At 38.1% G+C, this 72,089-nt stretch overlaps 1 protein-coding gene across 4 annotated transcripts; it reads right to left on the bottom strand.

Annotated features, from left to right (window-relative positions):
• Positions 1 to 14,511: 14,511 nt before the first annotated feature.
• LOC104090503 (peroxisomal ATPase PEX1) lies at positions 14,512 to 36,637 on the bottom strand. Of its 4 annotated transcripts, XM_070199937.1 has the most exons (17): positions 36,286 to 36,633; positions 36,000 to 36,173; positions 34,308 to 34,407; positions 33,010 to 33,495; positions 31,756 to 32,478; positions 30,452 to 30,543; positions 27,579 to 27,652; positions 27,219 to 27,441; positions 25,391 to 25,484; positions 25,113 to 25,267; positions 21,236 to 21,466; positions 19,436 to 19,636; positions 18,804 to 18,929; positions 18,662 to 18,723; positions 17,081 to 17,198; positions 15,033 to 15,317; positions 14,512 to 14,908 (listed from the first exon to the last, which is right to left on the bottom strand). In XM_070199937.1, exons 1-17 carry the CDS (start codon positions 36,496 to 36,498, stop codon positions 14,870 to 14,872), a joined length of 3,396 nt encoding a protein of 1,131 aa, XP_070056038.1. In that variant the 5' UTR covers positions 36,499 to 36,633; the 3' UTR covers positions 14,512 to 14,869. The 4 variants fall into 4 exon arrangements, with proteins under 4 accessions (XP_070056038.1, XP_070056041.1, XP_070056040.1 ...); XM_070199940.1 differs by lacking the exon at positions 36,286 to 36,633 and having other exon boundaries at positions 34,312 to 34,407; positions 36,000 to 36,032; XM_070199938.1 differs by lacking the exons at positions 14,512 to 14,908; positions 15,033 to 15,317 and adding an exon at positions 18,390 to 18,476 and having other exon boundaries at positions 36,286 to 36,637.
• Positions 36,638 to 72,089: the final 35,452 nt, after the last annotated feature.

Genomic DNA, 72,089 nt, shown 5'->3' with positions numbered 1-72,089 from the left:
AGACATTTACTTGTAGAAACATATTTGAAGTTCGTGAATTGTGACTCCAAATCCGGGTACTAGTATATATATATTGAGGCTATTATATATTTTCGCACTCATTTTAAACTCGTTATAACTTATTTGTTGTTATTTACTGAAATGTATAAGAAGTGGCTTAATGATTCTCTAACATTGGCTTGCCTAGAAAGTAAAATGTTAGGCGCCATCACGGTCCCGACGATGGGAATTTCGGGTCGTGACAAGTTGGTATCAGAGCACTAGGTTTCCTAGGTCTCACAATTCACTAGCGAGCTTATTAGAGTCTGGGGGATCGGTATGGAGACGTCTGTACTTATCTCTCAGAGGCTATGAAGTTTAGGAATAAATTTCACTTCTATTCTTCTCTGTCATGCGATTTTGTTTCCGCAATACTGATTGAACTCTTCTACTCTTATTCACTCGTAGATGGTGAGAACACGTACCACTTCTTCAGCTGAGCAGTAGCCAGAGCCTCCAGTAGCAACTCCTACAAGGGGAAGAGGTCTAGGCCGAGGCGATGCCAGAGGCCAAGGCAGGGGCAGGACTCAGCCCAGAGCCCGAGCAGGAGCCCCAACAGCGGAGCCTCAGGTAGAGTTCGACGAGGAGGTTCCAGTCCAGACTCTTACTGTCGAACCAGCTCAAGTTCCGGAGGGGTTCATTGCCACCCCAGTGTTTCAGGATGCTTTGGTCCGTTTGGTGGGCCTTATGGAGAGTGTGGACCAGACCGGCGCATTTCCCGTGGCACCAGCCATCTCTCAGGCTGGAGGAGGAGCCCAGACTCCTGCTACTCACACTCCGGAGCAGATGGCTCCCTAGTATCAAACTCCAGCCGCACATCCAGTCGGAGTAGTTCAGCTGGTTATTGCGGCGCAGACCGGTGATGGGTCAGTTATGTCTTCTAAGGCTTTGTGGAGATTGGAAAGGTTTACCAAGCTCTTCCCAGTTCACTTCAGTAGTGCTACTTCAGAGGATCCCCAGAAGTATCTTAACAACTATCATGAGGTGCTACGGAACATGGGTATAGTGGAGACCAATAGGGTCAACTTTGCTGCATTCCAGATGACTGGTTCCGCCAAGAAATGGTGGAGGGATTATTTGTTGACCAGACCAGCTGGGTCACCTACTCTTACTTGGGACCAGTTCTTTCAGCTCTTCCTGGAGAAGTTTCTGCCGATCACATTGAGAGAGGAGCATCGCCGTCAGTTCGAGCATCTCCAACAGGGCAGTATGACTGTTACTCAATATGAGACTCGTTTTATGGATTTGGCCCGTCATCTTCTTCTTCTGCTTCCCACCGAGAGAGAGAGGGTGAGGAGGTTTATTGACGGACTTGCTCAGCCTATCAGATTGCAGATGGCTAAGAACACTGGGAATGAGATTTCTTTTTAGGGGGCTGCCAATGTCGCCAGGCGAGTAGAGATGGTTCTTGCACAGGGAGGTCAGGGGTCTGACAAGAGACCTCGTCATTCCGGTGGGTTCAGCGGTGCCTCATCTGGAGGCAGGGGTACTTTTTGGTAGGGGCCATCCTCCCAGGCTATTTCATTCAGTGCTTCAGGTATCCCATAGTGCTTCAGGGAGTCGTGGTCCTTATGTGCCTCATTCTGGACAGCCAGCCTACAGTGCACCACCAGCTCTTATTAGTGTACCTCATATTCAGAGTTATTACCGTGGTCATCCGGCCCGTTCGGGTCAGTCTCAGTTTTTATAGCTACAGTACCAGGATGGATGTTTTGAGTGTGGTGGTTACGGGCATATCAGGAGGACCTGTCCGAGTATTGGGTGTCCCGCCATATCATCAGGGTTCTCGTGCCATGGTTCCGGTACTAGTTATTGCACCGCCTGCTCGGCCAGCCATAGGTAAGGGTCAGGCAGCCACAGGTAGAGGCCAGACTGTTAGAGATGGAGATTAGGCCGTTAGAGGTGGAGGCCAGCCAGCTAGAGGCTGTCCCAGGGACATGGTTCAGAGTGGTGGGGCCCAACCCCGATGTTAAGCTTTTCCAGTCAGGCCTGAGGCTGAGTCATCCGATGTTGTTATTACAGGTACTGTCATACCTTTTTTTTTCCCACGCAACCCTTATTATGAGGTTGGGTTAGAAGAGTTTTTTCCAATTAAAGTGACGATTTGAAAAGGGATTATTTATTATTTAGAGTCGCCAATTGAGTTTTGGTGTTCCAAGTCACCTTTTATTTGAATCCTTCATCAAACGGGAAGATTTGACTCCTTATTTGTGGTCTACGAAAACAGAAGATTGAGTAAGAAATTCTGTTGATCGAGGAAAAGGTGTGAGGCACCCCGCAAATCTCGTGGTTCTAGCACTTATGTCCTACTTAAATTAATTTTTGGCTATTCTTGTATTGTACTGGTTATGATTTGCCCATTATCACTTAATAAATTATTATATTTTATTAATTGTGTTCACCAAGATGTGGTACGCCCACAAGGTACTTCTTTAAAATTAAATGTTAAACCAAGGTACGGAATATACACGTGGTTATAACATAATTATTTTAAATTTAAAGGTATCGAGACGCGGAATGCGCACATGATCCTTTTATTGTTTAAGTATATCAATCCAAGGTTCGGGCATGAACACATGGGCTAATATTAAAAGTGCGTCTAAACTTTTTCTAGTGTATTTAGAGTTATTTTCCTAAACTAATTTGAGATCATTGTGAGGTCATGATTTATGGAAATAGTTGTAGAGGAGGTATAAAATTTGACTACTTGGAATTAAGAAGACTATTAAAAAATATCATAACTTAATAAACAAACGGTTCCCTCGACTTCACATGGCTCAAAATATTATCTTAGAAGTCTATATTTGAAACAACATTAAAAAATATAAGCACAACAGTGGAGAATAATGAATTAAAATTAGTGATAACACACAAAGCAACAAAATATCATTCAATGAGCGTAGGAAAAGAAGTCGAAAACAACAAACATTTAACTAAAGGAAACCAAAGATGGAACATATAAAAAATCAATAGCAGTAGATCATGATGATAAGTACTGAATAATATACCAATGGCCTTCTCATTTTAATGTCTAGATAACCAAACAAAGGTAACTAAAATAAAATTTCAACGCGATACACTATGATTAAACATGAAACAGTGTTCAAGCATTTTCATTCAAGCATAAGATAAGAACAAAATAAAGAGATAGAGCATGAAAGAATGGAACCTTTATTGCTGATAGTTTTCCCAACAGGTACAGTGAAAAAAGATCTAAAATATTAATCTTCAAGCAAGCTACGGATCAGAACTCGAACCGAAATTAGCAACCTCGAACGGATTCAACTCGAGGGTAAGGAAAAAGAAAAGAAGCAGTGGCTGCTGCGTTTTTATCCCATGAAGTTGTTGTCCTCTCTCCGTTTCTCCTCTAGCTGCTAGGTTTTCTCCTCTCTTTTTTTGTGTTCCCTTCCCTATGTTGATTTTTTTTTCAGATTCCCTTCTTTTACTTTGCTCTCAATCTCATTTTACTTTTTCTCCTTCTCCTCCTCCCTCTGTGTCTGTCAGTAGTCCTTTTCTTTTATACATTAATGTGTTGTGGAATTAAATTGTGAGAGAGTCGTTTGTATAAAGTGACGTGATGGAAAGGGAGTTGTTAGGGGATAATAGCTGATAGTTTAGCGCAGATTTCTATTTTAATATTATTTTATTATCTTTTTTATTTATTTATTTATTTAAAAAAAGGTAAGGTAAAATACATAAATAAATATGTTAACACACTTCTTTTAGATAAAGAAAAAATATAAATAAACTAAACTAAATATTTACATATAATTTAAATAATATTAAAAATACCATAGCTTACTTATTAAAATACTAATTAAAGAAACTAAATATTTTTTGTAAATTTTCTTTTTCTCTTTACAAATAGAAATGAAATATATTCTATAATTATGTGAATATATTTTTTTGTTGTAATAATTATTTTTTTTTACTTCTTTTTTTCAAATAAAATCTATTAAGAGTAATATAAAATTTAAAATATTTAGATTAGACCTAAAAGATATATTCACATTAAAATAGTAATGAATTTGGGTGTGGTAAAAAATTAGTTGTTTAGAGGTACTGTTTCAATTTGCAGTAGAGATGCTTCAGTTCTATTTGATCTGGGATCTACTTACTCCTATGTGTCTTCCTATTTTACTTCATATTTGGTTGTGCCCCGTGATTCTTTGAGTGCTCTTGTGTATGTGTCCACACCTGTGAGGGATGCTATTATTGTAGATCGTGTTTATCATTCGTGTGTGGTCACCATTGGGGGTCTTGAGACTCGTGTAGATCTTCCACTTCTCGATATGGTCGATTTTGATGTCATTTTGGGTATGGATTGGCTGTCACCTTATCATGCTATATTGGATTGTCACGCCAAGACGGCGACCTTAGCCTTGCCGGGATTGTCTCGATTAGAGTGGAGAGGGACTCCTGGCCATTCTACCAGCAGGGTATCTCTTATATGAAGGCTCGGCGTATAGTCGAGAAGGGGTGTCTAGCGTATTTGGCTTATATACGTGATTCCAATGCGGAGGTTCCTTCCATGGATTCAGTGCCAGTTGTTTGTGAGTTTCCAGAGGTTTTTCCTGCAGACCTTCTGGGCATGCCACCTGACAGGGATATTGATTTTTGTATTACCTTTGCTCCGGGCACCTAGCCCATTTCTATTCCGACATATCGTATGCCCACGCCAGAGTTGAAAGAATTGAAGGAACAGTTGCAAGATTTTCTTGATAAGGGCTTCATTAGACCTAGTGTCTCGCCATGGGGTGCACCTGTGTTGTTTGTGTAGAAGAAAGATGGATCGATGAGGATGTGTATAGATTATCGGCAGTTGAATAAAATCACCATCAAGAACAAGTATCAATTGCCGATGATTGATGATTTATTTGATCATCTTCAGGGTACCAAGGTATTTTCGAAGATTGATCTGAGATTTGGCTATCATCAGTTGAGGATTAGGGCATCCGATGTCCCTAAGATAACTTTTCGGACTTGATACGGGCATTATGAGTTTCTGGTGATGTCCTTTATGTTGACAAATGCCCCAGCAGCATTCATGGATTTGATGAACCGAGTGTTCAATCCTTATTTGAACTCCTTTGTGATCGTGTTTATTGATGATATATTGATCTACTCCCGCAGTCGAGAGGAGCATGAGCAGCATCTCAGGATTGTGCTTCAGACTCTGAGAGCCAGCCAGTTGTATGCTAAATTTTTAAAGTGCGAGTTTTGGTTGGATTCAGTCGCTTTCTTGGGGCACGTTGTATCAGTAGAGGGCATTCAGGTAGATCCTAAGAAGATTGAGGCAGTTCAGAACTGGCCTAGACCCACTTCAGCTACAAAGATCAAGAGTTTCTTGGGTTTGGCAAGCTATTACTGTCGATTTGTGGAGGGGTTTTCATCTATAACAGCCCCGTTGACCAGGTTGACCCAGAAGGGTGCCCCATTTAGATGGTCATATGAGTGTGAGGCGAGCTTTCAGAAGCTCAAGACTACTTTGACTACAGTGCCAGTGTTGGTATTGCACACAGGTTCAAGATCTTATACGGTATATTGTGATGCGTCCCGTGTTGGGCTTGGTGCGGTATTGATGCAGGAGGGCATGGTGATTGCATATGCATCACGACAGTTGAAGGTTCACGAGAAGAATTACCCTATCCATGACTTAGAGTTGGCAGCCATCTTTCATGCGCTGAAGATTTGGAGGCACTATTTTTACGGCGTGTCGTGTGAGGTCTTTATGGATCATCGGAGCCTTCAGTATTTGTTCAAGAAAAAGGATATCATTTTGAGGTAGAGGAGGTGGTTGGAGCTATTGAAAGACTATGATATCACCATCTTGTATCATTCTGGGAAGACCAATGTAGTGGCCGACGCATTGAGTAGAAAGGCAGTGAGTATGGGCAGCCCTGCATTCGTTCCAGTCGGTGAGAGGCCGTTTGCATCAGATGTTCAGACTTTGGCCAACCAGTTTGTGAGGTTGGATATTTCAGAGCCCAACCGTGTTCTAGCTTGTATAGTTGCTCGGTCTTCCTTGTTTGAGCGTATCAGGGATCGGCAGTATGACGACCCTCATTTGTTGGTCCTTAGGGAAATAGTGTGGCACGGTGGTGCCAAACATGTTACTGTTGGAGATGACGGAGTCTAGAGGATGCATGGTCGTGTTTGTGTGCCTAATGTGGATGGACTTTGTGAGTTGATTCTTGAGGAGGCCCACAGTTCCCGGTATTCTATTCACCCGGGCACTGCCAAGATGTATCAGGACTTGCGACAACATTATTAGTGGAGGAGGATGAAAACGTATATAGTTTCTTATGTAGCTCGGTGCCTGAATTGTCAGCAAGTGAAGTATGTACATCAGAGACCCGATGGTTTGCTTCAACAGATAGAGATTCCTGAGTGGAAGTGGGAGTGTATCACTATGGACTTCGTTGTTGGACTCCCACGGACTCAGAGGAAGTTCGATATCGTTTGGGTCATTGTGGACAGGCTACCTAAGTCAGAGCATTTCATTCTTGTGGCAGTTACCTATTCTTCGAAGCGGTTGGCAGAGATTTACATCCGCGAGATCGTTCGTATTCACGGTGTGCCCGTGTCTATCATTTATGATCGAGGTACGCAGTTTACCTCGCAGTTTTGGAGGGCAGTACAACGTGAGTTGCGCACGCGGGTTGAGTTGAGCATAACGTTTCATCCTAAGACGGATGGACAATCCGAGCGCACTATTCAGATCTTGGAGGATATGCTCCGCGCATGTGTTATAGACTTCAGAGGATAGTGGGATCAGTTATTGCCCCTTGCAGAGTTCGCCTACAACAACAGCTACCATTCGAGCATTCATATGGCTCCCTATGAGGCATTATATGGTAGGCGGTGCCGGTCGCCAGTTGGGTGGTTCGAATCGGGGGAGGCTCGGTTGTTGGGTACAGATCTAGTACATGATGCCTTGGATAAGGTCAAGATTATTCAGGATTGACTTCGCACAGCTCAGTGCAGGCAGAAGAGTTATGTCGATTGTAGAGTTCGTGATGTTGCATTCATGGTCGGGGAGAGAGTGTTGCTCTGGGTATCACCCATGAAAGGTGTCATGAGGTTTGGGAAGAAGGGCAAGTTGAGACATAGGTATATCAGACCTTTTGAGATTCTCGAGAGAGTGGGAGATGTGGCTTACAGGCTTGTGTTGCCACCGGGGTTATCAGCAGTTCATCCGGTGTTCCATGTGTCCATGCTCCGGAAGTATCACGGCAATCCGTCCCACGTGTTAGATTTCAGCTCTGTCAAGTTGGACAAGGATTTGACTTACGAGGAGGAGCCGGTGGCTATTCTAGCCCGGCAGGTTCGACAGCTGAGGTCTAAGAGTTATCCTTCAGTTCGAGTGTAGTGGAGAGGTCAGCCCATTAAGGCAGCTACTTGGGAGTCCGAGTCAGATATGCAGAGTAGATATCCACATCTTTTCACCAGTTTAGGTACTTTTCTATGTCCGTTCGAGGATGAACGATTGTTTTAGAGGTGGAAAATGTGATGACCCGATAGGTCATCTTATATTTTAGAACCTAATTCTATGTTTCGAGGTATCAAAAACCTCATTATAGCCTTTCTCGATTTGCATGCATAGTCCGGGTGTTTTTCCGGAAGGCTTATATGTTAAAACAGATAAAAAATAAGAATTTTTTGCCTTAGAAATTCATTTAAGTTGACTTCGGTCAACGATTTTAAGCAAACGGACCCGGATCTGTATTTTGACGGTACCGGTGAGTCCGTATCATAATTTGGAATCTGCCCATATGCCCGGAATCGAATTCGGAGGTCCCTAACCCGAGTTATTAATTTTTGTTAAAAATTAAAAGTTTGAAAGATTTATGATATTTAAGAATCGACTGATGTTTGGATTTATTAATACCGGGTCCGTATTTTGGGTCCAGAGCTCGGTACATGTCTATTATAATATTTATGACTTGTCTGCCGAATTTGGTTAGAAACGGAGTTGATTTAACGAGATTCGGACATTCGGTTGTGAAAATAGAAGTTTTAAAATCTTCTTGAAAATTTCCTTTGATTTGGTGTTTGATTCATAGTTTTAGGCGTTATTTTGGTATTTTGATCGCGCGAGCGAGTTCGTATGATATTTTAGGACTTGTGTGCATGTTTGGTTTGGAGCCCCAAGGGCTCGGGTGTATTTCGGATAGGCTACAGGATGAATTAGACTTAGAAAAAATCTGGTGTTTTACTACAGTTGGTGTTCTGGTGCGTTGTGCTTCGCGATCGCGAAGCCATTCTCGCGATCGTGAAGGGGATCTGGATTGGGGGAAGATTTTTCACTACGCGAACACGAGACCATGGTCATGAACGCGGAGCATTGGGGGGTTTACTCTATGCGAACGCGACCCGTCATACGCGAACGCATATCTTTAGCTAGGCTGGGCAGGGAACTTAAGGTGACTCTATGCGAACGCGAGCCTTGTCTCGCGAACACGAAGGTGAGGCAGGCTATACCTTCGCGAACGCGTGGTGTCTCCCGCGATCGCGTAAGACACTAGAGCTATGCCCTTCGCGAACGCGTCAGTGTTCACGCGAACGCGATGAACAATGACGCCCACTAATAAAACAGTCCCAATTACGGAATTTTTGTCATTCTTTCAGAAATTTCAAAACTAAAAGACATAGAGACGATTCTTCCATAAGATTTTCTTCCCAATTCGTTGGTAAGTGATTCTAACCTACTTTCTTTCAATTACCCATTACATTTCATGAGTTTTCAGTTTCAGGGTGGAAATTGGGAGTTTGGGTAGAATTATGGATTTTTGCATAATTGGAATTTAGACCTCGAATTGAGGTCGGATTTCAAAATAAATTATATAATCGGGATCGGGGGTGAATGGGTGAATAAATTTTGGTCCGAACCTAAGGTTTTGATCAAGTGGGTCGGGGGTTAATTTTTGACTTTTTGGGAAAAAATTTGGGGAATCTAAATTTATGCATTGTAATTGATTTCTTTAGCAATATTTGATATTATTGAAACGTTTGTGGATAGATACGAGTGATTTGGAGGTGGATTCTAGAGAAAAAGCGGTAATTGAGCATTGAGTGGCATTTGAAGCGAGGTAAGTGTTGTGTCTAACCTTGACTTGAGGGAATTAGGAACCCTCAGACTATTTGCTATGTGAAATTTATTTGAGCGGTGTATATGTGAGGTGGCGAGTACTTATGCGCCGCCAATTTATTTATTTTCCTTGTTTCTCCCGTTTTTCTCATATTGCCTATTTCCCTGTCTTAATTGTTACATACTTTACTTATGTTCCCATGCCTAATTGCTACATGTTAGACATTGTTTCCTCCGGTTAATGATATTAGTTATTCCATAGTTTCATTATCTCATGTTATTTGCTTAAGCTAGTTTACCGGTACCTTTCTGTTATAGATTCTGAATTGGTCTCGTTGTGTAGTACTCCCTCCGTTTCAATTTTTGTGAACCCATTTGACTAGGCACAGAGTTTAAGAAAAGAGAGAAGACTTTTGAACTTGTGGTGCAAAATGAGACACGTATATTTTGTGTGGCTATAAATCATTGCATAAAGGTAAATTATTTTCTAATAAGGAAAGATGTCATTCTTTTGGCACGGACTAAAAAGAAAATAGGTTCACATAAATTGAAACAGAGAGAGTATTACTTATGTGAATTTTCATGGTGTACAAGTTTCCTATTTGTTTTGTTTTGGAGTTTAAGTATTGTGAAGGGTTTCTGTGATTTAAATTATAAAATTTCTATACATACTGAGTAATTAATATTGATATGGTGGGATCGGGTTGCACATCACAACAGGAGGAATAAGGGTGGTATATTGAGGTGGAATAAGGATGAATTTATATTGTATGGTAGGAATGGGTTGCACGCCGCAACAGGTGTAATAAGGGTGGATTGTTTGGTGGAATAAGGATGAACTATGATTGTGTTATTGTGATATGGTGGGACCGGGCTGCGTGTCGCAATAACTTATGTGTTTATATTTCCCTGAGATATGTTAGCCTTACAGTATTCTCTTTTGCACTTAAGGATCGGTAATTTTTAAACATTGTTGATATATCTCCAGGAGATAGCGTATTTCTTGCAATTTACTGCTTTCTTCTATTCTGCATTTCCTATTATGCTTTTATTATATATATTGCGTACAGGTTATAGTGTGAGTGACCCGCCTTAGCCTCGTCACTACTTCGTCGAGGTTAGGCTCGGCACTTACCAGTACATGAGGTCGGTTGTACTAATACTGCACTCTGCACTTCCTGTGCAGATTTTGGTATTGGTCTGAGCTGATCGTGAGGTTAGCTGCTGGATTCAACCGACAGGAGACCCAAGGTAGATCTGTCAGCGTCCGCAGACTCTCGAGTCCCCTTCTAGCCATTGCATTTTTACTATTTCTTTCCTTTCGAAAATAATTGTATTTCTTTCAGACATTTACTTGTAGAAAAATCTTAGAAGTTCGTGAATTGTGACTCCAGATCCGGGTAGTAGTATATATATATATTGAGGTTATTATATATTTTCGCACTCATTTTAAACTCGCTATAGCTTATTTGTTGTTATTTACTGAAATGTATAAGAAGTGGCTTAATGATTCGCTAACGTTGGCTTGCCTAGCAAGTGAAATGTTAGGCGCCATCACAGTCCCGACGGTGAAAATTCCGGGTCGTGACAATATTCTTTTAGTTCTTTTAGTTTGTATTAATAGAAATTAGTTCTTTATGAATGAGGTCATCTTTTTGTGATGAAAGAGGAAAACATAAGCCAAATAAATGAGCATGTACACCAAGGAATTATAGTTCAAATAATTAATCTTGCAATTGTCAAAAGTGTTTTTATTTAACATTTGGTATTCAAAATATTCTTCATCCGACTAATTTGGATTTGCATATTAAAAGGGAAGTGTTTCGTAGTATAAGTCTTTTTATTTCTCAAAAAGCTCGAACCAAAATTCTAATTAAGGATAAAAAAATTTCGATTCATCCACCATATTCTTTGGCGTTATTTTTAAAAGTATGTTGAGAATTAAGTCATATCCTTTGTATACATTTTTTTCTTTTTTTGTTTCTTTTATTTTCAATATAAGATGATAAAAACAAAAATCTAATTAAAAACTTTAGTACCTCAACAAAGCAACACAAACTTCTCTGTTCTTGTCAGGAAAGTTAAATCCTTCACTTTATTTGGTAATCTATCATTCTTGTTGATGTTTTGCCTTTCTAACATGATGTAAGGAATATTCTCCACCAATATTTAAGGGCATATGCTAATGGGAGCTATAGCCGTTTCATCCCTATTCGTTGTTATAATGTTCCATATTCAAATAGCGAGATTTACGAAGAAGTATTGTGCTATTTACCGGTGAGTGGTGTTATTGGACTGATCTTTTGGTGGGAGATGTTCTTTATTGCTATAGGTAATACTATCGCCTAAATTATTCATATGTTAATTGAGAGATTAGACTTATGGATAAAACTCGACTATGTTTACTATTCTCTAGTAGCATAAGGAAGGGATAACACCATCTGGATTTTGCCGGATGCACCATTTATCTTTATAAAGGTCCTATAATTCCTGCTATATTTGAAATGTAATATATAACATCTTTTAAGTTTATGTGGTGCAGAGAGTATAAATCACTGTCTTGAAAACACTTTGTTCCTCTCAATGTCTCCCTCGCACAAGTTCTTTTTGCTTTTCTCGTTTATTGAATCCAAACAGAAACAGAAATGCGACCAAGTTGAAGTGTCAAGTTATGTCAAGTTGAAGTATCTAATTCGTCATTGGGTAAGTGTAATATCAAAGTTAGAATTGAGATTAAATTTGAGTGTTTGTTTATATATTTTACCTTTAAAATACAAACACAACTTCTTCTTCTTCTTTTTTGTGAAATGGTATCGAATTACATTGTTTGTTAAAGAGAGCCTCCATTAATGAATAATGTATGACATCATTGATGCATTGGTAGCACATTAAGAGATAAGATTATTTTCCTTAATCAAATATTTTAGGTTCGGGTTTTGGGGATAGAAAAATCTTGGTAAGGAATTTTTTTTTTCATATAATAGACCTTATGCGAATTCGAATTAGTCGGACCCAAAATAGTTACCCGATACCGAATGAGAAAAAAAAATCAGGTATGTAATTCTTTGTTCTAGATAAATGTTGATGTCACGCACCGGAGAGTTCTCCGTGTTTTATACTCCTATTAGATAGGAAATCTTTGGTTTTACAGAGACACAAACTAGTATTTTTTTCATTCTTTGAGGGAAGACTCTACTACCTCCTCCTTCATTTGTCTACGTGTCTTTGATTCAATAAAACGTTACATCTATTTAATTGGTTATTTTAAGAATTAAGAAATTAAGAGCCCAAAATTTTTATTAAAGAACAGGTCTCAGATAAACGTATGACTAATTAATTTTGGTATTTACTAACTATGCATGAAAATCTTATTCAGTGCAAATCATTTCTAATTTAGCTCTGTTTATCCGCAAGGGAAAAACTGTTAGGAAGTCGTAATTAGCTTTAGTTATCCCATAAAGATTGCTATCCCACATCGGTTGATAAAGAAAGTTGTTTCCCTTTTATATACAAAGTGTAAATGAATGCTGCTCGCCGAGCTGGTAACGTTAGCTTGTAACCCAAGTGGGGGCATTAAAGTGGTGGAATGGTTGGGCTGACTCCAGCTGGGTAGGACTTTGTGGGCTAATCTCTAGCCTGCCCTGTCCAAGCATAGAGTTGGGCTTCGCGGCCCAAGTGAAAATATGGGTTGCGTAGCTCCTAAAGTGGGGCGGACCGCGTGAGGCTGGTTTAACAGAGCAACGAACAGTTCCCGCTCTGTGCGGTGGAAGGATTACGGGCCAGTGTTCACAGAGTCCAATAAAAACCTGATGGGCTGCTACAATTAAACCATCACTTTTTTGCCAAAATGGGCTAGAAAATGCCAAACAAATTTGATACGCTTACAACAAGATAAAGATAGAAAAACGTCCACTTCATCATTTTCAATTTATACCAGACTCACTCTAAGATTAATTCCTGTGGTCCTTAATACTCTTGTTTTATCATTTTGTCTACTTGGACTAAACTAATTTCAACGATTTCCAACATTCATCACCCTTATGCTTAATTCTTTTTCCTACTTTCTTCCCTTTTTTTCATGATCCCAGACACTAATATATTAGAATATTGTATTCATTATCATTGTTGCTATTATATCATATATTATTTTTATATTAACAGAATAGAAAAGAATATGTGGTACCTAATTGACAGAGATTATGCATTATTTCCCTAAATATTTTGAGATATGCATTTTCTGATACCTATTTACATAGAGTCTGCATATACAAAGATGTTATAAATAACCCATAGCGGTACAAGCTAAATTCGAAAACCCATATGTAAAGGGATGAATGAGACTGGATTGAATTAATTTCATTCCTACCGAGGATAAAACAAATGAAGGAAACAAACTTCGAACTCTTATGAAATTAAAAATTGATTATCCAACTCTTCGGGTGTGTTTGGTGCGAAGGAAAATATTTTCCGGAAAATATTTTTCATGTTTAGTTGGCTTAAATATTTTGGAAAATATTTTCCTCATGAACTCATTTTCTTAAAATGTTTTTCCTATCAAGAGAAGTGAAAACATTTTCCAAAACTCTCTTTTAACCTTCCTCACCCATCCCCACCTCACCCCCTACCAACCTACCCCCACCCTACCACCCATCCATCCCACCCTTGCCCAAACCCCCACACTAAATAGAAATATTCTTAATGATACTTTCTTTTCATGTTATAGATAGAGTACTTTTTTTTCATTTTAACAAATGAGTATTTTTTTTTTCGTGATGTAAAAAAGTATTTTCTTTCCTTTCAACAAAATGATATAGTAAAAAGTATTTTATTTCATTTCAAAAAAAAAAATCATGATGTAGAAAAAGTATTTTCTTTCATTTCAACAATAAAAGTAATTTCTTTTTATGATGTAGAAAAAGCATTTTCTTTCATTTCAACAAAATAAGTACTTTATTTTCATGTTGTAAAAAGAGTACTTTTTTTTAACAAAAGAAAACGAGTATTTTCTTTTTAGTTATGGAACAAAAAATCTCAACGTTATTTTTGCGTAAAAAAGTAATGCAACACATTACTTCATTTGGGTTTGTATGAATTTTTAGAAGAATAATTAAATTATTGAAGAAAAAAAAGTCCTGAAAACGTTGGGTATTTGGGGGAAGGGAGAAGAGCACATGAAACATGGGAACTTAGAGGAAGGAGGTGAGGCAAAAAAATTTACACTCACCAACCAAACAAAGGAAAATAAATTATAAACCACTCATTTTCCATGGAAAACATTTTTCGTCATCCCAAACACACCCTTCATCTACTCAATTTATTTTTCTGTGCTTCTAACTTTTGCAGAAGATCTCATCATTTTTCTTGGGGGGAAAGCTGAAACAGATAGAAGCCATTTGTGTTCATTATTGCAGAGTTTTTCTTTGCAGACGCATTTCAGTTGTCCAGAAGAAAAAACAATGGTAAGAATCACTCGCTAATTTGACATGGGCTCTTCTCCTAAAACTAAGACGAATACCCAATAACACTGAGAATCGGGCAGATTAATGTAAGTTTTCCCTTTCAACTTTCCCACACATAGGTAAGACTAATGCTACAACAAGATATTTCTAACTATAAATGACAAAAGGGATGGTGTCATTACAAACTCCACCCAAAATGCAGCTACTGCAAGTGATCAGGCTAGTCACTAGTGTGTCTTTAGCAAGCTCTTGCACATAGAGCTCGAGTAGCAGTCAATCGTTAAGCGAGGGTTGCTCTTTTTCCTTTTGCTTCTCTTGACTGTAAATAAACATGGTTGAATGGAGGTTAGCTATACCAAACAATAGAAAAGGTTATCATACTAGCAAGCTATATAGGGAGGTAAATCATCTCCCAGTCCAGCTTTAAGCAAAGAAAACCGCACCTGTGCAGCCACTGATCTTTTTGCATCCAAAAACTGACTGTAGATGTCATATAATCGCTGCTTTTCAGCATCAGAAACAGATGGTTTTGCCTTGGATGCAATAGATTTCAGGAGAGCATCAGAGATGATTGGCTTCTTCTCAGGCTTGCCGACATTTTCACTATCTAGAAGATCATGGACAGCCTCAAGCTGTGCATCAGAGAGAAGTGCTTGGAGGTCAGCTCCACTGAACCCTTCTGTCAAACGAGCTACGCCATCCAAATCGACATCACTTTCAAATGGTAACTGCATTTAAGCAAGTAAATCAGTTACTGTCTTCATTCAAATAAAAGTATACTTAAAAATTTAATATACGGACCATCGTCAAAGCAAAAGCTTTACTGGTTAGAGGTACGGAGGCAGACCGTGGAGTCTAAAGGTTTCAAGTTGAGCAGGACCAAGACAGAATACTTGGAGTGTAAGTTCAGTGGTGAGACTCAGGGAGGGGAAGGGGAGGTGAGGTTGGACTCGCAGGTCATCCCTAGGAGAGGAAGTTTTAAATATCTTGGTTCTATTATTCAGAGGGATGGGGAGATTGATGAAGATATCACACATCGAATTGGGACGGGATGGATGAAATGGAGACTCGCTTCCGGTATTTTGTGTGACAAGAAGGTGCCACCGAAACTTAAAAGTAAGTTCTACAGAGTGGTAGTCAGACCGACTATGTTGTATGGGGCTGACTGTTGACCAGTCAAAATCGCTCATGTCCATAAGATGAAGGTAGCAGAGATGAGCATGTTGAGATGGATGTGCGGGCGCACCAGGTTAGATAGGATTAGGAACGAGGTTATTCACGACAAGGTGGGCGTGGCCCCTATTGAGGACAAGATGCGGGAAGCGCGGCTTTGGTGGTTTGGTCATGTGAGGAGCAGGAGCACAGACGCCCCGGTGGGGAGGTGTGAGAGGTTGACATTGGAGGGCCTACGGAGAGGTAGAGGTAAGCCAAAGAAGAGGTGGGGAGAGGTGATTAGGCAAGACATGGCGCAGCTTCAGCTGACCGAGGACATGACCCTTGATAGGAAGGTAGAGAGGTCGAGGATTAGGGTAGTATGGTAAGTAGTCTAGAGTGTTCATAACAGTAGTATTGGCACACAGTCTCGCTTTCTGTTGGTAGTAGGTTTTTAAGACTAACCATTGTTTTCTTTCATTGTTGATCACCTTACTATATTGTTGTTTTTATTCTGCTTTTATATTGCTTTTTGGTGCTGTCCCTTCTTGTCTATATTTTCATTAATGTGGTGCTTATACTTTCCTGATCCGAGCGTCTATTGGAAACAGACTTTCTATCCTCACAAGGTAGGGGGTAAGGTCTACGTACACATTACCCTCCCCACACCCCACAGTTGGATAATACTGGATATGTTGTTATTGTCTTGATCCCTCCCAAATTTTACTCATAGGAATGATCACGTTTCCCTCCTACCATTTCTTTAAAATGATTTAACAAACACTTCGCCGTTATATTGTCACTTTGCAAAGACAAGAAGGAACCGAGACCTATGTTACTCGGGCTCTCCAAATATGTCACCAGTGCGTGTCAGGTCTTCCAAAATCAGTGCATTTATGGAGGATCTGACACGGGTACGACAACATATTTGGAAAATCCGCACAACATAGACCAAGACTGTTAAAGACCTTTCAATCTAATTCCAAGGAAGCCTGAGTCTAAATCGGAAGAACATGGAAATCGGTGACCTTGGGAAACCTAACTTTTAGCATAACCTAATAGTTACCCAATATTGTACTAAGTATTCTACATTCCTTTGCCCCGAATGAAACAAATGAGATCTTTCCTTCGTAAGATCCATTTGTACTGTCAGGTTATTCCTAATTGAGGCAAATATGAGTAAATCCAATCAAGTCAAGCCCCATTACCATGTAGTTGAATGGGGAAGAGGCATAAACTAATCTGGAAAGACATCCCACACCTCCTGCTCATTATCCACATAATATAACATCTCTTTGAGATTGATTGAAAGAAGTGCCCCAATCAGAATAAGACTTACTTTTCTCGATAGAACAGAAAGAATCTCCAACCTCTCACGCTGGGAAGGAAAATCGCAGAAGAGAAGGCGATCCAGCCTTCCAGGTCGTAAAAGTGCAGCATCAAGCAAGTCCGGTCTACTGCTTAAAAATGAAGACAAGAAAGGTCAAACTTGATCAGAGAAATTGCATCATGGTATTCTTCCACAGAAAAGAAGGCTAATGAATTCTTGTTCTTCATAAAGGATCAAGTATTCAGTAAAATGCAGAAGTATATCATGATTAGACAACCTTAACAGTACAGGGGTATGGAATGTTAGGCTACAAGTTTTATCACCGGCTGTTAACTATTCCATAAAAGAATACCACATAACAATGTAGTGATGAATTCAATTCCATCATTCAGACACAGGTACTTGATGTACCTTTAAAGCTAAATGTCATTAGGTCAAAAAGGGAAAATATTCATGAGCTAAAATTACTTTCCAGTAGAGATATTCTCACAGGCATTTCATTAGGTCTATACAAATACCATGGTCTAAAGTAGAATGAGTTGCATGTAGTATTCACTCTCAAAGACTCATAAGGCAAGGGGTGCAGGCATGCCAATTTGTATGCCACAGAGATAACGCTGCCAACCCCCGATCACCTATTCCACAACTAAAAGGAGGACAGATGTTATTAGTTTCTTTTTACAAGTAAAAGGAAGACAAATTTTATTAGATAAATAACTATAGGTCAAGTAAAAGGATTTAGTCAAAGAGAAAGCTGCTGCTGATCTATAGAATATTTTAGATGTCTTCGCCTGTGCTCGAGCACTCACGTACACACCTATTCAAATATATCCGTGTGTATTTTGCCATTTCAGTGACACGCATGAGATTGCCCAGAACCGATAACCTCAACATGGTAAATAGGGATACCAAGTTGGAAGACTCTAGCTTGATCTTTAAAGCATTACACACTTTTGGACCACCTAAGCTTGATACGACCCCTTGTTCTTCATAATCTCCTCAACAAAGATGTTCAACAGACAGACAATAACTAAATATATTAACCAAGTTCTTTCAAGCAGTTGTTTCTGGCCTTTTTTTCCCCTTATTATTATGTGAGGCACCATTAGCTTTTAGAGAGTAGAGAGTATCAGAAAAAATTTTCTAAATTGATTCTATTAATCTCTGACCTAAAGAATTTTTTTTTCCCCAATGACTAGTCCCTGCAAAAGATTGAAGAGAAAAGATTAAAGAATGCCTCTGTTCTATAAATTCCCCTCTGGAAGTGGTCCATCTCTTAGTGTAACAATTTACAACCTAGCAATTAAGGAAAACTCACTGAACGGTTTGAGACTTCAATGGCAATAAATCTGGAAACTAACTGATGCACTCTCCATCCCGTGCATTTCTGTGCGTCTGTTTCAACCTGCATTAATGTCTATCTAGTAGTACAAAACTCAACAAAATAACAAGGCTGCATATATGCTCAATCACTGATTAGGCCAAGAACCGACAAACGTGCCAACAGATGAAATACGGGTACCACATATTCAAGTGAAGGCAAAAACTTGAAAGCAATAGTAAACCAAGCCCATCCTGTTAGACGCTAACCTTGTAGCAGCAAATACAAATACACCCGTTAACACTTCAACACCATCCAATTCAGTAAGAAACTGCATTAATTGAACAAAAATGAAAATTATGCAAGGTAAAAAGAGGATGGAAACAACAAAAGATATGGACAAGAAATAACCTGATTAACAACTCTATCAGTAACACCAGTGTTGTCATGCCCTCTCTTTGGCGCGATAGAATCAAATTCATCAAAAAATAGAAGGCATGGTGCTGCTGCAGCTGCTTTTGAGAATATATCTCGTACCTAAAACAAAATAATTAGCATGAACAATCCAAAAGCTCCAAGAAAAGCTAGATGCTAGGATGTAGGGGGTTGACAATTTGGTCTTCAGATAGCTATTAGATTTTCAGAACATTTTTAAGACTTTGACCAATCTATTATATGAAAACTTAAGTTCAAGTTATTGTGGCCATGATTAGGAAAACAAGTTTTACTTGTCCAGTTTGACCTTATCTTGAACTTAAGCAACCAACCTTCTGGGAGGTGGGTTGGGATGAGACATGAGAGCAAAAGTTGAACCCGAGAAGATTGATAATCCAAATTCTGTCTTGATGTTTAATTTATTTATTGATTTTTCCCTTCTTCCTTTTTTTTTTTTAAAAAGCCACTGCCTCGAAAGCAGCTCCTGTTCAAGCTCTTGTTTCGGTTCCCGCAAAAGAATTTGTTGCAGTAGTAGCGGGGAGGGTGTTTGGCATCATCATAATAACAATATGTACTAGGGGAAGTGGAAAAGTTGTAAATTCTCTTACAGCTTGCTCAGAAGCACCAATGTATTTATTCAGCAGCTCAGGACCTTTGACTGAGATAAATCTTAGTGAGCATGCAGCAGCTGCAGCACCAACAATGTGTGTTTTGCCACAACCAGGGGGGCCATACAACAGAACATTGGACCGCATCCTTAGAGGAGCTTGTGCAAATATATTTGGAAATTTGGATGGCAATTCAATCATCTGACAGCAGCAAAAACAGGAACTTGATATGCTGAACTAATTGATCCAAGCTAAAGTTGATATGAAATATAAAAGAGAACCTTCAAGTAAAGCACATGCAAACCCTAGAACATGATTTTTGTTTAGCTTAACACCCATACTACTTAAAAGGGGTTTATAACCATTTATCATCATTCACTATCAAGGATGTTCATCCATATTTGCTGAATGATAGCATACTTGGACATAGAAGATGAGTAACTAAGTTACATAACGAAACAAGACAAAAAGAAAAGAACCCCCAACAAGCTCATGAAACAAAGAAAGAAGTGCAAGCTAAAGTTATTCTAGAGTGTCTGGTATTCCATCTCTCTGACAAGCTGACAAGCCAATTAGTAGTTGATGTTTCTATCCCACTACATGAGTAATAATTATTGCCTGCCTTTATTGAAGCCAACGCAATAATATAGGCAAACTATAATCATTCAACCAGAGGGAAAAGAAGACCAATGGCATGAGAAGTTGCCTCCTTAGGTCTAATGTGGGTTGTACGGAGGTAGAGACATGGGAGAGCCTTTGAGGAGATTGAAAATGATTTTATACATTTGAGGAATATTGAAAATGATTTTGTATATTTGAGGAGTAGCCTCATGTCTTTGATTGCTTTTAGAGCACCCATGAGATTCCTATTTGTATAGATGACCGAGTGTCTATTGTAGAGAATTATGTTTTGATATAGAGTCACCACTTTTCCGTATACCTCTTGTATATGGGAGCTTTTCCCAATATTAATAAACTTATTTACCTTACAAAAGCATCGTTAATCATGCAGGAAAGCCAATATAGATGTTGCCATCCGCAAGTTTCTTAATTGTTATGGAAAGGAGAGATGGAAAAAGAATAGAAGAAAACAGTGCAAATGTGAAAGAATAATTTATATTGATAAAATGCTGAATGGATTGATCACATTTCTTCTGATTGTTGGAAGGTGAGTCTAAAATGTTCAAAAGAAATAAAATATGGAGTATAAATCATGGGTCCAAGGGCAAAAAAGCTTTTACCTTCAGGTTTCTCTCTCATCATATTAGAAACAAAATGACTTTGTAAAAAATTTGAAGTCCACTTCCTTTCTCTCTCATATCCAGCATATAATTTAAAATTGCCATATCCACACCTTCAGTGGGGGCAATTTTTAACTCAATAATTAAAAGATTATACAAAGTATTTATTAGAACCCAAAGTTTTGAAAGAAAAAGGAGGATCAAATTAACCTCCATGTGCCAAATGAATGTTGATAATGCAAATCTGCATCCTATCGAAGTTGCATTTTTAGTGCTCCCCTGACATAAAGGGAAGCTTTTTCTAAGTGGGTCGCTTCGCGCAAGACATTGCTTAGGACCAACAGGTCAGACGACAGGTGCACGATCTACTTTGCATGTTCCATACAAGCAGAGGAAAACATAAAAGGGGAACAGAAATCATGAGCCGACGCATAGACATAAAATAAATAATTGCTTGTTTAAAATTTACATCAATGTCTCATCCAATGAACAACTAAAACATTAATTAGTGTAGCAGTAAAGGATATACAACCCCAAAAAGCAGAAAATAAACATTTACCTCTATAATAGCATTCCGGATGTCATTAAGACCTCCAACATCCTCCCAACCAGACCGACCACCATCAGCAGCCGGTTTAGTAATGTCACGCATTGCCACTGGAACAAACTCATGCATGGCATGCAGGAAATCATCCTTAAGTAAAAGAGGTTTTTCCTGTCTTCCAACACCCAAATCACTAGTAAAAAAGCGGCCAGTTGCAGCATGAACAGACCTATCAACCAGTATTTCCTGAAATAAAATGAAACCCAGCATAAATGCAAGTGTTCCTCTGGCAGCTAAAGAAAGAAAATCAGAAACTCCATCAACTTATGACCAGAACACAAATAACAAAGTTTCATACGAAAATTATATTTTCAACTGACGACTTCAAAGAAATACAACTTTAGAACATTAATCATCGAGATATATGATACAACTAAAAAATGGACAATATTAAAGCTTTCTGTTTGGCAGCTACTTTACAGTCTATGAAGTACAAATACTTCACCACCCAAGGGGTGTGGTGAAGGTAAAGATTCCTCCATCCTTAACACAATTGTAGGACATTAATCATCTAGATATATGATACAACTAAGAAATGGACAATATTAAAGTTTTCTGTTCAGCAGCTATTATACAGTCTATGAAATACAAATACTTCACTACCAAAGGACGTGATGAAATTGTAAAGGTTCCTCCATCCTTACCAGAGGAGGTCTTGGCATTGAACCCTGGAAACGGAGTCCCTTTTGGTACGGAGCACTTAAACACCACATAGTGGCCTTTCTACCGCCGGATACAGTGGGCTCCCGATATGGGATGGTTAAACCAAAAATAAATGTCTAAATACTTCTTTCTGATCGCCATTTTCAAGTTGAAATGCTCGCCCACAAAACTTTCTACCAGATGCTTATTGCTGTTTAGACAGTAGGATAGAGAGGGGCAATTGTACCTATTCTCTATCGCAGTTGTACTGATTCTCTATCCGACAATGAGTAGGAATATAAGGAAAAAAACAAAATGTTCGTACATGATATAACGAAATATGAACATGTGTGGACCAATTGTTAGACTACTCACAAAAAGGAAATAGTTCACTGATCACATAATAATTCATTCTTGCATAGCAACCTTTATATATTTTACTGCTTCGGATAATACAGATTCAATGGGTAAATTTTCACCAATTTTAACAGATTCTTGTTAAAGTATTTAACAACTTTCCACAAGTAGTTTTAATCTTATTTTTCGACTTTGCTAAAGTACAATTCTATTAATTTCTTTTATTCACTTAATTTGCTAAAATCAATGTAGATTATTTACTTTGTCTTTACTTTGGCTAAAATGTGAGATGTTTATTCACATGTTTTTGTTAAGTCGTCTCCTTTTTATAACAGTAGGTTTACTCACAACTCGAACAACCTATGGGGCACCCTGCTACAGCATACAAGCCATGTGTCGAATAATCCTGCCCACCATGGTTGGAGCAAATGGTCCTGTGGCATCAGCAGTCAGCTGTAAGTTAAGCACCACTAGATGCAGATACATGTGTAGGAATATAATTAGACTCTCTGTACAAGGTGGCCAATATATAGAATCCTTTGGAATACTCAAATAGTCATCATCTACATCTGGCAAAATGCAGGCTGTGTACTTATTGAATGTATAGCACAGGAGTGCATTCGAGGAGGTATAGAAATTGAACCTTGTTATTAATCATTTACGAAGTGAAGAAAAAGTGATAAAACCTACTATAGGGTACTCATAGTATGAAAAGCAAGTTACATCTCATAAAAACTCTGGTTTGTGGATGTCTCCTAGAGAATTCACAGGGTGACTTCTTGAGTTTAAGAAAGATACAGGTCTGCTTGTTTTCTTTTCTCCCCTTCTCCAACCCCCCCCCCCCCCTTTTCCAGTTGTACAGTTCAGTGAAAACAATCACATCTATGCTGCACTTCTTTCTCCAAAAATAAAATTAAAAAATCATAGACGATTATGAATCTAAAGTACTTTCTGTAGTAAGAGTCAATTAAGTTTTGCAGAAAGAGTCAGCTACTTCGTGATCCCCCAAAATTGAGATGGATTTTTTGGGCTCAACCACGTTAATGGAGTGGTACGTCCTAACTGGTGGTAGCAAAATGGATAAAACAATGGGTTTAACTTTTACATTTGCAAAGACTCAAATTGGGGGTTCCACAAGTTTGGGAAACTAGGAGTTCTCCCAAAAATGATCATCTTCAAGAAGCTATGGATAATATGGATATCCATATTATCTGCCAGTTAACCCATTTTCTATCCGTATTAAATATCAGTCAGGTCGGATATTTTATCCGTTTTTTGCATTATCAGTTTTTGACCCACACATATCCGACCCAACCCGACCGTTTGCCACCCCTAGTCCCAACTAAACAAAAGATAAGCAGTAAAATGCATGATAATAGTGGGCTCACAAGTTCATCATTCTACTCGAGAAATTTCTTGTTCCAATTTTTCCTGCACAGACAGAACCTAAGTTGTCTAGTACTAGCCATCTCTCAATTAGATAGCCGCACATTCCTAAATAAAGAGGAAGTTGTTTTATCAAAGGACCAAATGAAGTGTTCTCTTTGGAAAAAAACTAGCTCCTAGTTCTACTCTGAAGCTCATTTATTCCTTGTTGAAGTGTATGGCCATCTCATCTAAAAACTTAAATTGTAAGAGAGATCACACTTTTATTTACTTAATTATGTCTTCAACACGCTCACTTACGTGCGGGCTTGATTCTTTTTTATGAGCCTAAGCATGTGGACATTCTTTTTTATAGTTGGTGGCAGTAAGACTCGAACTCACGACTTCTTGTCTGCTCGTATACTATGTTGAAGTGTGTGACCATCTCTTCTAAAAGCTTAAACTGTTAGAGAGAGCATATGTTTATTTATATTATTATGTCTTCAACATTCCTTAAAGTTACAGTTGATGTTATGTACATGGTCAGTATTTTCAAAAGTAAAATGAGAATATCTTTTTAGTTCTCTGTTTGCAGAAGGCAGGATCGGAAACAGCCTCTTTACTTTCTCAAGGTAGGGGTAAGGTTGCGTATACACTACTCTCCCCAGACCCCACTTGTGGGATTACACTGGGTTTGTTGTTGTTGTTGTTTGCAGAAGGCAGGATGTTTGGAGTTTGAACATCTAAGATAAAATTAACAATTCTCCTGAACGTAATGTCACCTGTAAGCGACGTTTATTTTTCCCAATATCAATCTTAACCAACTTAATTATTTTTCCCAATATTTATATTATTATGTCTTCAACATTCCTTAAAGTTACAGTTGATGTTATGTACATGGTCAGTATTTTCAAAAGTAAAATGAGAATATCTTTTTAGTTCTCTGTTTGCAGAAGGCAGGATCGGAAACAGCCTCTTTACTTTCTCAAGGTAGGGGTAAGGTTGCGTATACACTACTCTCCCCAGACCCCACTTGTGGGATTACACTGGGTTTTTTGTTGTTGTTGTTTGCAGAAGGCAGGATGTTTGGAGTTTGAACATCTAAGATAAAATTAACAATTCTCCTGAACGTAATGTCACCTGTAAGCGACGTTTATTTTTCCCAATATCAATCTTAACCAACTTAATTAATCAGGGAAAATAGTTCAGAAGATAGGTGACACCACATCAACTGAGTACGCCTTTCAATTTACTATTGGGAAACATTGTACCCAACAACATTTTGCTTTGGTAGGGACCATCAGGAAAGAATGTTGATGTTTAGCTGGAAGGGAGAGCAGGAAGAGATAGATTTACTCATTCCAGATCAAGCTAAAAGCTATTCATACGCGGCTGAGATAGCAGCAAGCATTCATATATAAAAGTGTTTTAGCCAGTTATTAGCCAAGCTTAGGGCTGAATTAAGTACCAGATCATATGCATCATATCCATCGCACTTGGACGCTATATCCAGCAAGATATCATCCGAACACTGCAAAGAACGCTTCAGAATTATATGTTTTAGCAAGGCACCACGCTCTGTGGTAGCAGGTGCATGCAATTTAACATGAAAGTCAAATCTCCCTGACCATAATAAAAACCAAACATTAGGATTAAGAATAAAGTATAGTGGTACTGAAGATAGAGGAAGACAGTTACTGTCACAAATAATAAAACTGATTTCCCCCTGAAAGATGATGGACTAACCAGAAGAGGTCAAGCCCTGTGGTAAATTAGTCAGAGACTGTGCGCAAGCAATAAATGCAATTGGGCCAATCCCACACGTGTTCCTCCGCTTTTCCTGTTTAACATACAGAAACAGCGTTATCAGTTAAAAGGCTCTGTGATGAATCACCCAAGAGTCCAAGACCTCAGAGAAGTTGCAAATAATATTGCAAACCTTGAACGCCCTTGGCTAAGGACACTTACCATAATCTTTTTTTTTTTTTTTGAAAATGGTAACAGATATTCATCAGCATTAAGGAAATGCTGACCACTCTATTTACATTTCAATTAAACAGAGTCTTGTTCATCTTACAAGAACTACTTATAATTCTTTACAGTGATCCTAGCAAATCAAGTAAAGATTCAGCATCCTCTACATAATTTTCTTTGCAACAGGAGTACAACGACAAAAATACAGTTTGACTGAATTCTATGTATAGGACTGCTGATATCTTTAAAACATCTTGCATTTCTCTCTGTTCACACAGTCCCCCATATGCAAGCAGGGCTAGATTTCCACCACTTCTTTGCCTTACATTACCTCCTACATTGTTCCAGCATTTCACCGTATTCTCCAAGCATGAAAGAGATTTCTTTTAATACCGGTAATGTGAGCTTACTCGCACCTCTACTATTCCACCGACTAGAAGAGTATGAAAATTTCTAGGTTTGTTTAAATTCATGAAAAAATAATATGGGAAGGCAGCAAAGTCGCACCTTAGTTAAAATAGGGAAGGCGCGTGAATTCCACTGTGTCAGAATCCTTAGGGGTCGTTTGGTAGAGTGTATAAGCATAGAGCAGAATAGAGTGTATTAGTAATGCTGGTATTAGTTATGCAGGTATTAGTTATGCATGCATTAGTTATGCTGAGATTATTTAATATCGACTGTTTGTTTTGGTGTATTAAAAATTACATCTTTCCTTGAGTCGAGGGTCTATCGGAAACAGCCTCTCTACCCTCAAGGCAAGGGTAAGGTCTATGTACACACTACCCTCCATAGACCCCACTTATGAGATTATACTAGGTTTGTTGTTGTTATACAGTTTGTGCAATTGCTGATCCAAGACGGTGTGTCCATGGAGCAATTGGCCTCACAAGAGAGGAAGAGGAAGAATCTCGCGATTGTAGAGAAATGTACTTTACTTTCTAAAAAAAGAATTGCTTTTTAGCTTTTTATTTATTTATTAAATATGATATTTTAATAGAAGGGATGATTAATTGAAAGAATTTAATATTAGAAAACGGGGTGGAAAAAAAATTAGAAAAAGCAAATTTGCCAACCTGTATCTTATTTACATTAATAAAAAACAGGTAGAATGAATTTTAATCAAGCATAAAATTTGAAGGGGCAATTTTGTCGTTAACTAAGCTTATGCATGCATTAATAACCTTGGTATTGCTAATACCATGGTTTGCTATGTATTAGCTATACATAGGATAAAATCAAATAGGGTGTGTAACTAATGCTTGTATTAGTTGTACATAGGTTGAAAAAGTGTACCAAACAAGGTATTACTAATACACAAAGCTAATGCATGCACTATTTTTTTCTAATGCACTCTACCACACGACCTCTTAATGTTCTCATCAGTTGTGTTATTTCTACCTCACTCAGAAGCAAATAACCTTCCGTCATTTTATGGGAAAGAGAAACTGAGTTAGCGCAGATCCTAAGACGAGAACAGAAATCAAGCTGGCCATGGAGGTTCCAATATACAGCTCGTTTAGACTCAAACACCATTGAACACAAATCAAGCCTTGGATAAATATTAAACTAGCTCCTTTAAAGCTCTAACGGCAAGTCTCACCTCATATTCATCCATAATATCAGCAAAGTTTTCTGCAAGCACTGCTGATGAGGAAGAAGGTTGAGAAGCATCAGACTCAGAGGAGGCTGCAATAATGCTATCAAGATCATCAAATACCACAACAGAAGGTGCATGATCCAACGCATCAGCAACATAGCTAAGCAAAGTTTGATGAATGGTTGAAGGCTTTTCCAAAGCAAGCTTAGAACAAGATAAAAAAATTCTGCAGAAAGAAACAAGAGTCAGATTACATCCCTTGGTACAGAATCACGAATGTTCAAGCTGAAGCTTCAAAATGGAGTTAAGATGATTTCCAACAGAAAACAAAGGTTTGGTGGGATTGGCCAAACAAATCCTTACATATGGGCCAAGATGTCCTCACTTTCTTCAGCGAATTTAGCAGCTACTGTAGCTAATAGTGTTTTCCCGGAACCCTAAAAACAGAAGAAATGTTCAAATTGGGGTTCATTCAACAGTTTGCAATAATATTGTATGATTCACATTAGTCAAGGTCAAAATCATACTAAATCAACTAACCTAGATAAATAATAGAGATAGAGACATAGAGTTACACTTATCAACTTACGTCCCACATTTTACACAGATTGGATTTCTACACAATCATTCTGTTTAGATCCATAAATTCCAGGACACATCCTAAAAGATACCAACAACAACAATAACCCAGTATAATCCCACTAGTGGGGTCTGGGGAGGGTAGTGTGTACGCAGACCTTACCCCTACCCTGGGGTAGAGAGGCTGTTTCCGATAGACCCTCGGCTCCCTCCCTCCAAGAACTCCCCACCTTGCTCTTGGGGTACTCGAACTCACAACCTCTTGGTTGGAAGTGGAGGGTGCTCACCACTAGAGGATACCATTACTATTAAAGGTAGCTCAGCACCTTGTGACTGTATGCTTCCTTACCGCACATCCTTTTTCATAACTTTTGTAGACAGTGTGCATCAGCAAGGATGATATACAAACGATTATACCTCAATGAACAGTTGCAAACTACCTTTACAGGACAAAAGATGCCATTAATAACTTTTGCATTTTGATACTTGGGCTCATCCTTTAAGATTGAAAGGCCAAACAAGGAGTTAAAAGCCTAATTAACAACCGTATTCATGCCAAAAAACAACTAAATCCAAATTGGATGAATAGACCAAGCTCTCAAGTAGATTAAAACCCTTTGATAAATCAAATCAGAAGAGACGCAAATCATTATACCAACAGTTTCTTCCCTTCTTTCAGTAAGGCTCGTAAAGTCTTCTACAACATATAAACTTGTTTGTCTCTAAATAAATGAACCAAGTGTCTATATCTAAAACCAAAATTGATTTACTATCACCATGGTTTCCTCGAAACTGAGTCTCAAAATTATAGCATTTTGTTTCTGGGAAGTAATAAGAATTTTATTCATCAACTTGGAACGCACTGAGCAAAGAGCGTTGTTACAAAAAGATATATGTAGTTTCTTCTATGAAGAGTGTGAACAGCAACAACAACATACCCAATATAATCCCACATCGTGGAGTCTGGAAAGGGTAGTGCGTACGCAAACCTTACCCCTACCTTGTGGAGAAGAGAGGTTGTTTCCAATAGACTCTCAGCTCAGGAAAGCATAAGTACCATATTAATAAAAAGAAAAACAAGAAGGGACAACACCAAGAAGCCATGTAAAAACAGCATTAATAACAACAAGATGACCCAAAATGAAAGAAGGGACGGGTAGTCATAGAAACCTAAAACCAACAGAATGCGAGAGTACGTACTAATACTACCGGTATGAACAATCTAGACTACCTAACCTACTACCCTAATCCTCGACCTCCACACCTTCCTATAAGGGTCATGTCCTCGGTCAGCTATAGTTGCGTCATGTCTTGCTTAATCACCTCACCCCAATTCTTCTTCGGCCTACCTCTACCTCCCCTTAGGCCCTCCAATGTCAACCTCTTGCACCTCCTTATCGGGGCATCTGTGCTTCTCCTCCTCACATGTCCAAATCATCTAAGCATCGCTTCCCGCATCTTGTCCTCAATAGGGGCCACACCCACCTTGCCCCAAATAATTTCATTCCTAATCCTATCTAACATGGTGTGCCTGCACATCCATCTCAACATTCTCATCTCTACTACCTTCATCTTCTAGACATGAGAGCTCTTGACTGGCCAACACTCAACCCCATACAACATAGTCGATTTGACCACCACTCTGTAGAACTTACATTTAGGTTTTGGCGGCACCTTCTTGTCACACAAAACACCGGAGTGTATCTATGTTGTATACATGTGTTGCAACTTCTTCGTGCTCAAAACACCAGTGATTTTTCCATTCCAAATCACCTGTAAAATACAAGGTGGAATTTCTCAGTTGTATGGCTTTATGTTGTCTTTTCCCAATCCTTTTCATCCAGCATATAATAGCTTCCTTTAAGCTGCTTTGCATCACTATTTTACATTGAAAACACCAAGGAACATCTGCCATCTCTGAGATGCTATGGTCCAACTCTTGCATCTTTCCATCTCATGGAGCCAGATATCAGATATGAGTGTTTAGACTCATTCAGCTTCCTCAAGAGAGTGGAAGCCATTCAAGTTCCTTCCATCCTAAGATTCTAGCCTTTTGTGGTTGGTAATTTTTCTTCCTTTGGTTTTTCTTTTTTTTCTGGCTTCTTCCTAAATCTATAAGTTCTCGTCAAAGAAATATAAGAAGACATAAGCATGAATTGTCCTCTGAAATAAGCCAACTCTACTCATATAGCACCAAGATACTTGCACGGTCCCTGCATTGTGGGCTACTTTATATCTAGTAGGCTTCGCATATCTAATGGTCCAAAAATTGCAGGGACCAAGTTAATCCGGGACCATTGGAAGAACGCTCTAGACAATCAAAGCAAGTCAAACAATATGGGAAGTAAGTACAGCTCGTTCTTCTTCCTTTTCACTAGGTTAGTCTTTTTATTATGATGACCTTTCAGTTCTTTTCTTTTCCATTTGACTTGGAAAGCATGAAAGGAGAGACAAATTGCTTAATATTTCCTACACTATTCCATCTCTCAAGGAATCAAACATTACACCAGCAGAGAGAGGGGAAAACACAAAACGAAAAGGACACACCATAAAGGTAGCTTGTAAATCATCCAGTCACTTTCAAGCTTCTCCAGAGATTTCAACATCCAAATATTCAGCACATACACACAAAAAGGAACTGGAAAAGGGGAACTCACGGAAGGCCCATGGATTAGAATATGTCCTGGCAGCGGAAAATCATAAGCACTGGACAACATCCAAGACGCTGAAGATAACAGAACTAACAACCCTGCAAGTGATGATAGCATTCAGCCAAAGGGAAAAAAATAGTATGTAACTGGGGAAAAAATGAATATGCAAGTGATGAATTTTTTTTTTAATCAGTTAAATACTATTTTTTTCCCTTGGAAATTTTCCTCTATTCCAAGGGGGGAAAAATAGTACTTAACTGATTACAAAAAAAATTCACCAGTCACAATATTAGCTTGGCAGACAACAAGAAATAAATGCATGCACAACTCTTTGACATACTGCAGACTTACATAACACAAACATGGTTCACAATCTTTTCACTTAAAGCTGAAACCTTTCAAGATCTTCACTGATGTCAAATTGTCAATGGATTTGATAACTTAGCACTGGCAGTTCAAATTGCAGAAAGTATTACTCCATCTCTTTACCCACCCACCGCATCTTGGTTATTATTATGTGGATTTATTTCTCCATCAACTAATAAGAATGGGATTTTGAAAACTGAGATTGCTAAAAGCCTAAAAGTATCAGAAAACAAAGAAGTACCATAAACTGCACTTTGCATTCTTGTATTCCTCCAGCATTTGGCACTTCATGCTCTCCCATTTGGAAAATTTTGCAGCTTAAATACTTATTCCAGTACTCAACGACCCAAACCATCTTTTATCATACATAGTACGTGACAGCCATCTGCTAATGTGGAAATAGTTAGAAAGCTCTCTACCTCTCCATCTCACATGAAAGCAACTTTATCACCAAAGTCCCAACGCCTGGACAGAAGAAAGTGTCTTTCACCACCCCAAAATTTCTTTTTCCAGGTCAACTAGTGGTATACACTGCTTCCCTTTCTTCATATGCCTACCTCTTTCCTTTCCAAATTATTCACGTCATCAATCCCTTCAATACTCTATTTATCCCTTCCTTTTTCCCTTTGTGTGCTGTTCCTTACTCTTACACAAACATACTCTGGCTTATCAAGCCCTACTTACCTATAATAGAAACTTTTTTTCAATATGTACTAAGGCGATTCGGCATGTTGCATTTCGGAAATAAGCATAACTTTCTCATACAATTTTACTAAAAAGTTACTGTTGGAATATATCTTCATTTACACAGTAAAAGACAAATAGATGTCCTTAAAGAAGGGTAGAAAATTTGCAATTATACAGCTCCTATAAATCTCAATGCATTTAGAGTTCCATTCAGACATTTAGATGATTTAACACTAATCAAACGAGGAAATACCTACTATTGATCACATCAGATGCAGCCATTCCCATCCAGTCTAATGAAGAAATTGTAAGACTGGTGCTTTTAGCAAAGCATTTCTCCCTGACAGTCCTAATGGAGAGACCATTGCCCAGTTGAAGCTTTCCAAGCCAAGGTTCTAAGCTTTCGGGAGTAGTAGTTAACTTGCTTCCTTCATCAAATGCAACTTCATATGCATCAATCTTTTCATCACGTATTGATTCATCAGAAATTGACAACACATACACGACATCTAGTGCTGCTTCTCCACCATTCATTGTTTGGACACCATGTTTTATGGATCTGTCATCTTTCACTTTGAAGTGAAGCAAAGTTGTGTTTCCTAAAATCAATGATTTAACTTCCACTCCAGCCTTTAGCGTGACAGCATGTAGTTGTGCAAGACACCATCTGCGCAAAAGAGCTGCAATGCCCTTTTTGATATCAGACTTGACGCTCGTTTCTTTGTCTTCCTTGCTAGATTCAGAAGAAAAGGCTGTGGCAATTTTCTCATGGGTTGACCAGTCAATAGTACCCATCTCAATGTCTGAATTGGTTCTGAGAAGTGTTGTTATTATTTTATTATTCTTTTTGTTACCCAAAACTTCAGCATTATTTTCTTCAGAAACCCCACTCTCTGGGAGTATCTTGAATTCACAAGGTGAAAGCGAAACTAAAGGAATCTCTTTCTTCAATTTGACATTGAATCTCTTCGCATAAACACCTGGAAACAAAGTAATTTTTCAGAGCTACAGTAAGAAAACAAAGGTGAAATAATTGCAACCAAACCAATTTATTCTTGATAGAATCCTGGACATGATAGGAGAAACATTTTAGTCAGGTAACATGTCCAATTCTTTTGAGGTTCTTCCGTTGCTTTTCTGACAGGAGGGGTTTTTAAGGAGTGGCTATTAGCAAGTTGGACAATTATCAATCAATGAACCAATGGAAAATATGAATGTGATGTTCCCTATTTTTCTGTTTCCAATGGAAGTTGGATCATACTTTTTTTAATTGCTATGGAAGTTGGATCATACTTAGGTATGGGTGACAAACCAGAAAAAATCTTGCAAACAATAGAATAGTTCAAATGGTATATGAAAAACAAATTAATAAGAAATGATAATATAAGTAACTTGCTTCCTAAAATACCAACAAGTCTGAGCCGAATAATGAGTAATAAATTGAACTGTTAGATAACACCAGCTTCTCTTGCAATTGGTGCATCAATTTAGTTCTGCAAAGAAAAACCTACATGAGTGTAACTCCGCTCTCAAATAAAGCCGAAGAGACTGAGGAAGCATTATATGTCCTTTCGCCACTGATTCTGAAAATATTAGATGAACCATTGCTTGATGGATATCGTGCTTGTCACGTGCACCCCCTACTTTCACTTCCTTTGAAGTTGCACTATTTTTCAATCTACGGCTATCTGTCTCCTGATTCTTCTTGGTCTCTTTGGGAAGCAATCTGGGAATTATTACCACAGTCTGAAGAGGTTCAAAAGAGTATATACTGGCTGTCTCTGGATGAATGAAGATAGCAGAGGTCAAAACCACTCTCATCTCAACTCCATCAGCCTCGTATTTATGAATACATTGATCACCAGTATCTTGGACTCTCAATAGTGCCTTTGAGACCGAAATCTTATCATCTTGCATCATGGAATCCTCACCTGAACTAATATTTCTTTTTCGCCTTTTTGGAGCAACAGCAACTTCAGTTCCTGGTACAAGTTGTACTGAAAACAACCGGGCAAGTCAGCTTTTCATGATTATGAAGTTCTCAAAAACCATATTAAGCATGTGAAAAGAACATTATATATGTCCTACTATTGTTGTGATCTCATTTGACACAAACCTGAGTTTTTATTTTTTTTTTAAACAAACCTGACGCTAAAAGGGAGAGGGGCTAAAGGTAAAAACTCTAGCAAGCATACTGCAAATATGCAACATATATCAAATTGTTATATATCATTATCTTCTTTCCCTCCTTGTAGAAGGATTGATATTTGATTAAATGAGCAAATAGAAGCCTTGATATAAAACAAATGGTACTTGATTAAATGAAAATAAGAAGCCTTAATCCATAGTGCCTCAGGGCTTTGGTCTAGTGGTGAGAGAGCAACTTGTGATGTATGAGTTAGGTGCATGTCACGTGTTCAAACCCTACTATAGACAAAAACCTAGTAGAGGGGCAAGCACATTATCCACCGAGTTTTGAAATGTGCTCCACTAGCCTTGAGGATTTATCGGTTATTTTTAGAAGAAAAAAAAATGCCTTAATCCATGGTATTAGTAAATGAAAGGCCCCGGTAACAGATACCAGCAATTATCTTCTCTTTCTAGTATGTAATACAAAGATACAGGCAACATTGTCAGAGAATACATGATTGAAAGTAGTCATTAAGCTCCAAAACATGCATCTTCCTCAGAAACTTTATATTCCAGTAATGGGGAAGCTTTCAAGTTTAGCAACCAAGTTCTTATCAAAAAATAGAGCATGATAGGCAATAAATCACATACATCAACCAAGGAATTAACATCCTCTTACCTACCGGTGTCAGCGGAAAGATTGAAAAAACTTTGAATGTGATAATTGTTTGCCCATGCAGCCACAAAGGAAATCGCATTGCGTCATGGACAATACCAACCTGCATAAAATACACAATGGTTGAGTATTGGTCAACTTCAAGAAAACATTATCATTCCCAAGGCTTCGAGTTAAATATTGTGTTTGACTTTACACTGTTCTTGAAAGAAAATTATAGACAGAATAGTATACTAACTTGAACATGGATTACCTTCCAAGAAGTGGGTTTATAGGCCAGGTGATAGATTATCTTTTCTGATTTAACTAGGGGAGTGAACTGAAAGTACGGAACCAGGAAAAACTTTAGAATGGGTATAATAGGTGGTAATATGGTCTAAATGATCAAACTGGATACTAATTTGGCACGACCCAGATGAGAAATGTGGAATTTAGGGTGAAACGCAAAGAGTATGTTATGACACAAGTTCAGTAGGTCTTTTGATATGTTTACAAAATTAAAACGAGTATCTTCCCCCTTTTTCTCCGGGAATGGGATTAATCTTGTTGCTTTTTAAATAACTGTGCAGCTCTGGCCAACTTGCTCACCTCAACTACTCCAGGTAGTAACTACAACTCCAATCAACACAAGTACTACGTTTGTGTTAACAAACAGTCAATTCTAGAGGGTAAGAAGGATCTGAAACAATCTCAAGCATTCCCTCCTACAAGTAACATTAAAGATGCTCATGCTTATTCTAAATAAAACTTTTAGTACTTTCTAGCTGGACTTTGAGCAATAAACCAAAACCCAAGAGCAAAGAGAAAGGATGACAGACAGCAACCAAGGTATGATTCTTTTTTCGCAGGTAACACAGGGTTGAGCTAAGAATCACATCATCAAAACAGGTCGATCTTTCATAAATTTGTTTTAAGCTAGTTAGAAATGAAAGGCATAATTTGCCTTATGCTAACCAAAACCCATAAGCGTCTCTTATCCTTTGCCCATTTCTAAGAGAAATGCCCATAGTTCACAGCATTAATTCAATTGAATCCTTCTTAAAAACTGTATGAATCGAGGTTTATTATTGTATCAGCCAAAAACAAATACGTAAATCTGCCACCCTAAAGCAAGAAAGCAGCGGAGCAACATGGAGAAAGTATACAAATTAACATATCACTGTGCAGCTACACCTCTCCGCCTGCCCCAACAACAAATCCCATTAGTGGTGGTTATGCCCTCTGTAATTGTCATTTCTTTTTTAACTTTTATTTAGGGGAACAAGCAGTTTGCTAGAAAACAACCTGGCTTAAACACTAATGTCATTTGTCTTATGCATCGCATCATTATGAAATTTTAATATCACGATTAAGGTGATCGATAAGGTTCACAAAAAAGATCATATCCTGGTAGTTTCTTATCCATCCCATTTAAAGTTTAACCTTTTATAAGCAAAAGCTACAGGAAAACCTGTAAATACTAAAACATATGATACACAAGAACGAGGAAGAACTTTTCTTTGCTAAAAACCACTAGGTGATTTCTTCCATCTGCCCAAGCCTTGGTAGACAAAGTATCCGGTCTACCAAAGAATTAGTCAAGGTACGCACAAGCTGGCCCGGGCACCACGGTTATTAAAAAAAACCAACAAGGAAAAACTGTATACAAGTGAAACAACACATTCTCAATCAATAACACATAGTAATTATAAGCACCTGCTTTAAAATAGCCTGCTCGGCATGCTCAGCATTAAGTTCCAAAACTTCCCAATCATCTTCAGTATCCGGCTCTATGGTAACCATAGTAGCTTTAGACAAATTAGATAGTGCTATTACTCGAACCACCGTACGATCCGACAATCCAATACACTCGGCATATTGCTTTGCAATCTTCATCCACACAACAAACAACATAAATTACACAAAACTAAAAGAAAAATTGAACATTTTCAGTTAGGAGTTAAATTCGTTAGGAAAAATTGAGAAGTTGAGGTGTGTGAACCTGAATAGAACTAGGAAAGGGATGGGAAGAAGCGGCACCGGACCAAGCTACACGCCAGAGTTGGTTAGCGTTTTGAGGAGAGCGAAGTTCGAGGGCTAGAATGGGAGGAAGGTAGCCGGAAGCGGTGGTGGACTCGAGAGTCTGAATTAAGCTCACTGGTAACGATACGAAACAGGTCTCGATTCCTCCGACGACTCTCACCTCCAACTCCATCTTTTTGCGAGTGCGATATCTGATGTTTGGAATGTGAGAAGAATGGTTTTTAGGATGAGGTAGAGCAAAGACTGATTGCTGACTAAAATATTGCTTTTCCCGAGGTGTACTATCATTGATGATAGTTGTTAGACCCGACCCCAATAAAATGTGATGGGGAAGCGGGTTCACTTTTTCTTTTTTTTAAATGACCGGTAAAGATCACAAGATTGGATTATTATATATATATATATATATATATATATATATATATATATATATATATATATATATATCTTGAAAGTTTAGCGTTGTTTGCTTATAAGTACTATACTATTCAGAATTTATGGTAGTATATTTTAAACTCACATCGAAACATCATCTACACATTTAAATTTTGCGAATGACCCTAACTTTTAAGTGTATCTCACACAACTGGCATTAGTTATGTGAGGCCTTTTATCTCATAAATTTGTGAACTTATATTAGGATTGTATGAGGAAAGAGTATTACCCGAATCAGTACCGATACAATACCGCACTGTACCGATACAAATTGGGGGTAGGGTAAGGGCACTGGGAGGGTACCGATATAATTGGTCGGTTCGGTACCTAAAATTGGTCGGGTTGGTACCCTTTAGGTACCGAATCGATACCCTTAAGGTTTTTTTTTTTAAATGAAGTTATTTTTGTATTGTTAGCCATCGATTATTTTTTTTAAAATAGCTATTGGCAATGGCCTAAAACGGCTATTTTTGCCTCCCAAACCCCCTAACAACCCCCTACCCCTTAAATTTATATTTTCTAATCTCTAAGTTATTCAAATACACTTTGGCCCTATTTTAGAACTATAAATATTTCATTTCATTCTTTCAATTTTTACACAAAACTCTCATATCTCTCTAATTATCTATCTCTCTCTATCTCTAATTGTAATTAATGTTCTAGCACTATTATTAAGTTTCGCATTTATTTTTGTTATACTTGTGTTGCTATTTATTGTAAATTTAATTATTTATTATTAAAAATAGCTCCTAAACTGGTAAAAAAGTATGTAATAAATTGATTAAGGATAATGCTAAGAAGGGGGGCCTCGTTTTGAAATAAATCCTAACTATTCTGGGTTTAGGCGTTACACACGAGCAACGTATAATCCTGCTTTTTAAGCTTTTCCTAGAACAACTATTAGAACTAATATTTGCAATGATGAAGGAAATGAATACTTGCTGAAATATTGGACGAGAAGAAATTCTGACCTTCTAGAAATAATTCTAGAAGACAACGATGTCTATAGTGAAATACTATCTACCGGAGACAGCGGGGACGCAAAAAAATAAGTGCTATCAATTTCAAGAGAAAAACCAATAAAAGCTATTGAAAAATTCCATAAATCGTTCAAAAAATATGTAATTTTATTTTTATAAGTATTTAAATAAAAATACTAAATTTGTTTCATCTATTAAAGTTTATTTGTATTTAAATATAATATTTTTAAAAATTTTAATCTAGAAATACCCCTAAGTACTTGTACCGCCCCCTTAAGTATCCCCTCCTTAGGACTGGTAGGGGTACTAGTAAGGTACCTATAAAAGTACCCTTACCTCATACCCTTAAATTTCCTTAACAATAATCTTCTTAAGGTACCCCTCCCCCTACTAATGATACCCTCCCCGTACCCAGTCCTCTTAAGAGCCCAGTATCCTCCCCTTATATTTTTGGGTCCACAAAATTCTAAGTCCATAAAATTATGAAGAAAAAAAAGGTCTCACACAACTAGTGTCAGTTGTGTGAGGTACAAAATAAAAAAATTAGTGGTGCTAGTACTCGAGAGGAAAGAAATGTGGGAGATGAATTGAGAAAAGAGCGAAAAAAGAAAAGAAAATTTAACAATATTATGTAAAACACTAATTAAAGCCATAATATAAGATTAAAATAATAAACTAATATGTTTTTAACCCAAATTGGTCACAAATTACTAAAAGTAGTAAACTACAATGGCTATAGCTCAAAAAACTATAAAACTTGCCCTAAAAAGTGTTTTCCGTCTATTTATAGTGGCCCAAAATTCGCTGATAAAAATGCCCTTCGATTTTAGCGGCCACACAATTCCAATGTGCGGTCTACCGTTTACTTGGTTTTGCACGTTGGGGAATTCTGCAGCCGCACAATTTGGTTTGCGGCTATACTTCAGCTTCTACGACCGCACTTTTCCTTCTGCGGCTGCACTTTTGGCAAGGCTTCATTATTGGTCATTTTGCACACTCTCTGAACTTTTTGAATTCCTGTCAGTACGATCATATTTTACGGCCGCACAATTTGTGTGCGGTCCGCACTTTGCTTCAATCATCATCTGAGTTTCAACCCCACATTTGCGGTTGCAGAGAGAATTTTATGGTTCATGCTTTCTTCTACGGGTGCAGAATTACTTCTGCGGACCGCACTTTTGGCCTGTTGCGCTCCTTCTTTCCTTATGAGCAGGAACGCTCCTTTTTGAGTTAGATTTCTTCATTGAAGTCAAATTCTCCAACATTACTGCAATTTGCATAATTTTATGAGTTTTGGGGACAGAAATTAACACTTTCGGACTAAAACTAAAGCAAGAGGGTACTAATAAGTAGTTAAAATTCACACTTATCAACTTTCCCAAACTTAAGTCTTTACTTGTCCTCAAGCAAATAGATTAGTTCCCACATTCTCAAAGTGAAAGGTCATTTCAGAGAGTCAATGATAAGTTATTCATACTCACTTGTGACCAACAATTATCCTAATACTCATGCATTTTCAACAAGGTGACAAATCACATATTATGCACATATAGTTCTAACGTGACACTTGAGCAACACGAATTGACTTTCCTCATCAAGGACTCTTGTTCTATCATTTAGATCACGGTGGACTTCAAACTCTTCCTCCTTTACCTTTTATTTGCCTGCTCACTTCAAGAGTTAGCACTCAATTTTTAGATCAATGAAAGGTTCACTCTTCTCTCACAAAAGAATGTCACAAGTAAGACTTCAAGTACCATATGCTTGCCCTTCATGTAGATCACCACTAATGTATGCTTACTCGGTTCAAAATCAAGTAGGACTTCTTTCGGGTTATAATGAAGGCTTTTGGATTGGGGTAGGCTACCATATGGGTAAGTGGTTACACTCTTCCGTAAGCACTCCACATTTTTATTTCTTGGCTCACATTTACCAACTATTAGAAGCATTTTCTTTTTCTTGGGGGCTAGAGAAAATTGACATCACTCTTTCTTGTTCAATTCTTTTCTTTTCTCCCTTGATGCTCATACTAGATATAGTTGCATCTTTTTTATTTCATCAACCCTCATTTTTATTCTCTTTTTGGCATTTTCTTTTTGTTCTTTTTCTTTTCTTGCGTTCTCTTTTCATAAAAATTATTTCTTTCCTCCTTTGGGTGCCTTGATACCTCTTTCAAATTTCCTCACCCCCCCTCCCCCTGCAAACTTATGCCTTACACCATTTATTTCATAAGAGTGTTAAGGAAGGTGCGGGTGTCAAGAGAGGATTAGGACAAAACGGGTAAAGGCTTATAGTATAGTTACCAAATGAGAAAGGCTAAAGGCTCAAAGGGGGTTAACTAGGGATAACAATATTGGTTGGCAATAAAAAGCTCAAACGGACCAAGGAAAGCCTATAATCATCTCCCAAACCAAGGAAACTTAGGATTTCTCCATTCGGGAAAAGTTCTAGACTATTTGCACGGATACTTGGACTAGCAACGAAAAATCACCTAACCTCTCATGCAACTAGACTGTAAAAGAGGATAGAGTCGAGAGCCTATAACAACCACAATCAAGTTAAAGATTACTATGGTCCAATAAACCACTCAATGATTATCATAGTCAACTCAAGAGTCTCAAAGTCACTAACTAGAGCTATTTTCTTTCAAAAATCTTATTTCGAACCATAAGCATGTAGTTAAGTGTGTTGGTGCCAAATGAAGCATGAATGACTCTTTTTAGAGAATTACTTCATTAGTACTTTTCTTCATTAATATTACTATAATTATTACTTGAACACAAAAACAGACTCATTTTCCTTAAGAAGGTTGTCACATCATCCATCCCGGGAAGAGTCACCCGGTTCACACAAAACTACCTTTGGAAAGAATCGAGGCATTAAGAAAACCAAAGGCTTATTATCTATACTATTACGAAAAACATGAACGCTACTAACATAAAAAGAAGCTACTAACAAAACAAAAATCAAAGTAAGCAATTAAAGAAACTAATGAAAGCAATAACTAACTAAAGATAGATAACTAAAAATAAGAAAAGAAATAGAATTATCCAATTATTACAGTCCAAATGAATCCACATGTGCCAATCAAATAACCCTCCCCCCCTCTCCGAAATAAAAGTAAGCATTGTCTCCAATGCTTAACAAAATAAGAGTGAAAAGAGAGAGGGCGAAAAAACTCCCTAAGCATCCTTGGAAATCTTAGTGTCCCCAGCAACATCAACTCTCGTTGGCTCAAACAACTGTATCTCATCATCGTATATGGGAGTGTCGAGAGTATCAAACATCGCACGCACTGCGTCAGCAGTGCCGGCAGCAAGGCATGGCTCATCAGAATGGCCAGCTGGTACAACCGGTGCAGATGGATCTGGGGCAGACTGGTCTGGGTCAAGCAACATGTCAAATGGTAGATCACTAGCTGTCGCAAGTCGATTCACCTCCTTCCTAAGCTTATCAACTGACTTCTTGCTGGCCTGGTACTTTCTCAACTTCTTCACTTATTTGGTCAAGTCCTCAATAACTGACCCATGTTGTACCAGAATGTCCATGATCAGCTTTTGGTTTTACAGAATCTTTCGCAGCTTCTCATCAAGGTCGGTAAAAACCTGTGGTGCCTATATGGATGACTCCCCTGCAACAGTACTAGATATCCCAAATAACTTTGAAGTAGCTGTCTGCATCCAGTTATTAAGATTTTCCAATGTCTAAGAGACTCGCAGAGTAGATAGTGGGGTTGTAGGCATGGGCCCCGACCTCAGAACTAGAATAGGGGCTGCCTTGGGGGTTGTGGTAAGAGTTGTGGATGGAGTTGAGGATGGTGGCAGAGGCATATCAGCTGCACTAGAAGAGGGTTGAGTTGATGTAGATGGAATATTAGCTGGGTCAGAAACTATCATTATCAGCTCATCAGACTAGCCTGTAGTGGCAGAAGGCTGAGCTCTCTTCTTTGGGTTGGTCGGATCCTGTAGCGAGTACCACTCAAATGGCTTCTTCGGCTTCAACTTTATATCAAATGTTCCTGGCTCTACCTTTACATCAGTGAGGTACTCTGTGATAGTGCTGGGATAGGGATAAGCCGTGTTAGTCTGTTGCGCTGCCAATGTGATGTTGGCCGACATCACGACACCCATATTGATTGGGTACTGAGAAGCCATTGGGGAATACGCAAGATGTTCTCATTCTGGCTCGGGTCAAGCCTGATACACACAAATGTCTGCCAACCTTTTGCCTAAAAGCTCAGTATGTTCCGATGAATGAAAACCCCAGCAGTGATCCATAGTGGAGGTGGTCCCGACGGTGCTAAGATCTCAGCAAGCCATGGCCGGACTTCTTCTTTCAAAGCCAACTTCTCGAGGTACTCTTTTGGCTCTAAGTCCTCAAAATCCAAGTATGCGTTCAGTGTGTTTTGATCAAATCTCACCTCGAGGTTGCATATTTTGGTCACATTTGTCCCCTTGCGGATGTGTGAAATGTTGGCATAGAACTCGTGGACAAGGTGCTCCTTGGAATCTACAACTCTCTTAGTGAACAACATCCACCCTTTCCTCGATTTGAACTGGCTCAACACTGCAGGGTTGTATCTATCTAGATCCTTCAACAGAAATTTCCTCTAATGCGTCAATGATCTCGTTGGCCACCACATCCAAAAATCAGTGAAAGCAACCAAACTAACAATTTTGTCTTCCCATATTTCCTTCTTCTTTGACCTCTCAACACCTGTGGATGTACCCTCTCCCCCTCTACCATCATCAGGGGCATCCTGAACATTCTGCGCATCTAACTCTGGAACAGATGCTGGCTCAGAAGCCTGGCTAGCACTTTCTGAACCCTCGGAAGTGCTATGAGAGGATGAAGCAACATCCATGGGATCAGATTGCCTATGTGCCCCGGACTGTGCAACTCCCTGCTCCTCCGGAATAGACACGGAGTTTCCCTCAGAAGCTTCCCTAGATGGGACATAAGTGTCACACCCCAAAACTGAGGAGCACGACCGGCGCTCAACCGAGTGAACCCGGCCGAGCAAGCCTATTAGATTTCCTTCTACCCAAACTCATTCATGAATAAAGAGAATATATATTTTCGTTAATCAAATAATAAAGTGATCATGTCTGCAATACCGATTTCTTACCATTAGTTACTTCATTGTAAGGTCTCAATTTCACACATATTTTTTCATAATCTGAAATAGAAATAGTAATTCAAACACAACATAACGAGTTTAACTTCCCCAGTACTAATATACAACCCACACTATGTCTATAGAGCCTCTATAGATAAAGAAGAGTACAATGATAATGCCGGCAACAAAGCCCCGATTATACTTCAAATAGAATACACAAAGAACAAAAGATACATGACCCCCAGGATTAAGTGGGGCTCACCAAGTGAGCTGGGAAGAAGGGTACTGATATCACTGATCAATATCTAGTATGTATAACTAAGCACTCTCTCAATAGAATGAATAATATTACAAGGATACATAATCATAAAATCAATGAAGCCTCGAACAATACCAAAACATCACGTTTCACGTAAATTCCCATATTTTTAGATTGTAGATTCTTAGCACCTATATACCATTGTTCACAATACCAATACCACCGTACTCCTTGCAGGGAGTCTGATCACGATACGATCGGCTAGGCTATCTCATTAGAGATATCAACCACAATCATTCTCAATACCAATACCTCCGTACCTTTAATACGGAGTCCGATCACGACCCGATCGGCTAGGCTATCTCATTAGTGACATCGATCACAATCATAATTTCAATATAATTTCTAGCACAATCACCACCATGTATGCCACATGGTGTCTGATCACGACCCGATCGGATAGGCTGTCTTATTCGAGACATCAAACTTTTTATATCAATCATCACATTTCATACTTCTTTCACCTCTTTTTATTTCATTGGCACTAGTGGCCACAATTATAAAATCATTCTTGGTACGTTGGCCGTATTTAATATTTCCTGCTCACCCTTTTCAATTTCAAACATCATCATCATCATCAACAATAAATACAATTCAATTCAAGTTTTGTAGTACACATGTGAGCAATTATGAGTCTTAGGCACATATAGATATTTCACAGAATTTGGCATAATAGCCTTCGTTTGAACTTGACTTGAAGTCGAAACATTATTAATGTACAACCCATATTTTGAACACACCCTCAATTGATAATATAACATGAATAAAATATTTGGGATAGTCATTGAACATATATCTTTTAACACAAACTTTCTTGGAATAGCTAATTTATAATAAACCACTCGAGTCTTACATAAATTATATAATATCATGGGATTCAATTCTAAGAGAAGAGTTTAGCCAACATACCTCAATTGAGCTTCCTTAAACTCTAAAATGTTCCGAAAATCTTAGCAACTTCGATCTATTTTAGAAATGTAACAAATTGAACCAAAATTAGGAAGATGGTCATGGTTCTAACTCATTTGAGCATTTTATCAAACACTAGGTGTGCATAAGGTTTCAAGGTCCTTTTATGGAGGATTTCATCATCCCATAACCTATTCTTTACCATGCTTACTCCAACAATCTCCCTACACCCTTTGATGACACATGTATGTAAAATAAACAACTCTCATGCCCAAAACTATCTTGCTAATTATCTAGGTTTTAGATAAATTTCGAAATTAAGGGCTAGGGTGTAGAATCTTACCTCTAGGACGAAGACCTTGTGGGTTTTCCTTCTTAATCTTTCAAGATTTGAGCAAGAATTGAAGAATAATTATTGTGGAACACCTTCTCACTCCAGGATACTCTCTCACTCTAATAATGTCAGATTTTTGGTCAATGGCCCATTGCGTCTATTTAATGAAGTAGGATCGGATTGTAAAAATCCAAAAATGGAGCTCCGGAATAGGGTCTGCGGTTGTATATGCGACCGCATAATGCTTATGCGGTCCGCATAATGGACCGCGAAATGGCCCTCTATAACTGGGCTGGTCTGCCCCACTATGCGATGCGTTATGCGGTCCGCAGACCTGTTATGTGGTCGCATAATGCGCCACAACCTCCCTCCGTAAAATTCCAAGGCTGATTATGCGATCAAAGTGCGGCCCGCAAAATGGTTATGCGGTCGCATAATTGGCCACAAAATTGACAATAAAATTGGCCCAAATAGTTGCCTCACTTTGCGGCCATTATGCGGTTCGCAGAGTGATTCTGCGGCCACCTAGTGGGCCGCAGAAGTGCATTTCTTCTGCCCAAATTTTTTTTTAACTTTCTGGTGCATTGTTTAACCCAAAAAGTCACGTAAAAATCGATTCGACACCACGAAATATTATTTTTTTTTGCGAAATTTTATGAGGCCTTATTATAAGATCTAGACTCAAAGAGGTTTGTACCCCTCACTCTAGCTGTTGTGGACTTCTTCTTGATGGTTTTGGGAATAATGAGGGGAAAGGTACCTCTTCCTTGACCCCTAGAAGAGTCGCCTCTACCTTTTGCAGTTTCGCCGCGGCCTCGTAATCGAACCATGTCTATATCAAAATAAAGAGGATTATTAGTTGTAAGCCATCATTCAACACTGTCAAGATTCATGTAGGCAAGAGAGAATATTATGGACACAGTAGGGTTAATATAGGTTAATATGTAACAGGAAAATGGGAACTGTGGTCCGCACATTTTTGATGTGCGGCTGCAGAAAGGGAGTGCAGACCGCACAATTTCAAGTACGATTGTGCTTCTGACAAAAACGTTTAGAGGCTCAGGTGCCTCTTCTCTGAAGACAGTGCGATGGCCTTTCTATGGCCGTAAAATTCATCTGCGGTCCATCGACTTTAAAGTGTGGTCCGCACATTTATTTTCTCAAGAGTTAGATCTATGATAGACAATGCAGGCCTAAGTGCGGCCTCTCTCAGAATTCTGTAGTCTGCACAATTAAAGTACGACCGCAGAAGCACTCACCTTCACCAGTTGCCCAAAATAACTAAATTGCGGACCGCACAAATTCAAGTGTGGCCGAGATTTCAATTTTTCACGAATAGTAGTCTTTTTCACTTAGATTTTGCAATTACTTGTACAAATCAGTATAACAACATGGTATACACATCAAATCTAACTAACCCAACCCATTTGAGCATGTATTGACATCTACCCAATACATATCTACCCCACATGGACACATGAATGAGCTCTAATAACAGATGGCCTAAAAAGAAACTAAAATTTAAAAAATTAAACTAATACAAAGATTAACAAGAAGTGAAGCATACCAGATAGAGTGAGTACACTAGGTGTGTAAGCACATGTATGTGTGTGTGGTGGACAGTGAAAATCTCTGAGTAGAACTTGCAGAGCAACAGTGATTGTGAGGAGGGCAAAAAGTGTAAAATGAAATCAAATATACTTAGGGTTATTGAGGTGGAAAACAACCGAGTGCGGTCCGCACTCTTTCACCTGGGCCTGAAGTCTCTATTCCTCATGTGCGGTTCGCACATTTTTTAGTGTGGCCATAGAATTCTTCATGCGGTCGCAAATTAGCCCCGCACTGATAGCCTCAAACTTCAGAGAGTTTGCATTTTGACACTTTGGCAAGCTTCCAATTGTGCGGTCCGCATGTGAAATAAGTGGCCGCACAAGCACTTCTGTTGTGGCATACAAATTCTACGGTCCGCAGTTCCTTCAACACTTAGCCATTTTCGGTTCACCCTTCTTGCATGTAACACTCAATCCTATATCATATCTAACTACAAAAGAAAAAGGAAAAGAACATGGGTTGCCTACCAAGAAGTGCCTGATTTAACATCGTGGCACGACGCAATGTCGAAGCACCCTCAAGTGAAGTAAATGACCTTCACCACGTGGATATCTCTAACCTTGCCCTAGTAGTGCTTCACCCGGCGACCATTGACTCAGAATACTTCATTGTTCTTGTTCTTCAAGTCTAATGCACCGAAATGTGTCATACCAACAATTTTAAACGGACCATTCCACTTGGATTTTTGCTTCCCGAGAAATATCCCCTACCTTGAGTTAAAATACAAGATCACCCACCTTGAACTCTTTGTTCCAAATGTATTTGTCATGAAAGTATTTCATCTTGTCTTTGTACAAGGACGAACTCACATATGCATGGTACCAGAACTCATCCAATCTATTCAAGTGTGCTACCCGCAAGTTGGCGGCTGCATCCCAATCAAGATTCAATTTCTTTAAAGCCCACATTTCCATGTGCTATAGTTCCACCGGAAGATAACAAGCTTTCCCGAACACTAACCGGTATAGAGATATTCCAATATGTGTTTTGTAAGCCATCCGATAAGTCCATAACGCATCATCAAGCTTCTTGGACCAATCTGGCCGATTAACATTCACTGTTTTAGATAAGATACTCTTTATCTCTCGGTTGGAGAATTCCACTTGCCCACTAGCTTGTGGATGATAGGGAGTCATGACCTTGTGATTAACACCATACTTGCTAAGTAAAGTGTCAAAAGCTTTGTTTCAAAAGTGTGACCCCCATCGCTTATGATTGCATATGGAGTACCAAATCTTGTAAAAATATTCTTCTTCAAGAAATTCACTATACTTCTCGCCTCATTGTTGAGTAAGGAGATGGCCTTAACCCATTTGGACACATAATCCACCGCGACAAAAATTTAAGTGTTCCTATAAGAACTCATAAAAGGGCCCATAAAGTCAATACCCCAAACATCGAAAATGTCAATCTCCGAGATGGTTGTGAGAGGCATTTTATTTTTATTTGAGATTACACCGACTCGTTGACATTCATCAAATCTTTTCACTAAATCACTTGCATTTTTGTAAAGAGTGGGCCAATAGAAACCACAACTAAGAGCTTTGACCGTCGTTCTTTCTCCACCATGATGACCACCATATGGTGAAGAATGACAAGACCCAAGAATATCGCCTTGCTCTTTTTCCGGTATAAACTTTCTAATCACCCCATTCGTACAAATCTGAAAAATGTATGGTTCACCCCAATAATAATCTTGACAATCTCTCTTGAGCTTCTTCCTTTGGTTTGAAGATAACTCATTCGAAATGATTTCACTCACAAGAAAATTTGCGAAGTCCGCAAACCATGGCACCTATTTCATTGAAATTGCCAAAAGTTGCTCATCGGGAAAGGAATCATTGATTTCAAGACCATCATGCGGCCTCCCCTCCTCTTCCAAACGAGACAAGTGGTCTGCCACTTGGTTTTCAATACCTTTCCTATCTTGGATATCAATATCAAATTCTTGAAACAAGAGTACCTAACTCATCAACCAGCCATTGGAATCCTTTTTGCTCATAAGATAATAAAGTGCCGCATGATCCGTGTGGACAATAACTTTGGCACCCATTAAGTGCGGGCAGAACTTCTCAATTGCAAACACAATAGCAATGAGTTCTTTCTCCGTAATGGTATAATTGACTTAGGCACTATTCATTGTCTTACTAGCATAGTAGACCGGATGGAAAATTTTGTTGATATGTTGCCCCAAAACAGCCCCAACTGCTACATCACTTGCATCACACATGAGTTCAAAAGGCAAACTCCAATTTGGAGCGGCAATGATAAGAGTAGTTGTCAACTTGAGCTTCAATAGTTCAAAAGCCCTCATTCAATCATCATTGAAATTGAACTGGCATCCTTCTCAAGGAGCTTACACAGAAGGTTCACCACTTTAGAGAAATCTTTGATAAAGCGCCGGTAGAAACCCGCATGGCCTAGGAAACTCCGCACACCCTTCACCGAAGTTGGGGGGTGGAAGCTTAGAAATCACCTCAATCTTTGCCTTGTAAACTTCAATTCCTTCCCTTGAGATTTTATGGCAAGGACAATACCTTCCTTAACCGTGAAATGACATTTCTCCCAATGGAGCCCCAAGTTGGTCTCTTCACATCTAGCCAACACTTTATATAAATTTGCAAGACAATCATCAAAATAATCCCCAACCACTGAGAAGCCATCCATGAAAACTTCAAGAGTCTTTCGCCGTGAAAATAGCCATCATACACTGTTGAAAAGTCACCGGTGCATTGCACAAACCAAATTGCATTCTCTTGAAAGATAAAGTACTACAGGGACATGTAATGATTATTTTCTCTTGATCTTCCGGAGCAATGAGAGTTTGTTGTATCCCGAGTACACATCAAGAAAATAATAGAAAGCACGCCTGGCTAATCTATCGAGCATTTGATCTAAGAAAGGAAGTGAAAAGTGATCCTTCTTTGTAGCTTTGTTAAGCTTGCGATAATCCATACAAACCCTCCAACCGGTCATGGTTATTGTAGGAATCAACTCATTCTTATAACCACCATCATGCCCCCTTCTTTTGGACACATTGAATCGGAGAGGTCCATGAACTATCAGAGATGGGGTAGACAACCTCGACATCCAACCCCTTGATAATCTCCTTCTTGGAAACTTCTTGCATAGCCTCATTGAGTCTTCTTTGATCTTCAATGGATAGTTAAGCACCACCAAATAGCTTTCTTCCTCTTTTGTAAGACCGCCAATGTGGAATCAACCTGTACGTAAGTCAAACAAGAGGAAGAAATAACCGATAAAGTAGAACAAGGGCCAAGAAATTTATACCGAAGGTGTGAAGGCAATATTTTCAACTCCAAAGTAGGTGTCTTTTCAATAGATGGCTTTGTAGGAAGAGTCTTCCTATTCACAAGATCCAAAGATAATTTCTGGGGTGCATAGTTGTACGACCCTATTCCTTGCAAAGAGTTCACATATTCCATGAAACCATCCATCACGCCATCATCAAAATTGAGCAAAACGACCTCCAATATATCACCAACATTGATTGTAGGACTTGTATTATTAATAATAACATTGGTCTCTAAGTCCACAAAAAATACACCTCATTGCTATTTGGTTGCCGCATGGACTTACACACATGGAATACCACTTGTTCATATCCAACCCGAAAAGTGTGTTCTTCGGCTTTTATATCACAAAGAGCCTTACCCGTAGCAAGGAAAGGTATCCTAATAATGATAGGCACTTCATAATCAAATTCACATTCTTGAATAACAAAGTCCGTCGGAAGAATGAATTTATCAACCCGGACTAAAACATCTACAATCACACCCAACGGCCTCTTCATGGTACGATCGACCATTTACAACCTCATAGAAATGTGTCTTGGTTTTTCAATTCCCAAAGTCTTGAAAACCGAATAGGGCATCAAATTTATACTTGCCCCAAGATCACAAAGAGTTTTAGCAAACTCGGCACTCCTAATTGTATAAGGAATCGTGAAAGCACTGGATCTTATTACTTAGGGTCCATTGAATGAACAATTGCACTCACATGATGAGTGACCCTAATATTTTCAAAATTCATCGACCGCTTCACGGTCACAAGATCTTTAATAAATTTTGCATAACCGGGCATTTGTTCCAAAGCTTCTACCAATGGCACATTGATTGAAAGACTCTTTATCATTTGAATGAAGTTCTTAAATTGATTCTCACCATTTTGCTTGGCAAGTGTTTGAGTGTGTAGAGATGGAGGCTTATGCAATGGTGCCTTCGCCTTTTGCACTACCGGTTCTGGTATGTCAATGATGAGTTCCCTAGACGGGTTCACCTCCTCTTGAGTCTCTTCAACACTAACATCAATATCAATCCGAACTTCCTCATTTGCTTAGACGACATTGTTTGGAATCTCTTCTTCTTACATCACTTGGTCATCATCGACAAGTCGCCTTTCACTTGAGGTGGGTTCATTCCCGCCTCTTCCACTTCTTGTGATAACCGCCATAGCATGTCCCGTATTGTTACCATACTTTAGGTTCACCACCGTGTCACTTATTAATATATCCCGAGGACGAAAATTTAGTGCTTGAGATATTTGCCCCATTTGCACTTCGAGATTACAGATTGATGTGTTGTGTGAGGCAAGTTGGCCATCCGAATCGGCATTATTTTCCATCATTTGCTTGAATGTATTCTCAATACGTCCCATCTCATTGTTTGATGAGCTTAACCCATGGGAAGGATAAGGAGATTGGTTGCTTGTTTGTTGATACATTGGGGGCCTTTGAAAACCCGACCCCTGGTTGCCTTGATTGTTTCCCCAACCACCTTGATTGTTGTCTCCCCAATTTTCTTGGATGTTTCCACTCCAATTTACTTGGTTATTGTTATTATGCTAATTTTCTTGATTGTTAGAACTCCAATTGCCATTTTTATTTTGTGGTTATCATTGTTATTGATTTGAGCCTTGGAAGTTGTTTCTTTGCCCTTGAAAATTATTCACATATTGAACTTCCTCCTCTTGCTCATTTTAAGAATCATCTTGATCAAATCATTAACTCTCTCCGTAGCACTTGCTTAGGAGCTTTCACTTGATTGAGTTGGCCCTTTGCTAGTTGAGTTATAGTTGTTGTCAATTAGGCAATGACTTGCCCATGGTCTTGCAACTCTTTGTGAAGGTGTATCATATTCGGATCATCTTGTGGGACATTAGCCCGGGATTGCCAGGCCGATGACGTTTCCTCCATCTCATCCAGAATGTCACATGCCTCTGCATTGTCATGAAGTTTTCACCGGCTAGTTGGTTCACTACACATTAATTGGTTGTGTTAATCCCACGATAGAAAGTTTATTGTAACATGTTCTTCGTCATATCATTGTTAGGACATTCCTTAACCATTGTTCTATAACGTCCCCAAATTTCGTGTAGTAGTTCATTTGGTTCTTGCTTGAATGCCAAGATTCCATTCCGAAGGGTAGCCATGTGCCCGACAGAGAAACACTTAGTAATGAACCTGGCCGCCAACTCATCCCAAGTGTATATTGAATGGTTCATCAAATGTTTTAACCAATCTAAATCTTTTCCCCATAGAGAGAAGGGAAGAGGCCTTAGACTCAAGGCATCCTCCGAAACATTAGTTTGCTTGCTCCCCCAACATGTATCCAGAAATCCTTTCCAATATTTGTAAGCATTTTGAGTTCGTGCACCGGTGAAGAAGCCCCGTTGCTCAAGCAAAATGAGCATCACATTGGTGATTTGAATGTTGCCCGCCCTAATACGGGGATGAACTATTGCACTAGCATAATCTTCGTTGGAAAATATCCGGTGTTGAGTCGCTTGTGGTGGATGTGGTGGAGGTGGGAGTGGTAGGGGCACGTTATCTTGTGGAACCCAACCTCGTAGATTAGGTTGTGGCATTTGAGGTACCTCATCGAGTTGTTCCTCCTTATTATCCAAGTCCTCCAAAGGAATATTTCTGAGCTCATTATTCGCCATGTTTGTATCTATGATTTCTTCAAAAAGTTAGTAACATAAAAGGTAAAGAAGATATTTCAAAAACACACCCAAATATATAGATAACACCGTTAAAATTCCCCAGCAACGATGCCAAAAATTGATCCACGCCCAATCCACACTCAATCAATGAGTGGAAAGTGTCGTTGGAAGAATAATACCCAACAATGAGTCGGGGTCAATTTTCTCAGGGAGTTAAATATGGGTGTTAGGGTGTACACTTGATGAGCGTAGATGGAATAGCTCAATTATACTTCCAAACAAGAGGGTTTTGTAATTTACTTCTACAATCTACGCTAGCAGTGATTAACTAGAGAAAGAAACTAGAGATTGAATAATTGTTTTTGTTGTTTTTAAAATGGATAAAAGGCTTAGGGTTGTAACCTTCACCTAGGTGTTAGCCTAATGGGTTAATTGTGTTAACACTTATTATAGTGATCGGGGTGTATTATAGCTGTCAACTCTAAATTACCTACTCAATACCTCTCGGTCATAGAGTAATTTTGCAAGTCAAATAGTTGACATGAGCTCAAGTCGGGTTTTTCCTATTTCTAGTTCAAACCCTTTAATTAGGCTAGCCAAAACCTTAACTAACCAAATTTCTTGTTAGCCAAAGTTTCCTAGATTAGGTCCCTCTTTCTCAAGTAAGAACCAAGTCAAAAGGCATGAATCAATGTTTGCAAACATTAATTCTAAAAATAATGCATGAACAAGGCTAAACAACAAATACTCAATCATAAACAAATATTAGATTAATTACCCATAAGGTTTACACGCTAGGGTTGGATCACAACCCTAGAAAATATCTAACTACTCATAATAGAAATGGAAGAAAATAAAGAAGAAATACTAATTAAAGCCATAATACAAAATTAAAATGTTAAACTAATGTGTTTTAACCCAAATTTAAACTACAATGGCTATAACTCAAAAAACTATAAAACTTACCCTAAAAAGTGTTTCCCGTCTATTTATAGTGGCCCAAAATTCGCTGACAAAAATGCTTTTCGAGAGGTTCGGCGGCCGCACAATTCCATGTGCGGTCCGTCTTTTACTTGGTTCTGCATGTTGGGGAATTCTGAAGCCGCATAATTTGGTATGCGGCTGCACTTCAGCTTCTACGGCAGCACTTTTCCTTCAACGACTGCAATTTTGGTAAGGTTTCACTCTTGGTCATTTTGCACTCTCTGAACTTTTTGAATTCTTATCAGTGCGATCATGTTTTGCAGCCGCACAATTTGTGTGCGATCCGCACTTTGCTTCAATCATCATCTGAGCTTCAACATCAGATATGCGGTCGCGGAGAGAATCTTCGGTCTGCGCTTTCTTCTGCGGCTGCAGAATTACTCCCGTGGGCTGCACTTTTGGCCTATTGCGCTCTTTCTTGCCTTATGAGTTGGAACACTCCCCTTTTAGTTAGATTTCTTCATTAAAGTCCAATTCTCCAACATTCCTGCAATTTGCATAATTTCATTAGTTTTGGGAACAAAAATTAACACTTTCGTACTAAAACTAAAGAAAGAGGATGCTAATAAGTAGTTAAAATATACTCTTATCTGGGCATACTATAAAACGTCTCACCACCATCACTATTCTCACCTTATTTGAACTCACAAATGCTCGAATATTAAAGATAATATCTAAATATTTTCGTTTAAAGTAAACCTCGCAATATTCGTATCTAACAACTTTCATCGATAGATCTATCAAAATAAATTTTAAAGCCCCAAACCTTTTATACCTAAGGAGCTAAAAATGATCACCTCCCCTTTTGTGGCAATATTCACAATTTTGAAATAATAACGCATTAGTGCGCACTCAATCGTTATTAAACTTGCTTGAAATTTATTTTTTTATCCATCAAATTTAGCTAATTAATAATGTTGATTTTTTTCTTTTTTCATGAGAGTATTGAAAGCTAACGGTTACATCAAATGCTCCAAAAAGTATTTAAATTTAGCAAGTATTAACTATCGTTACCTAAGGACAAAATGATTCTAAATTCTCTTAATTTGTGTGAAATATTGTAATCTAAAACTTGTACAAGTAATATCTTACAATCGGGATAATTTATTCGGGTTATGTACTTTTACATTACATATTTTCATACTTCATAATATTATTTAGTAGCTTGTTTAAAAGTGTTACAATTCAAAACTTGTAATATATTATAACTAGGACGATTAATTATAGGTTACGTATTTTTTATGCAAACTTCAAAAACATTACTCCATAGCTCGTTTAAATTTACCACTCTAATTTGTAAAAGATATCTCTGAATCTCCAGTTCTATCCATTCTCATGAGTTTGTGATTATAAATGTATGCATGATCGAAATGTATAGTATTGTTATTGACTAAACAAGAAAGCTCAATCCGAAATGCTAACCTATTAGGTGAAAGAATCCATTTAACCTATAAACTCATTACTATTTTTCTTTTGGCCAAATACAAAGACAACATGTAACGACCTGATCGGTCATTTTAAGCATTATCATTCCATTCAGCTGTTTGAAGTCTTGAGTAGCTTCGTATGATGTATTATGACTTATCTGAATCGTCGGTTTTGGTTTACATGTTATTCAGAATTGACTTGGAAGAATAATCCTCAACTAGAAAGTTTTAAGTTGGAAGAGTTGACCGAGTTTTACTTTTGTGTATTTGACCTCGGATCAGAGTTTTTATGGTTCCGTTAGATCCGGATGGTGATTTTGGACTTGAGCGTATGCCCAAATTTGTATTTGGAAGATCCTAGAAGGTTTCGATACTATTTGGCGAAAGTTGGCAATTTAAAGGTTTGGAATATTTATAAGTTTGACCGAGAGTTGATTTTGATGATATCGGATTCGTATTGTAGTTTCGGGAATTTGAAATAGCTTAGTTATATCATTTGGGATTTGTGTGCAAAGTTTGAGTTCATTCCGAGTTGATTTGATAAGGTTCAACACGAGTTTTGGAAGTTGAAAAATTCAAAGTTCATTAAGTTCGATTTGAGGCGCGATTCGTGGTTTTGATGTTGCTATGCATGATTTGAGGCCTCGTGTAGGTACGTGTTATGTTATGAAATTTGTTGGAATGTTCGTACGGGGTCTCGAAGGGCTCGGGCGTGATTCGTATTGATTTCAGATCATTTTTCTTCATATTTGCATTGCTGGTTTTTGCTGATGTCTGGTACACCAAATGTTCTTTGCGATCACGAAGTTGGAGGTGCGATCCCGTAGAGGAAAATTTGGAACTATGTAGTTTCTTAATCGTGATCACTATTGGAAGACCACGCGTTCTCATAGGAATCATAGCGTTCGCGTAGATTTGTGTTGGTTATAGTACGCGTTCTCATAGGAGTCTTCGCGTTCGCATAGAGCTGAGCTGAGAGTTGGGAGTTGGTAGATTCTTCAACGCGTTCGCGTAAGATGGGATGCGTTTGCGAAGGTTGGGTGCATGTGTGCTTCGCGTTCACATTGTCAGTGTCGCAAACGCGTAGAGCTTTTGGGTGGCAGTGGCACTTGTTCTCCGCGATCGCGAAGGTTGTTCCACAATCGCAATGAATATCCATGGGTAGTGAATTTTATTTAGAGGGTTTCGACCATTTTAACACATTTGGAGCTATGGAGCTCAGATTGAGACGATTTTCGAGGTGATTTTCACCATATGGATTGAGGTAAGTGTTCTCTACTCAGTTTTGATTATATTTCATGAATCTATCTTCGTTTTGGCATTTGATTGATGAATTCAAGAGAGAAATGGGGGGGAGGGGTTGTCTAAAATTTCATAGAGTAAAATTTTGAGTTTTGATCATCGATTTGGAGTCGGATTTGAGTGAAACTAGTATAGCTGGACGCGTAAATGAATGAGTTATCGGACTTTTTGAGTTTTTTCGGTTTTTGAGGTACAGGCCTGAGTTTGACTTTTTAGTTGACTTTGGGATTTTGATTAAAGATTCCACCTTTATCGATTGGGTTTGCTTTGTTTGTCATTATTCGATATTCTTGAGTTGCTTTTGGCTAGTTTCGAACCGTTCGGAGGTCGGTACGCGCGGGATGGCATTTCTAGAATATTGTTTGGCTTGCTCGGTATTGGATTTGGCTTGTTCGAGGTAAGTAGCACTTCTAAACTCGGTGCTGAGGGTATGAACCCCTGAATATATGTGTTATGTGTTTGGTGTTGAGGTGACGCACATGCTAGGTGACGGACATGTGGGCGTGCACTGTGTGAATTATGACTCGATTGATTCTGTGGTACTGTGTAGTGACCTAATCTTGTTTCTATCCATGAAATTTCTACATGCTAGAGTAATTGAGTCGTGACCCATGTTAGAAACCATATTTAGGCTATATGCTTATCCTGTTAGGACCCACAAAGGTCATTTCTGTTGTTGAGTTATTTGCTTAAATTGCAATTACACGCTCAGTCATACTCATTCATTACATATTATATCTCAATCTCTATTATCATTTGTTTCACATCATATTATCATTATTTGGGCTGATTGGCACGAGATTTGTGAGGTTGAGAGACTGGAGAGGATGATGACTGAGCGAGGCGGGCCTCATTGTGAGTGATATTTATGGGATCGGGCTGCACGCAACAACATGCTTTATTAAATCATGCTATGATTGGCTTATATTAGAGCTTGGACAAGATCCGCCCCTCAGGAGTCTGACATACCAGCAATGAGCGTAGATACCTACTGAGCGCGAGTGCCGAGTGACTGAGAGGACTGAGCAATTGAGCATGTTGAGTGAGGTTGACTGCTCTGAGAGCATGAGCACATGAGTTTATCACTATGGTGCATTTCACTTGGCACGTAGGCATAGAGATGCATTTCCTCATGTTGCACGGTATTGTGACATCCATGACTTTACATGCACATTGACATGTAGGCATAGAGATATACTTTCCTCATGCCATTTGATAATGAAACATCCTATCTGTTGTTAAAAGTTATTTTTTGAGAAAAATCACAAATTTCTGATATACTGACATTTTGGTGATGTCGGTGAAAGATTTGGGTTTTTACTGTTATACCTGAAAAGCATGCCTATTTTTTATTACTGTGAACGAGCTTAGCATTAATCTTTGAGTTATTACTTGTACTACTTTATTTATATTGTTATGAGTTATTCTTGGCTGTTGGTGTTGGGCTCTGATCATTGTCCAAGCTCGTTACTACTTTCAACCTAAGGTTAGGTTTGTTACTTATTGAGTACATGGGGTCGGTTGTACTCATACTACACTTCTGCACCTTGCGTGCAGATTTTGGATGTTGATGTTGTTGTGTATAGCGGGAGCTAGCATTGAAGATGTACCTGTGTTCCGTTCATAACTGCCTCTTGTTCTTGATAGCTTTAAATTATTAATCTGTTGATGTATACTTCAAACAGATGATGTATTTATTTCATACCAACTTTGTAAACTTTAAATCTTAGAAGCTCATGATTTGTACTGCCAGTCCTTGGGAAGTATATAAAAGTTCAGTTATTTCATCATTTATCTTCTCAGTAAATCTCATTGAATTGGATTATTGTTAATTGGCTTACCTAGTAGGTTGAGTTAGGTGTCATCACGATTAGTTAGATTTTGGGTCGTGACACAACCCATTCAACTTGGCACCATTTTTTATTTTGGCACTTTATCGCAACCTTGTTCCATTTGGCAGTCCAATCCTATTTATTATGTGCCACTTTAACACAAAAGTTGATTAGTCACAAAGTGTGAGTTCCCTTACATAGTAGGCGCATGAGATAGCTTTTAATTCCCCAACCGCCTTCTCCAACGGTAATAAAAATTATTGTTTGCCCCATATATAATCCCTCAACCTCCTTCCCCATTATTTTATCTACATTCTCAAAAGGCCTTCTCAAAATAGTTTCCAATGTTTTTAATCTGATTTCATCTACCATTTGCACCCAAGAGAATCCAGAAAGCGTCAAACTTTTGCGATTTTTTGGTTCCTTTATTTAATCTAATTAGATTTTTTGTAGCTTTATTTCATCTAAGCTTGAAGTTTGAAGTGAATCCATGTCTCAAAGAAAATTATTTTCTCAGAATGGAATGAGTATTTGTTCCGGTGGATTCAAGTTGAACTGAAAGTAATGGTCGCTAAAAAATCCATGTCGTCGATTTTATGGGTGTAAATTTGACAAAGTAAACCATTTTCTACTTTCGTTTTTAGTGTTGTCATTTTCTTGTCTCCGTTTGCATTAATTCATATGCTTTATTTCTTGTTCTTTACAGCGTAGTTGCAATTATTTTGGATGGTATGATGATGAGTTTCCAGCTCAAGCAAACAAGGTTATTTATGGTTTGCTAAACAGAGTAAAAGGAAGAGATGCAAAGTTGGCTATGTGGAAGAAGTTAGGTGTGTTTTTTGTTGTGTTCATGCTATAGAATTTGCTAGGTTTTTTTATTTTTTATTGATGTAATTTGAGTCAATAGGTGCAAAGTTAGCTAGGTGGAAGAAGTTTTTTGTGTTTGTTGTTGTGTTCATGCTATGAAATTGGTGAGGCCTTCCATGTTTTTATTCAATTCTTGAAAGAGTTCATTATAAGGATCGTGTAAAGCCTTTTTAATTTTCGTCAAAGCAACAACTGCTCATTCATTATATATATATATATAGAAATAATCACTCTTTTAGATGATTTTCACTGTAAAAGATTAAATCATAATTTGAGAGTTATGCAGAGGAATTGATTTATACTTAGCCTAATTAACAGAAGTAAAATTTAAGGACAAGTGAGAACATGTAGAAAAGTAAGCCCCGCACCAACATTCTTTATCATATGCCAGTAATTCTTCACATATCTCCTTATTCCCAAGTTTTGCCATGTTTGCAATTTCTTTCTTGAACTTTACTTCATATGAAGACTTTGCACGTTTACAAAATTACATTCTTCTTTCTTTCCCTCTCCAATTTTTGGTCCAATTAGACCAAATATGTCTAACACATATTCTGTGCTCTGCATTAGGTAAGTTCCTTAAGGGTTGGAACCAGACCCTATAAAATAAGAAAATAATAATTTTATTCAATAATAAAATGCAAAAAAAATTTCCAATTAAATAGGAATAGAATACCTTTTGCATGTCTGACATAATTGTTAAGCTCACTCCATCTCTTAAGTCCAAGTCTGAAATCAAAGTTTCAATGAACCATGTCCAAGAGTGTTTTGTCTCCTGGTCAACAACAGTCCAAGCTACAGGAAATATTTGATTATTCTAATTTTTACCAACAACTACTAGTAACTCACCTTTATATAACTCCTTCAAGAAACATCCATCAAATCCAATAATTTTTCTACAACCTTATAGCCATCCCCTTTTAAGAGCATCAAAACACACATAAAAATACTCAAACAAGTTATTTCTAGGTATTGTATCCTTATGTATTGTGATCCAACAAGAACTCCCAGGATTTGTGCTTTCAATGATATCAACATGGTCACACAACCTGAAAAATTCCAATTTCCAGTCCCCCATGAACTGCTTGAGTACCATACAATTAGCTCTATAACAGATAGTCCCTCCCACATATAACCTCTCGTGGTCCCTAGCCCACTCCTTAAGTGTCCAAAGCTGAATATTTAGTTGGGATATAATTCTATCTTTGTATTTGTGCAATGTACTTGGAAGTGCACAACTTGTTTTTGTTTTTGGTAGTGCACTTGTGAATTGGTTGGTATTTCTTCACAATGAAGTCACCAGAATCTTTGTTAGTGCTTGCATATAACTCCCATGTACATAGAATGTTACTATTACACTTTACTCTAATCGTGTACTTCTCATTAGGCTTACGTTTGAGCTGCACTTTGTACTCTATAGCATAAGATTGTACTGATTCCCTAAATTGCAAAACATTCTTAAAGATCATACCAAGATCAAATATAGTTATTTTACAATCTGGGTAAAAACTTAATTTCTTACTTTTCCTTGTAGCTAGTAAGTCAACACCATTTTTCATCCTGAACATCCAAACTCATCTCTACTATCATCACTTCTAATATCTGATGTAGTAGTCCTCATTCCTCCCTAATCTTCCAACATACTTGTCTCTTTTGTTTGGCATATCCATGTCATCATACCCTTTGTCTGCTCCAGCCTTTCCTAACTCAACCTCTAGTGTTGGAGTAGGATTCTTCCCCTGTTTGTTTGGCTTTTGATGATTGTTTCTTATTCTTTCTTGCCTTAACTCTCTACACTCGCCATCTAGCTCACTATCATCTTCCTCAAATATAACATCTAATTAAGATCCACTATTCTCTAGATCTAAAGGCAAACTAGTGTTGTCATCTCCTAGATTAGTGTTTTCTTCCTCTCCAGTCAAATATATGTTGTTTTCTGCCTATTCAATGTAAAGTTGGTTGTCTACAATAATTTGTTGAACATTAATATTTTCTAAGCCATCTATTGTTGTTGTAGACCCCTTATTTATTGAATTGTTACCAACTTAGCCGATTCGCTTTTGGGATGATGTTTGACCGTGCCAAGTTAAAAAGCCAAATGGGACCCCCTCTTCCACTAAATCAACATGCCCAATAAAACAAATTAAGAAAAGTACCATATTTAAAGTGAGATATAATATTTAAAATCTGGTTGTTATTTTCCAACAAAACAAAAACATTGAAACTATGGTTAAATACATAGAATCATAACTACTACAGCTGGTAAACCAACGAAATATACATAAAAGTCATACAAGCCCAAAATATTGCACTAACTGACAGGATATGTCTACAAGCCTCTACTGATGGATATACTGTGATCGGAATAGGACCTCGATCTACTCATATCATATATACATATATACACAATATGTACATAAAGCTCTAGACCCGGTAACTCTAAAGGGCATGGATCTTACTGATCAAGCTGAACTCGGGCAACACCTAATGAGGAGGTCTAACCGTCTGTCTGTCTGAACCTGCACGCATGAAATGCAGCGCCCCCAGAAAAGGGACGTCAGTACGAATTAATGTACTGATTATGTAAGGCAATATACTGAAAGCTAAAACTGAACTGATAATATAATAACTGAAAGTAACTGGGAGTCAAAGATAATATGAAGATATGCTTACCTGTTGATACTGACTCAACTTTCTCAATATAGTAAGTAAAATAGTTGTCCTGTCCTATAAGGCTCGGTATTGCTCTGCCGTAGTAGGCTCTCTCATAGGCGCTCGGCCATACTAGGCTCTGTATCTCGGCCAACTAGGTTCGCTCATAGGCGCTCGGCCATACTAGGCTCGGTATATAACTTACCATTTGATCAGAGGTTTCCCAAAAGGGGCCTACCCATCGATTATAGCTCGATGGTAATGAAAATACTGTAATACTGTATATATAGGCTCTCTACTCTCTTGACTGGAAGAAGACGATACTCAATTAAATATGAAGTCCCGATAAGTAGAATACTGTAATTTATGAGACTAGGATAATGTATATAAATTCGGGAGTATGAACTTATCTTTATGCCTCGTTATCAAACACATGTAATTACGAAATCATACCAAAATGAAGGAAGGGCTTAAACTTAACATACCTGAGCCGGTTCTCTTGACAATCACTAATACACGTCAATTGCGACAACATGTAATCAGCAAGATCGGAGTAGGGAAGAATTCGTATGATATTCTTGAGAAATATTGCATCGTACCTACTTAAAATTTCAACACCTCACGTTGCTAAGATGCTAAGAGATCTTGTTTTGAATTTTGTTTCAAGAACATTACGTTATTAAGATGCAAACCTTTTGTTTTAATTTGTTGAAGCCTTCATCTCTCGCGTTATAGAGACATCAACATCTCACTTACTTACTTAGGAAGATCTCTTATAATTTTGTGGGTTGTGGGCCCCACTTATCTCGGACCGTATTTTATCCCAAATTGTCAAATTTCAACGAAACTCATTTTCTTCAATTTTCTTACCCTCTCACCTTCACGAATTTACTTATCCCTTGTTTGAAATAGTATAATACTTATAATCCCAAAATAATCTCATTCCCAAGCTTACGTCGATTAACTTACGACGAAATTTAACGTACAAAAATACGGGATGTAACATCTCATTTTCGAGCTTTCATCAATTTATTTATGGCGTACTTTCACGTACAAAAAATGTGGGGTGTAACATTATTCCCCCGTTTGGAACATTTGTCCTCGAATGTTTACTGATGCACTTATCATTCTCATAACCCATATCTCTTGCGAATACTTTAATATTCTCCTTGCCATTTAGGCAACTGTTCTTTGAATAAATTCAAAGGCCATGGCATTCCCCCCTTTAGTCCTCTTTCTCATACCATGACTTTTCTCCAGCTCTTAGCCAATATCTAGGCCTCACTTTATGAATATATACAAAATTATGTCAAGATGTCCCTCTAGGCGTCATTAGCTTTACTACATCTAAGTAGGACATACTATACCATACTCTTACTTCGATTTATTGTTACTGAGGTCTGCGACCAAACTCCAAGTTACTCTCATTGCTTATCCTATATGCATAAAGCTAAGTCTTTTAATACTTCCTCATTACTGTTCATCTTAAGAATGACGACCTAATCTCAGCTCATACTTTGTGACTTTTGTCCATCCATTATGATTCGCCTCAATATTGATCTACAATATACCACTGATAACTTGAAACTTCTTACGTAATACATTGTCGCTAGAGCTTATGTTGTATCGAGGAATATTTGAAGTGATTTTCCTAATCCACTTAGGGGCGATATAGTACTTCAATAATCGTATTTTATAGTATCCCAATGTGATTCACCTTATGTGGGTATTTTAATTCCGTACAATCCATGAAATCCTCTTCAAATCATTACTCAATCTAAGGCTCGACCGTCATCCTTTATCTATCACAATTACACCTTTATTCTACTACCAGGGCAACATTCTATCTCTTCCAAATGCTACTAGTCTTAGATTCCTTTGAGTTCATTCAGGCTATATTGAGCTTTCTATAACTTAGAGAATCCATCAGCTATCTTGTTTTCATGGGCTTAATCTCGAGGACTCATCCGTTCCTCGTTACCTTCTCACTCACCCTTTTTTGTCCTTACTCTTATCTTCCTAAAACCTTGTCGCTCTATCATACTTTAGCTTGCGACCCATACATATCCATTTATACTACTCGCAGCCTTCCTTCAGCTTCCTTGCACCATAGATTTCCTTGTGTTATTCTGAAACATCAAGCGAGACATCGTATCGTCTCCAACTCTTCTTTACTCTCTTGAATAGATCTCTCGGTGCCTAGAAATCATAGGCTGGAAGATATGCCACTAATGACACCGCTATCATTCCTGGATACTGAATCCCAACGCTTCTAGCCCTCTATCTAAAGTATGGATTATTCACAACCTTCTGCACCTGAGTATCTCGTACGTTGTTCATCTTTACCTTGCTTACCTTAAAATATCGCATCGTATCTTCTATCTCTTTCATAACTGCACTTTTACATAGGTATGATTTACATCCACAAGTTGAAACTTTATTATAATACTTGCACCTCTAGCGCATACGCAATCCGGTGGGAGCTTCATACTGACTTCTTATGAGGCTGACACTTTTCTAATTGGCTTTATTGTAGAGTCGTTATATAATATGGTTGTTGTGCTATCTCTCTTGCACCTCTGATATTAAGATTGATTCCACTATGTTCTCAATCATGATTTCTATAATTCTCTGGGTCTAATAATCACATTCCTGATTTACTTATTTGATTAAACTCTTTAGTTTCCTCTTCTTTATGATCAACCTTCGTGTCTTAAGCTATCTTCCGATCTGCGGCTCCTGGTATTAGTTATTACTTTAGCCTTTTATGGGCGCTATGGAATATCCATGATAAAATCTTCTAACAATTCAATCTTTTGTCTATGCCCTGGGCTCAATTCTTACTTTTAACTTATACCGGAGTCTTCTACGGCTGTGTGAATGTCAACATATATGCTCCATGGATAATACTCCAAACTCTTAAGTGTGTTCATAACGTAACTAACTCTGGATTATTAATCAAATAATTCTTTTCGTTCCTTCTCAACTTTCTTTAAATGCAAGCAATTGCTTTTCCTAGTTGTCCTGCCACTTGTTGCATGCATACTTAACTTATCTTAGTGCCCATACATATTGGAATTCCATACAACTCATATAATCTTGAATATCACTTCTGATTTTTTACTTCCCGTCCATTAGGCATGGTAGGTGTCACTTTCTTATGGAGTGCATATAACGTTGTTGTGAGACTGTTGTTATAAGATCACTTCCTCTTTAGGTCACTGAGCTTAGATTGAAGCCTTCCTCATTACTTCCTCAGCTAGTCTTTAATTGTAGTACTTAGGTAAGACCCACTAACTCTTGTAATGTTGCGAGCTTGTTATATTATATACCCGAAGAAGTTTTCGATGTTCTTACTCGTCTATAAATATCCGTAGTTACATACCTTTGTGCACTTGTGCTCGTGCGTTTGCTTTGAACTGAAGTTTTGACTATCTTCCCAGTGGCATTCTCTTTTATTTTCGTAATACTCATACGATACCTTTAACTACCCAATTCCTATCTGAATATTTCTCAAGGATTCCGATGTTATATATGTGAGACTGAATCCCCCATGTTGGGGTTCACTATGTTCATTTTGCATGATTTGTTGATTTGTCGGTAACCTCTTGTCTAGCCATGACTAGGCTCTTGCTGAATCAACTATAATTACTCGTTGACCCATTCTCATATCAATATCCCGCAAAATCTTTCTTGGTTTATTTCCTTTGTCTTAACTTACCTCTTGCACTGACTCCTTATTTATCAATAACATCCCAGGCAGGAACCCTTACTTCCTTTCCTTTACATCGTGTTTGCATAATGTTCTGGAATCGTAGCATATCTGTAGGATTTGAATAAGTGCAATTTCATCCCTTTCTCATTTTTATCGCATTCTTTCTAAGGGTGGCAAGTGGGCCGGTTCAGTCCCGAGACAGCGGGCCAAACGGGCTAAACGGGCCAGGACCGTTTGGCCCGGTTTTAGTGGGCCTAGGCCAGTCTCATGGGTCGGTCCTATGATTTAGGCCCGGGACCATTTAGCCCGCCACGGACCGGGCCCTTAGCGGGCCAAACGGTCCCAACGGTAATATTTTTAAAAAAAATTAAAATATAGCCGTTGGCCTGTCAAAAATAGCCGTTGGCTATTTATAAAATAGCCATTTACCCTCCCCCCTCCCCACTTTATTTTAATCCCAAATTTTTTATAATTACACTTTTTCCCTATTTTCAACTATAAATACCCCCTCATTCTTTCATTTTTTCTTACAAAATCATCAATCTCTCTCTAATTTTCTTCTATTATTGCTACTATTGCTTACTTTATTGTTACAATTTGTGAAACAATTGTGAAGTTGGTGAATTGAAGTCTTCAATGATAATCAATTTTCAACAAGTTGTTCGTCAATTCGGTAAACTCGTTCCAACTCTTAAGTTTTAATATTATAATTTTATTTATTTTATTTATTTTCTATTACTTTATTAATTAAGATAACTTCCTTAAAAAACGTTTTGGTAAAAATAATGAAAAATCCAAGAGTGACGAATCTAGTGCTCAATTTATTCCTCCTCCACTGTCCCGGGCTCCCCGAATCAAACTTTATATCCGTCCTATACCTGTTATTCTTGATAGCGATAATAGTTTATTACAATTTACTAAAAGTCAATTTTGTCATAATATTAGAGCTGGTGAACAATTAGACTATGAATTAATGAATGCTCTTTATTCTAATCCAACTATTGATGAAAATGATGACGAGGAAATAGATTTTGATGAAACTCAACCGGATGATGATACACCAACTAGTCCTGCTCCTGATGTTAACCCAACTAGTGATAACCCTGATAATCCAAATGATGACCCATCTGATACTCCTGTTACTACCCCTACTTTTTCTAGACAACCTAGCAAACAGACGGAAACATCTCCCGTTTGGCCATTTTTTACTCAACTAATTCCAGAAAATAAGGCTAAGTGTAAAACTTGTGGCACGGAGTTAGTTTTTAAATATTTTGGATCGGGGGGAGGGGGGCAGGAACTTGGGAGGAGAACTTTGGTTAAGCACATAATGAAACACCCTCAAGATAGAGTGAGATATCTTCATCTGAAAGCTTTGGCCGAGGGGAAAAGTCTACCTACACCTAGTCAGGTTGACCCTAGTACCGGTTTAAATCAATTTCAACCGGGAATTAACACTGTTACCGGTGGTATTTTATATTATGATCCAAAAAAAGATCGGGAAGAATTGGCAAAAATGGTAACTGTTATGTGTTTACCCTATAGTTTTCCTTCTGACCCTAACTTTGTGCATTATATTAGAAATTTTTTTAATCCTACTTATAAAGGTTTTCCTCGCACAACCGTAAAGAGCGATATTTATAAATATAAACATGAATATGAACAATATTTGAGCTATTTATTTACTCATATAAATTATCGTGTTGCTATTACAACTGATATTGGTAGAAGTGGTAACGACTGTGATTACCTTACTGTTACCAGTCATTGGATTGATGAGGATTGGATAATGCAAAAGCACATTACTTATAGAATAATTAATTCACGTCACACACGGCAGTTTATTGCTAGCATAGTTACAAATATTTGTAGATATTTTTGTATTAGTGATAAAATAATATCAATTTCAATGGATAATGCTACTAGTAACACAAATGCTATAGCCTTGCTTACCACTACGCTAAATCCTGCATTTAGTGATATTTTTCATGTTAGATGTATTTGTCAAATTTACCATTTAATTATGGATGATGGTATGAGAATTTTAAATATTGAAATTGAAAAGGTTAAAATGGCTCTTAACTGATTTTTTTTATTCAAACCGTAGAAGTAGACTTAGAGAATATTTTAAAAGATGCGATGAATTTGGCCTAAGAGAAAGAAAGGTTCCTAAACCTTGTCCAACTAGATGGAATTACATGTATGAAATTTTGGTTGTTGCATATGAATATAGAAACCCCATAAACTCAACATTTAATGCACATGTAAGTGATGATGATGAGCACCTTACAAATGGGGATTGGGTTAATGTTAAAATACTTGTAGATTTTTTAGAAAAATTTTATATTGCTACAAATGAATTTTCTGGGCAATATTTATGTTGTTTCTGTTTTGTTAAATCCTTATATGAAATTAGGATGTCCTCATTTTTGGTATGAAACTATTTATAATGGTTTAGCACTTGAAAATGAGGAATTGTCTCAACTTCCGGAAGCAATAGCCTCAATTAGAATAAATGCTCAAACTATTTTTAATACTTATCAAATTGCATTAAATCATGCTAGACCAAATATTCCAACTCCTTCTTCTTCTGATTCTCAATCATCTAAAAGAACTACGGGAGTAAGAGCACTTAGTGCTTGGGCGGGGTTTAGGGGTTCTTAAGGTTCTAGTAGTAGTGATTTTTCACAACTAAATGAGCTTGAAGTTTATTTGTCGCAGGGAATTGAGGAAGTGAATTCCGACGACTCCTTTAATCTTTTGGAATGGTGGAAGGACAAAGAAAAATACTTTCCGATTCTTTCAAGGATGGCCCGAGACATTTTAACTATTCAAGCTTCAACAGTGGCATCAGAGAGCGTTTTCAGTCAAGCAAGTCTTCAACTCGGTGATTATAGAGCGTCTATGAGGGAGAGATTGGAAAAATCAGTACTTTTCAGAGATTGGATTCGGTCGGAAAAAAAGAAATTTTGGACTTGCTGAATCACAACCAGATGAAGACGAAGCTTACGAAGAAATGCTAGTTGAACTTGCGGAGGATGTTGCTTCGCCCGGAAGTGGCGATGACCAAGCTACTTTTCTGCCACCACCAACAGAAATTCCTCCGGACCTTGATAGATTTATGAAGTTTGTAAGAGATACCATGTAACTTGTATGAACAAAAATTAGTATGTATTATGTAACTGATATTTTGGCACATCTTGATTAGTTTCTTTTTCTTCTCAATGGTGGTATTAGCACCTTGTTGTACTCATTCCATAGGGGGATGAAGACTAAGAAAGATATTGCCATATTTTTAATGCTATAATAAAATTACGAGACATATCTCTTTACAATATTTTTGTCTTTAGACTTAGATATTATTTTTAACATCCTTTTATCTCTAATTTTTATTTAATTTTTTTAAAAAAAATCGTTGGGCCCACTTAGCCCATTTAGTCCACGGGCCGGGACCGTTTAGCCCGGGACCAAACGGTCCCGGTCCCGGTCTCGGTCCAGTCCCTGCAAAAAGACTGTTTAACCCGGGACCGTTTGGACCGGACCACTTAGCCCGTTTAGTCCCGGGACCGGCCCACTTGCCACCATTAATTCTTTCTTTACCATTCCATACTGATTTCTATTGCTCTGGGGTTTAACTTTTCCTTTTGGTAATCACGTTAGTGTCACAAACTTATTTCTCGAAAAGAGGATATGACTTTATGGCCTATACTCTTTTGTTGTCTTAAGGCCTATCACCTCTCGTCTTTTCCTTCACCTGACTATGGACCTTGTAATACCGTCATCTTTTTTATCTAGAGTTGTCATCCATGTATCACATCTTACTCATAATGCTTCCTTATCTCTCTTATCATTTCCCTGCTAATATTTCTGCCTATCCCTTTCTTGTGAAAACTTCAACAAGACATTCTTTTGCATTTAGCTCCCATTGCTTCATTCATCGGCTCTTCGGGTTGCTCAACATCCTCGCTCTACTAGGGACGGGAGCCACACTAAGGTAATATTTATCCCTTCCAAGCTTTCAGTGCCTATCTTCTGAATTTTTTTGATCATGCTAGTATTCACATCTAATTATAATATTCTAGAGTACACCATCTGGGTGTCTCATAAGGAGATCTATTAGCACATTTGTAATATCATTCGTAAATGTCAACTAACACAAACAATCCATTCACCATTTTGGATTACTCTAACCCCAGCCGGATCCTGATGTCCCGTCCTTTTCTTAAACTACACATGTTAGCCCCCATAGGGTATAACTGAGATGGGTGGGGCCAATTATACATACCTCTGTTACAATTGAAGGTAACTCAAAATGCTTATATTTCTTTGCTTGAATTTTAAATACTGATAATCTTCATTAACTGGGCACCTCGTACCCTTCTTAATCCTGTTTCTTTTACTTGTTCAAACTTGTACCTATCTTCTGAATCTCTCATTGTTTTTTTTTTTACCATAAGAGTGGATATTCTTACCTTAAGGCTCCTTATCAAAAGGCTTACACACATGTTCGGCTGAAAACTTTACATTTACTCATCATAAGCATGATACAAAATCGAGTTCCTCTAACTCAATTCTTCCACATCTATCTCTCGTACCAATCTTCTTTCTGGATATAGGTATCGTTGTATTACGAATAAGATAGAGTTTAGGAAATTGCGTTCTTACAATTGAGCTCTACCACACGATTTAGAGTAAGAAGAGAGAGTGACAGTCCTAAATGCCATGTGGCCTCCTGCTTATAAGTGTGGTGCACAACACACCCATAAACAAGACTGTACTAGACACGGCTTGTAGATTCCCTAGGACAGAACTGCTCTGATACCACTTTTTGTCACGCCCCGAACTAGGGGGGCGAGACCGGCACCCAGTTCCTCACCTATCCTTGCGTACTAACTTGCGACAAAGGGACTCTGAACATATAATGTCATACTTTGGCCATGGGCCATATTGTAAGACAATTGCGAATGCTGACTAAATATCAACATAATGCTAGGCCGACAAGGCCGTCATAACTACTACAACTGGCAAACCAACAAAATATACATAAAAGGCCTACAATCCCAAAATACTGCACTAAGTGACACGATATGTCTACAAGCCTCTACTGATAGATATACTGTTATCGGAATAGGGCCCCGACCTACTCATATCAAATATACATATATACACAATATGTATATAAAGCTCTAGACCCGGCAACTCCGAAGGGCATGGAGCTTACAGATCAAGCTGAACTAGGGCAACACCTAAAGAGGAGGTCTACCCGTCTGTCTGTCTGAACCTGCATGCATGAAATGCAGCTCCCCAGAAAAGGGACGTCCGTACGAAATAATGTACCGAGTATGTAAGGCAATATACTGAAAGCTAAAACTGAACTGATAATATAATAATTGGGAGTTAAAAATAATCTGAATATATGCTTACCTGGTGATACTGACTCAACTCTCTCAATATAGTAAGTAAAATAGGTGTTCGGCCCAATAAGGCTCGGTATATATATACAACTGCTCTGCCGTAGTAGGCTTGCTCATAGGCGCTCGGCCATACTAGGCTCTGTATCTCAGCTAACTGGGTTCGCTCATAGGCGCTCAGACACAGTAGGCTCAGTATATAACTTACCATCTGATCAGAGGTTGCCCAATAGGGGCCTGCCCATCGATTATAGCTCGATGGTAATGAAAATACTGTAATACTATATATTTAAGCTCTCTGCTCTCTTGATTGAAAGAAGACAATACTCAATTAAATATGAAATCTCGATAAGGAGAACACTGTAATTTATGAGACTAGGATAATGTATATAAATTCGGGAGTATGAACTTCTCTTTATGCCTCGTTATCAAACACATATAATTACGAGATCATACCAAAATGAAGGAAGGGCTTAGCCTAAATATACCTGAGCCGGTTCTCTTGACAATCCCTCTAATACACGTCAATTGCGACAACATGTAATCAGCAAGATCGAAGTAGGGAAGAATATGTATGATATTCTTGAGAAATATTGCACCGTACCCCCTTAAAATTTCAACACCTCGCGTTGCTAAGATGCTAAGAGATCTTGTTTTGAATTTTGTTTCAAGAACATTACGTTATTAAGATGCAAACCTTTTGTTTTAATTTGTTGAAGCCTTCATCTCTCACGTTATAGAGACATCAACATCTCACTTACTAACTTAGGAAGATCTCTTATAATTTTGTGGGTTGTGGGCCCCACTTATGCATGACTTGGCCACCAATAATTCCTCCAATTTTGACACCTTTCAATGTGACTTAAGAGTCACTTAAATGATTATATGTTGCTGCCACGTTGGGGCTTCTTAAGCTTATCCACTCATTTTATTAATTAACTAGTTAATTCCCCAATAATACAATAATTATCCAATTATTCACATAATTAAGAATTATCTCAAATTACTTAAAATACTACTCACTTTTAACATACTTTGTACACCTTACTATTATGGTCATGTGGTACCTTGTATGACACTAGTCCATAAATACCGGGTATTATAGCTCGGACCGTATTTTATCCCAAATTGTCAAATTTCAACGAAACTTATTTTCTGCGATTTTCTTACCCTCTCACCTTCACGCATTTACTTATACCTTGATTGAAATAGCATAATACTTATAATCCCAAAATAATCTCATTCCCGAGCTTGCGTCGATTAACTTACCACAAAACATTAACGTACAAAAATGCGGGATGTAACATCCCATTTCTGATCTTTCATCAATTTATTTATGACGTACTTTCACGTACAAAAAATATGGGGTGTAACAGTACTCGCTCAATACCTCTCGGTCATAGAGTAGTTATGCCCAAATTGGCTTTCTCAAGTCCAATTGGGTAGCAATCCAAACAATTGATACGAGTTCAAGTCAGATTTTTCTTCTCTCTAGTTCAAACCCTTTAATTAAACTAGCCAAAACCTTAACTATCTCAATTCCTTGTTAGCCAAGCTTTTCTAGACTAGGTTCATCTTTTTCAAGTAAGAACTATGTCAAATAAGCATGAATCAATATTTGCAACCATTAATTTAAGAAATAATGCGTAAACAAGGCTAAATAATAAATACCCAATCATAATCAAGTATTAAAATTAATAACCCATAAGGTTTACAGACTAGGGTTGGGTCATAACCCTAGATAAAATCTAGCTACTTATGCTAGAAAGCAAAGAGAACATAGTAGAAGAAGTAATTAATGCCATAAATTATAATTAAATGATAAAACTAATGATTCTTCAATATTTGTCACTACTTTTCCAAATGGGTAAAATATAACAGTTACAACTCTTTTGAATACAA

The sequence above is a fragment of the Nicotiana tomentosiformis genome, chromosome 4, assembly GCF_000390325.3.
Source record: "Nicotiana tomentosiformis chromosome 4, ASM39032v3, whole genome shotgun sequence".
NCBI lineage: Eukaryota > Viridiplantae > Streptophyta > Magnoliopsida > Solanales > Solanaceae > Nicotiana > Nicotiana tomentosiformis.
Note: the sequence above shows the minus strand (reverse complement) of the source record. Positions and strands in the feature narration are given on the sequence as shown.

What these genes read in the sequence shown, in the direction of transcription:
- LOC104090503 (XM_070199937.1), bottom strand. Translation starts at nt 36,498, where the DNA reads ATGGAGTTGGAGGTGAGAGTCGTCGGAGGAATCGAGACCTGTTTCGTA. An exon ending in TTCTAATCCATGGGCCTTCC is followed by an intron (nt 27,653 to 30,451) that starts GTGAGTTCCCCT and finishes TTCTGTTTTTAG; the next exon opens with GGTTCCGGGAAAACACTATT. An exon ending in ATATTATGGATGAATATGAG is followed by an intron (nt 25,485 to 27,218) that starts GTGAGACTTGCC and finishes TATGTTAAACAG; the next exon opens with GAAAAGCGGAGGAACACGTG.